This window comes from Sprattus sprattus, assembly GCF_963457725.1.
Source record: "Sprattus sprattus genome assembly, chromosome: 12".
NCBI lineage: Eukaryota > Metazoa > Chordata > Actinopteri > Clupeiformes > Clupeidae > Sprattus > Sprattus sprattus.
In genome coordinates this window covers 23,062,079-23,123,026 of record NC_137910.1, presented here as the reverse complement: position 1 = coordinate 23,123,026, position 60,948 = coordinate 23,062,079, and the positions used below count along the sequence as shown (strand labels likewise).

The 60,948-nt window shown below is 44.0% G+C and overlaps 2 protein-coding genes across 2 annotated transcripts; both read right to left on the bottom strand.

Moving 5' to 3' along the window:
- Nucleotides 1-1,546: 1,546 nt before the first annotated feature.
- pdlim1 (PDZ and LIM domain 1 (elfin)) lies at nt 1,547-8,986 on the bottom strand. Its single transcript, XM_080849191.1, has 7 exons — nt 8,891-8,986; nt 8,038-8,189; nt 7,235-7,319; nt 5,161-5,345; nt 4,496-4,638; nt 3,784-3,901; nt 1,547-2,347 (listed from the first exon to the last, which is right to left on the bottom strand). The coding sequence occupies exons 1-7, from the start codon at nt 8,981-8,983 to the stop codon at nt 2,161-2,163; spliced, it is 963 nt and encodes a 320-aa protein (XP_080705317.1). The 5' UTR covers nt 8,984-8,986; the 3' UTR covers nt 1,547-2,160.
- A 567-nt stretch (nt 8,987-9,553) lies between these two features.
- On the bottom strand, nt 9,554-51,929 carry sorbs1 (sorbin and SH3 domain containing 1). Its single transcript, XM_080848941.1, has 24 exons — nt 51,863-51,929; nt 51,156-51,272; nt 49,858-49,970; nt 49,385-49,547; nt 45,657-45,832; nt 44,705-44,765; nt 44,309-44,383; nt 42,124-42,156; nt 41,933-42,032; nt 40,365-40,479; nt 38,591-38,674; nt 32,974-33,023; nt 29,042-29,217; nt 22,967-23,052; nt 22,387-22,554; nt 20,768-20,814; nt 19,800-19,914; nt 18,990-19,115; nt 18,473-18,667; nt 17,601-18,152; nt 16,408-16,506; nt 15,492-15,676; nt 14,460-14,566; nt 9,554-13,855 (listed from the first exon to the last, which is right to left on the bottom strand). Exons 1-24 carry the CDS (start codon nt 51,891-51,893, stop codon nt 13,788-13,790), a joined length of 3,042 nt encoding a protein of 1,013 aa, XP_080705067.1. The 5' UTR covers nt 51,894-51,929; the 3' UTR covers nt 9,554-13,787.
- Between the last annotated feature and the right edge of the window lie 9,019 nt (nt 51,930-60,948).

The window sequence follows — 60,948 nt, the reverse complement described above, 5'->3', positions numbered from 1 at the left end:
CCCCCTCAGTGTGGGGAAAGCTATAAGACCCGCTCCAAAAGATTGTAGCTCCATCCATCCACTGTAAGAGAAATACTTTACAAATGGAGGGCATTCAACGTGACCGCGACTCTGCAAAAAGTGGACGCCTATCAAGACTTATCACCAAGAAGCACCAGAAGAAGAATAAATCGGGTAAAAGCCAACCCACACATCACCTCTAAAGAGTTGCGAACCTCTCTGGCAGCATCTGGGGTAAATGTACATGCGTCTACAATCAGACGAGCACAGGTACATGCAAATGATTTTATGGAAAATTGGTGATTTTTAAATCATGGTAAAACAAAGTGCTCGAAACGAAGTGCTCAAGGGGTTCACATACTTTTTAAGTGGCACTGTATATGTAATACTGAGAGCAATGCCAACAGAATAGTACACTGTCAGACAGCTCTGTCCATCTATTATGAATTTTGGAACACAGGTTTGATCATTTCGGAGGCGTACAACTGTGAATTTCTGTGCACTCAGTAACAGCACAATTCTGGCTTTGAAAGTATGTATGAAGGACTCTAAGCACACAGCTTCGCATGTCTTAACACTGACAGATACAGACTGATAGATGATGCTCAGCATAGCATTGAGAGTATGCACCATGTAACCTAAGTGAAGATTGCAGGGACCGCGGATATAGGCGGTTGTTATCTGACAGATACTCTTCAAAGGTCAGACCATCAGAGAGGGCGACCATGAAGGTACAGGTGTTGTGGGTTCTGCAAATGGTTGGAAATACGGAACATAGTTCCGTATGTATTTTGCTACTTTTTTTGCAATATGTCATCAGGGTCATTATAGCAGAGGATCATTAAAGCAGATACAGTATATAGCAGAGACGACAAAGAAAGTTTCAACTTGTAGGCCTACAGGTATCAAAAGCACTGTTTATTCTAAAACACTGTTTAAAACATATCAAATCTATTAAAATAATTTGTCCTAATGTTAACATTATGTCCTGCAATGATATTGAAATACAGACCCATTCATTCTGGGCACTGACACCATCTAGTGGAGAACTGTCATTTCCGAACAACTTAAAACAAATAAAATGTGTCACTCATAACCTAATTAACCTTACTCTTGAGTGAATGACTTAAGAGTCAGACAATCAGTAACATTTAGTTTAAATTTCATTTTGTGTGTTTTGTGTATTTTGTAATACATTTACGAATTGAAAGGTGTCATTTAAAAATTGTGCCTATGGCACGATGTTCTTGTGCGTATGACACGATGAAAATGCTTATAACAAGTGAACTGAAACTGTGTGGACAAGGAGTACCACTTCAGTCTTGATGCATCTAGGTTCCTGTCACCATGTAGGTACACATATACACACCCCATGTGAGAGCTAAAGGTTTATACAGTCAAACATCTGTTCTGGGATGCATGTCCATCAATGACCAACTACCATCATTAAATTACGTCATCATTTTGACCACCCTCTTAGTTATACGAGTGGTCACTTAGCAAACAAGTGGAACAGTCCTGAGTAGTTGGCAACAGCAAAGACCAATTCAAGTAAAAACACGTTTATTTATTTATTTAGTTACATGTATTTCAAGAGTCTGTTGTTTTTGGTGATTCATATAAACCCATCATGAAGGGCGTAGAAAGTTATTCTATCAAATAAAGTGATGGTTGAGCCTGTCTTGAAGCTGGCTTAAAATATGAGACATACACTGGTTCAGTGTTCTTACAACCTGGACGTATTTACAAATTCATCATATAAAAAGGTACAAACACAGATTTGGCTTAATTTGAGGCAGTTTTTGGCATATTTGCTTGAAGGATATTCTGATTTAGCATGTGTGCTATACCCAAAGTTTGAACCATTTTCTTTCTGTGGCACCCTTCTGAAAGCCTTATCCGAGGACTTTTATACTTATACATTTTCCAAAAGTATATGTGCAAACATTTTACATACTAAATGGCAGCATTAATACACATCATAATCCTGTCATACGTAAGACTGGTGACACCAATCTGATCACTCTGACAATGCCATGTGCAGTCAACCACTTCCATTTATGGAACTCATTACATTTCTGGAATGTTTTCAGGTAATTCCTGTGAAATTTGGTCCAGTCTCGTTTCCAGTTTGGAAATTCGGGAAGTCATATTGGCACTCTACTTTGGGAAGACCGTGACCACATCGTAGCCCTCGGGCGGGGTGACCCGTTCACGTGCATGCTTCTCGCAGTAGATCTTGTCCTCCACAAAAAAGTGGCCCTTCTGCTTGAGGTTGATATCGCAGTCTGAGCAGGTGTAGCACTCTGGGTGGCGGAACTTGTCTCGCAGTTTCACAACCATCCCCCTGCGATTCGGAAACAAAACAAATTGCTAGAAACCTCTCATCCATCAACAAACAGAATGGTTGCAGCACACTACTTACTCATCTAACAAGATTAATGACAGATTTTGACAGTAAACAATCTCACTTCACAAAGGTGAATAATTAAGTGCTTAAAAATAGTTACCACTTCCATTTTTGACCTGAGGCGACCTTTCACTTGCTTTCCATTGTCAAGATAAAACCACAGTCAAATGCCATAACTCGAGTCAAGTGGTTTGGGCGGTCCCAGATTGCTTGGTCTCTTTACTACTCCCTTTATCAAAACTTTGTCTTGTTTGTCCCTTTCATGATATTAACAGCCATCAGAATAAGGACAATCAGTTACTGTGCATTCCACAGATCTACACTAGATTTGTTATAGATCATAAGGACAGTCAGCGAACAGCTCATCACACCAAGGGGACATACAGCAACATTCAGGGTTCACACCCTTTTTCATAGTCACCATTTCTTTTCAAAGATCTTTATCAACAAGTGCATGTACTTTATTGCACAGGTTGGCCCTAATTATTGAATAAAAAGTAAAACAACAACATTTTCCATTCATTTTCTCATAGGCTAGAGACACACTGAAACATTCTCCATGGCAGAATACAATACCATTACATTTCATTTCATTAGACCTACATACAACATAATCAAATTTGTAGACTTTTCCTAGTCTTTTCAGTAATTTGCTGAATTCCATTACTTTTCCAGGCTGGCCAAATGGGATTTAAAACTCCATGACCCGTGGGAAACCTGAATTCTAACAAGGGTGTGAATTTTATGCTGCTGGTAACTTTAAAACTGGCCAGAGTGTTGGGACTGTGAGGAATACAGTGACCTTGCCACGATGTTCAGAGAATTTGATCCTGGACCCTGACTGGTAACGAGGGACACAACTGTCATACAATCTGGTCTGGTAGTCTCTGAGCAGCCATATATGATCAGCTCTAAGGTGCCTCTCAAGCCTTAACACCTCATAAGATGGGGTTATCAACACTCCAGGAAGGCAGCTGTTGGCAGAAACACTTCATATCAACCCTCCCTACACCGATAGGGTAATATATCAACCAAACATAAGAATGCTTGACACCAGCTGAAAGCTTTCTGAGCAGCCACAAGGTGGCGACAAATGTGCAAATAAGGCTCAAAGCAATAAAGGAATCATCTGTACTGTGTTTTTTTAATAGTAACAATGCTTATCCAAAAGGGTACACTTCTGCAGTGTTACAATGAATCTACAGCAACAACTTAGTCCAACTACTAAGTCAGTACGGTTTAATTTCTATTTACCTTGATAATAAAGGTTTTAGTTCTTTTTTCAATAGTGCACTCTAAACCCTGCACGGTTGGCTAGTTCGAAGTTCACAGGTAGACAGACCATAAGCAATACACAGGTGAGGGATACTTACACAATCCCTGAGCCGCATTTGTCACAGATGGGCAGCTTGTCTGCTCTCCCCACAGAGGCACCCATTTTGTTGGAGGGAGCCTTCACACTCCTGAAGCCTGAGGGTTTTTCGGGGTCTCCTGTTGTGATAAGACATCATCAGACTTAATGGCACCACTGTGGCTGCAAGACTGCTATGAATGACTAATTCTAGCTGCTGACAAACCAAGAGTTCCTTTTTTCCGGTACAGTTTATGCACAGTTGAAAAAGGCTTTTCAGATTACATTACACACAAAAGTCTTACTTACTTAAAGTCTTTTACTGTAGTGAAATCAGGATGATCCTGACAAATACATTTTCAATGCGAAGTGTACATGCCTAATGTGTCAACTGTAAACACATCAACATGTGCTGTAGTCTCATTTCATACAGTTAAAAACTTGCTGAAGCAGTTTTGATGTTGCGACACAAACAAGAACAAGCTGAACCAACCAGTATGTGGTCTGCAAATGCCACAGATCAGAATCTGATTTGATTAGTGGCAATATGCAATGGAGGTTAGAACACAGTGGTAGCACTTCATAATTGTTAAAGTATTATTCCATATCACCTTTCATGATTTAGACTGATACTGAAAATCTAACATATCGATCCTAAGGGACTCTGAGATACAGAAATGCATTTGAAAACCAGATCCAAACAATCGCTGAATTCACAGAGCCAAGTGGCACACCTGTTTCAAGAATTTCCTGCAGCACCATGAAAGATGCAGACTGTCTGGGCGGCTCGTTGGATTCCTGGTTCTCCTGAAGCATTTTGTACACTTCCGAGTCAGCGGGAATCCCAGGCTTCCCGGCAGCCTTGGTGGAATCTGGCCTGCAGCAGGAGGCAGAGGAGTCAGCTCAGTTCAAGAGGGAAAATAAGCCTGACCGTCCCAGACATGCCAAACATACCCAAGCATTCCTTGATGAAGGATAAGGACGGTGCTTATGCCAATACACAGCCCTTTTCTATCTTTTCTAAGAGCCCCTTGGTCCATGTGAAATGTCAAAAAAGGGAGGACTACAGTAAAAGTATTGATAAATAAGTTCTGGCTGATGTCGTCAACAGCAGACCACTAACCTAACGAGTAAGAACTCATGTTTAAAACGAGCACCCTCAGTCCATCCCTAATTACCAGAACATTCATCTTAGGGACAGATTGAACCACAAACTATGTCTCAAATTGCAAGTCACTGCTTGTATTGAAGAGGACAACAGGCAAGAAGGAGCAAGAGCCCGACATTTACAATGGTTACACACTGCCAACATAAGTCTATCCCTAAATACAAAACAGCTTAATTGTAGAGTTAGGACAATGCAAACAGAAAAAGCAATTACAGAGGTATAGGTTCTTACACATTGCCAGATTCGTTGGAGGTGGCCACCGTCTGGACATCATCCACAGCAGTGTTGAAGCTCTTGATGTTCTCAGAAGAATACAGGCCAGCCGGGTTGTTGTACTGGCTGGTGACCACCTTGGAGCCGGCTGGGGAGAAGGGCATGGCACTCCTATTGTGGGCAGCGCCTATGGGTTTCACCTCCTGAGAGAGGATTGGGCAAAACAAATGAAAGTCTGTGAGTTTAAATGCACACATTTTTACTAACCATGATCTAAGATGTTCTCAACCAATCCTGGCCTGGTAAAAATATATACATTAACATTTAGTCATTTAGCAGACGCTTTTGTCCAAAGCGAAGTACAAGGGAGATTGGACGATGTGATTGGACCAAAAACTTAACATTAATAACAAGAGTAGACACAATAACAGATGGTTGACACCAGGGGTTTGAGGAAACGACACAAAATGCACTGAAGACCACGTCTTTGTGCTTTGTTGATTGATGCTGGTAGGTGCTGTATTGTCAGCTGCACACAAAATGAGCTGATAGACAAAATAAAAGCTGTTGTGCTTTGCTGCTGTTGCAGAGGCTTGACAAAACTTGTCGGTCTATGAAAAGTGTACACAAAAGAAGAGGTTTAAATAAAGGCTTTCTAACAACACAGGCCCCTAAGGACAAGACAGCTGTATGATTATGAACTCACATGGTGGGTTATACATATTCACAGAGCCTGCCTGAGTATATATCCATTTTGCTACACTAAGACTAAGAAGCCTTTAGTGAGTATGAGCATGATTCTCTGATGTGTGCAAGTAAAGGGTGTGGCTACACACTGTAGAGCCTACGCGTACTCTTCACTTGCCTTAAGTCTTTGATTTCCGTGCCATGAAGGCAGAGCAAACTCAAAATCTTAGTGTTTCTTATGTAAACACCTTTTATGTGTAAGCTGCTCTTGACCTATGCGCTTTTCAGCTACCTGCTTCTGAGGGCTTCGAGTCAAGCACCACTACAGGGCGAAATACCATATTGCCTTTTATGACAGCAGTAGGCACATTTGTAACATTATTGTACCAGTACAAGAAGGTGGGAACAGAACAGGTACAGAAGCCCAATATTCGTGTGTCAAATTTAGTGGAATAGCAGTAGACTATTTCTATTAACAATGTAATGTAAGGTAACATATTAGGTCTAGGGTATTTTTCAGAAACAGAAAATCACATGATCTTATGAACAAACCTGGTAAATAGTTCAATAAAATCTTCAATTAAAGATGGGAAAGAGCTAGTCACGAGTGGCCATGAGTGTCCGACCTTATTCGTAATACTGGTTTATGTTTTCCATGGATTTGAATGACATTCACAAAGTTAATATGAAAGTCCATGCCCCACGTTTTCCCGGCAGTCAAAACAAACGAGGTTGTCGTATTTTAAATACGCCTCCTTCACAAGCCCGCCTTCATTCTGAAGTTAAGTGCTGTGGGCGTGATCGGAGTGCGTAGGGGAGAACATGCGTAAATGGAGGCGTACAAGGAAGGACCAAAAAAAAGATATGCAACCACTGACCATTTTTTTAGCATTACATGACATTAACCGTGTAGTGCAAGAGACATAATCATATCTTTACAGATAGCTGCGTCCAAGCTATAACCAAACTGCTGATTCACACTTTTATCTTTCGTCCTCTAGTTTACGCACTACCCCATAGAAAAGCAAAAATCCTCCCTCACCTGCCTTACCTCTCTCTCTCCCTCCCCCCCTCTAGTGTGTGAGCGAACACACTTCCTAACCTCCCCCTCGTCTACACATTCACTCCCCGCCTTTGACCTCCCACTTCCTTTCTGGCTTGCAGCGGTAGCCTGTTGCGTCATGGTGTGAGTGATAGACCTTCTGGTCTCCTAGGAGATTTCTTGTTAGGACCCAAAACAGTGACATCACCGCTGGGTACATGGTCACACAAGCATTTGCTTAATGTCCACATACAGTTGAGGCAGAACACAGCTCTGTGCTAACAGGGGAGATGACAGTTTGTGGGACTCTGTGAAAGTGGGAGCATGACCGAGGAAACAGTCTTCTAAACAAAGGAGGTGTACCTGTGGTTCCGATGCCAGGTTCATCTTGTAAGGGTTGGTCTTGCCTTCATCCGTTGTTAGCGGGGACCACATTTTGGATTCTGACCTTCAATAAAAGAGGCATATCTGTGCTCGTTAACAGTGTCATGTAACAGGGCATTCACAGCACTCGTGCCAAAGCAGAACACTGTAAGCACTGAAAGCTTCATGTACCTCAGGCTGTTTCCACAGTTCCCACGTCAGCAGGTTGAGTCAAATTTATATTTACGACAACCAGGTTGAGTTTCGCACAGAGCATTGACAGCACACATTACTCAGAAAAAAGTTGCTAAGCGCTTAAGCATAGTAGAGAAGGTCTTATCAGAAAACACAGGAGCAGCACAAAGAACGTCAAAAGCCATTAACTGAAGTGGGAGTACAAAGCCCTCAACAACCAGTCTACTTCACCATTGGCTACCAGCTTCTCCCACCTTATGCAAACACAGGCCTACAGAACTGCTGAGCTGAAACCACACACACACCCAATGGGTTCCGCTACAGCATCATCCTCATACTCATACTTTTTTTAAAGCACAGGAACTGTGGTAACTGAGTTTTAAGTTCCTCTCACTCATGGAATTCGTACACGACAAAACAAATGCTTGGACATACATTAGCAAGTTATCGCATGACTTGAATGCATATGTACAGTGTCTTCATACTGATAATAACATTTACCGCCTGTGAAAAGAATACATACATCACAACAGTGACTACACAAGAAAGGCTACACAGGACGTTCATGCAAGCCTGTGCAAGCCATCAGGCCATTAGTAATGCCATACCGATCAATGGAGAGGGCCATTTCCTCCAAGCAGCCTTTGATCTTGTTCTGAGCCTCCAGGTGAGTCATGCCCTCAGTTGGCTCCCCACCTATGGCCAGGATCGTGTCTCCAATACAGAGGTTGGCCAGGGCCGCTTTACTCCCAAGGGTAACCTGGTAAATCGTGGTGAACCATCATCATCATCATCATCATCATCATCATCATCTGCAAGGGCAACATCATTACAATAACTCCTTTTGCATTAGTTATTTTATTCCAAACTACTTCTGACATCTCATTAAGTTGAAGCTTTTTATCCCAGATCACCTTATTTGAAAAAAGGCCCATACCCCAAACAGTCATGTAACAATAACAAAGCTAACGAGTTATTTTCTCTTTCCAAAGAATATATCTGTCCTCTTCGTAACAAAGATTGACTATATGAACGGGATGTACAGTTTAATATTAAGACTATGTTTTCCAGTTATTACGAAACGATTTCCTGAGAAATCGTGATATTGTTGCACTATATCAGAAGGCTTAAATCCATATGTTACAGGGGAGTGGCACGAAATCTTTGTTCAGTGCACTGCAGTAAGTTACAAAAAAGTTAGCGAGATTGTGTTAAATCGTAACTACTTGTCATTCAAGATTCACATTATACATTTAAAACAAGACTTTTCTAAACATCATGGCACGAAACTAAATGTTGGGGGTGATACGGTTACACAGAGAAAGACGACTGTTGTGTGTGAATACGCTTCCCGCGGTACAGGACTAGCAATCTCACACACAAGGCCAAGTTCAACTGGTGGACAAATCGACTCTGCCTAACTTGTTAAAAAAAATAACAAGCATGTTAAGAGACACTTACACGTGAGACGGTCAGTGGCTGTTCGAAATCCTTCCCACCGACCAGACGGAATCCCCAAGGCCCAGGACCTTCCATAACAACCCGCAGGGGCATGATTTGAAAACTTTACTGAATATCTCCTGGACTGCAAAAAAAAAGCCCACTTTCTGAAGCAGGGGATTTCAATAAACTCTACAGTGAAACCGGGAGGTGCTCTTGTGTTCTAAAAGACACAGTAGGAAGAGGCGGTGCTTCAAGATAATTCAGCGAATAGTTTGCTCAGAAGTGTGCTCTGATAAGAATGTGGCTCCAATGTTTGTTTAGGGGAGTAACGTTACGTCATTAGATTAGACGCAAGTTTACCATTTATGGTAGAGCCAAATCCCAGGATGTGGAATGCGCCGCTCCCAAATTTTGGATTCCTGGCAGCAAGCGGCTGGGACTATTCTCTCAAGGCAAACCCAAACATGTCCGTTGCAGACTGTGGGTCGCATTCTCGACCCGGAGTTTTCTCCTTGTTAATTTCATAGGTCGAGCCTTGTTGTTAACAAAGAGACTCTTGGGATTTAAGACATTCACTAATATATATGTTTATAGTCATAAAAGGTGAGAAGTATGGCCTTATAGTACAACAAGAATCAGAAGTGTGGTATAATCTATGAAAGACCACAACTGACAACTGTACATAGTTTAATGTAGTTTATTAAATATTGCATAATAATACAGAAAATCACAGCAGTAAATATTGTATTTCTTTCAAAATTGTAACAGCACCGCAAATAAGCAAACAAAAGAAAATCTGCAATGTGCGTCTCCTCAAAGGTTCACATAATTATAAGAATCATGTAAAGAGGCAATGATAAACATCTCTGTGTTGTCACTTTCTGTTATCTCTACTTGGTAAACGTTTTCTCCTTCCATGACAGCTAAAACCTGTGATAAAGACAATCAAAGTATCCTTCAACATGGCATGGCCAACTGCGCTATTGTGAAGTTGGGAAGATAGCTGAAAATGAGGCACAATTGAATAAACCACATAAGTGACATAAGGCGTTATAAGTCCATTGACAATGGTGAGCATAATGTTAAATATGCTTCAGACTGTGCTCAACAATTCTCACTCTGTGCTTTGCCAAAAATAAAACAAATCCTTCTAGGTCCTGTAAATAAACTGGTATATTCATAGAGCCTTAGTGTGACTTTGAATCACTTGCATTCTCATCTTTTTATATATATAATACATATTTACATTTCATAGGACAAGCTCATGAATGGTTTCGTGAATCAGTTCATGCTCCGAAATAGGTACTGATCAGTTTGACATACAAGGACACTGTTTGTAACCCCACATTAATACATTCATACATCAGCCGATGCTTTGTGGAGCCAAAACAAAAGAAAAAGAAATGAATGTTATGCCTTCCATTTCTACGATGTAAAATTACTCGCTGGGTGTCCACTGCCATTTTTCCCTCTCTAAAAAATAGTATCAATATCTCCTGCCGCCGTAGTATTATGTGGTCTGTGACAGAACGGACTTCAAGATTGTTGGACTAGGGTAACTGTTTTGTTTTGAGTAATTCGCAACATTCTGCCAAAGGTGTGACATGATTAGTCATGCAAGTCCTTGACAATTATGTCCGTAAAGTGTATTATAATGGTTATTACCTTACCTACGCCCTTTGCTGTAACATTTATTAAATGTATTGATGTATGTCTTCATAGGCCTTCAAATGGCCATTCAAACTTTATTTGAGCTAGTGCAGCCCAAAGACAGGCATTGCATCATTGTGTTGATGCACAGTGACCCAACAGCCTGTACCCACAATGTCTCCAGATAGTCAAGATAGGCCTCCTGAGAAAAATGTTTGTCATGATCTACATTTTCTGTGTTACACTATACGAAAGATCTAGTCCCATGCCCTTCACAGCTTGGCAGTTATAGATAGCTGCAATTTAAGCACGGTCAAACTACAGTCAGCTGAAATAAACTTTTTGTAAAGTGATTGTTGAGGTGGACGTGAAGAGAAGCTAATAAAAACAGATCTGAAGGGATGTAATTGATGGGAACGGTGAGATTCAAAGGCCTACACAATTCATTATAAAGTGATAATGGAACAATGATGCATGGTTATGGTGCAATAATAGCCCCAAACTGATCCAAGAACAGACGCAAAACTGGGTTTTGAGCAGTTATGCTAAAATAAAAACATTCTCACAGAGATCATATCACTGGACGGTCCAATGCAGTGGATGTTAATGTATTAAGAAAAAACACTGATCTGGTAGTGTAAAACAACAGTCAAATTCACATGGTTAAATAACAACGTAATGTAACTGTCCACTTGTTTGACAAGTTGTCAGAATGAAAATAAATTCAATAACACAGATGTGCCTTCTTTGCTTCCATTTTTTTGTAAGTCAAAACCCTTGTGTTACTAAACTTTTGACACTCTTGACAAGAACCACCTATCTCTGTTAGGCAACCAATTTCTGACCATGAGGGGAACTGTAGTTTTTTTTAAATGCACACATAAGTTAGCTATATTATCTGACCATGTAAACAAGTGATGTTAAAGTATCCATATCACAGCTAAACAATGTAAATAAATTCAGTGAATCCTTATGGCAATTCTTAAGGTATTCCTGCCTGTCTCTCTTTGGTGTGGGCAGCAGAAGTATGAAAGCATAATGAAATGACAAACCAACGACTGCATGAAGTGCTGTATAATGAAAAAAAAAACACATTCTGCACAAGGGTTTGTTATGATGCCAGTCAGTGTCCACAATTCAACCCTTCATCACATTAATTTACTCCAGTCAAAGGATCTATAAAAGATATTCTGACCTACATCAACAGGAAATGTGAATACAGTTGAAAAGAAGTGCTTTGATCAGTGATCAGTGATTCTTGCCAAAATATATATATATTTGTGGTTTCACTGCAGGCTATCAAATAACCTTTAAATGAGGACAATCAATTACACGATTGTTACAGCTATCAGAGTACCATGACATACCAATGTACTATGTACTTCCACAGCAAATTAATGGGTAAACGACATTCTCGCTGTAGCTATGTCCTTCAGTCCACCTACTTCTAAAACTGATGTGGACAGAGTCCAGACACTGAAATTAGATCAGGAAGGTAGATTTGAATCTAGCTATTTAGGCATGTTAAATAAACTCACAAGGCGTTGGAACATGCTGCAGCAACCCCCAGATTAGTCACAACATTAGCGTGTCAGCTAACACTAGCCCTCCAACTTTGTGTTGTAAATAATGCATTGCTTATTTGACCATTCACAATGAGAATCATTTGTACAAAATGCCGGATCTAAGCTGCCAAGCTGGCAGTGTCCTTGTATACCCAGACCAGATGTGGGATCAGTGAGTAGACTGATATTATGATAAGGATTGTGGCTTTCATATTTATCAGGCACAATGGAACTAGTGCAGCACTTGTTGTCTGCAAGATTGTATTTGTAATACTGACAAAGACCATATGTCCACTGTTACTGGGAATTTGTAGGGACTTCTCTGAGGTAATTGCTTGATTTTTATGTAAAGTGTAACCTTTTAAACTTTAAAAACCAAAAGGAACAGATGTATACCGGGATTTTACACTCCTCTCACACCTTGAATGAAACCATAGCATGACTATTTCTAACGTAGGCGTCCCTGTAAGTTCACATAAGTAAGTATGGTTCAACTTGAGGTCAATGAGTTTTGAAATTCAAAACCATGGCATATAGTCTGTTGGACAAGCATCAAGTATGTGCCACCACATGCTGTGATGTCTGTCGGTGAACCTGACTACTCTCCACCAGCTACTGGTTTTCCTTTGGAATTATGTTATCAATTCTCCCAAGTCACTGAAGTGGACTTGGTTAACTCTGATTTAGAACATTTAAATGAAAGTATAGTTCATTATTGTTGTTGAACGCATGACTAAATCAAAGCAGGTATCTTGCAAAAGTAATAAGGAAACAAAGAATAACAAACTGCTGAATTCTCTAGGGCCACTCTGGGCAAATTCCATGGTTCCTCTTGAGGTCGTCTTGACCACTCCAATCAATGTTCTCTTGTATATCGCCACAAAAGCTTCCTACAGTCTTTCATGTGCCTAAGACATACTTCAACATCTACTGTAATACCTCCAATGATATGGCAATGCTATTGTTGTGTGCAAGAATACACTGTATAGTTGTGAGGGGCGTTCAGAAATCACTAAAACCACACTAGTCCATGTAGCTAGTTAGAATACAATGTGATTTAGTCAGGTATGCAACACAGTAGAGGTTCTGAAGTACGCCATGGTTTCTCTCGGGCTGTTAGGGTTAAAATGTTCCATTTCAACACCTCCCACTTGATACATTCAGGGTCTATTTTCAGACTGCAAATGCAGACACGGGTTACCCAATCAGAATATTGAATTATGAATAATTGGTTTCATTGCTAACGTGATGATTACCTGTTATGACTGATAGATGGTATGGGTGTGGAGAAGAAGAATGAAACGTTTACTGCTCCTGTGTTAGTGTTGGCAGTAGAGTAATTCTTGGATTAAGCTAAGTAGAACATTTAATGGTGCTATATTTAGCAGAAAATGCTAAATGTAAGCAAATAAATGTAATAGTTGAGGCCAATGTGTGACAGGATTCTGCCATGTGCCATGCATTTGAATGTGAAAATAGACTCTCTGGTGTGCTTGTCTGACATACCTCAAACCCTACTGATCACATACGCAGACAACTATATTCACCTGGCTAGGAAACAATCCTCAAGAAAGTAAAACAAAAGAATAGTTCAAGAAATGTTTTTAAAACTCAAGCGTGTTGGTAATGACATCCCAAGCTAAACAGGCATTCATGGTATCGTTCTAGATCACCTCAGGTAGACTATACAATTGTACACTTTACACATTGACGGCCTTCACATAATTCCCTGGAAAAGTGCCAAACTGTTTTGTCCTCTTCGAGGTACCTGTAACACACACACAGAGAGAAAAAAGAGGTATCAGAAACAGGAAGTCTGTCAGGAAGCGATGACAATGGCTTGTTTGAAAGCCCTATGCATTAAAAACAGTTATGATAAGCTCAATAACTTTCCAGACATTTGAGAGGCTGCCACGTTTAGTAAGCAAATGTCAATACAAAAGTAATCTTTCCAATAGACTATCATGTGTAATAAAATGTATATTTTGGGAGAATTCTGAAATGCCTGCTATACAAACTGTTTTGTTAAGTAGTATCCAGGAAGGTGAAAAAAAAACACCAGAGGGAACCTTGTCTATTCATATGCTGCATGCACATAAAAAGCTCAACAGAAATTAAGCTATCAATCAACAGGTCTGCAAACTAATCAAAAGGTCAGTACCTGTAATCCAACTCAGCAATGCTTCTGCGTGATGGCAATTGATACCAAAGCTTTAAAATACCCTCATATAAATTAAGATGTGTTTATATATGGGTTCCTTTATACATCCATATACATAGGCACTGGACGCATGGGCTGTAATTCAATTGTAACAGTATAGGGATGTGCAGCCTATCTGTGGGAAATCTATCAAGTGATATGTGACACATACCAACGAACCAGCCGTCATCACACTTTTCCATGACACTGACAAGGTCTCCTTCCTGGAGCTCCAGCTCATCCTCGTTCTGTGGCACATAGCTGTACAGGGCCTGGAAACTGGAGAGAGAAACAGCAGACTGTCAGGCTATCCTCTGAGGGGTTATACTAGTTACATTCATTGTATTGTCTTACCTTACGTACTCTAAGAGATGGCATTTAACTATCTTAGACTTATCCTTAAATACATATACTAAACTTATATCACTAAATTATATACTATCGTATACTAAAGAGATGCCGTCAGTTTTTATAGGAGCTGAATCTGCCCTCAGCTTTGTTTTGTTTTTACGGATGCTGAAATTTCGAGAAACTGTCAACTTATATTTTAACCAACATCTGTAACTTCCCTCTATGATATCAGATGGTCTGAGAGATTAATAATGTGTTTTGAGTTATGTGTTTTGAGTTAAAAATAGAGCGATAACAATGTGTTACACAAGATGCATGGATACACGGAAAGATAAAGAAAAGATAGACGGAAATTACCACAAATTATGTGACCATCATAGAAGTTTCACATAACAGTAAAAGGTCTTTCAATGATAATAATAATAAGGATAGCACCAAGGGTTAACAGCAACCAGGCATTCATACTTCAAATCAATAGCACAGTCTGGTTTCAATTAAGGGATTATCTACCTCATGCTAACAGAATTCATATGGAAAGGAAACAAATCAAACAAAGCTATGGTACGTTTCTGGCCAACTTCATCACTTATACATACAGATATGAATGACTATATGACCACCTGGTGTATGTAGGGTGTGCATTTGCACATGAGAGTGTGTGTGTGTGTGTGTGTGTGTGTGTGTGTGTCCATGTATGTGTGGGTGTTAGGGTGTGTCTGTCTGTCTGTCTGTCTGTCTGTCTGTCTGTCTGTCTGTCTGTCTGTCTGTCTGTCTGTCTGTCTGTATGTCTGTCTGTCTGTCTGTCTGTCTGTCTGTCTGTCTGTCTGTCTGTCTGTGCGCATGCTGTACTCACATTCCGCAGCTGAGTCGTCCAGGTTCGGGACTGCTGCTGTGGGACTGTGGTTGCTGGGAAACGATGAGAGAGTGTTTACTGGGATGAGGCGGCATCTTGTGCCTAGAGTCAAGGGGCCGAGACAGTGTGCTGCAGTACCTCACAGAGGTCTCGGCTATATTCATGATCTCATTACACACCGCCTCCTAGTGGAAAGGAGGACCCGGTGCACCACCAAACCCCCAACCAGGCACCCAGCAGCAGTCAGTCAGTCAGGGGCAAGAGTTGGAGGTTCAGGGACAGTTGCAGGAATTAGCAGAAGATGGAGTTGCAGATAAGTGGAGGAAGAAGTGGGGGAAGAAGAGGAGGAGGAGAAGGAGGAAGAGGAGGATCCGTGTAAGTAAGAGGTGGGAAAATGGGAATCCGTTAACACCAGGAAGAACGGCAGGAAAACCAGGAGAGGTTGGATGGAGTCCCGTGGGTAAGCATGGTAGAGGCAGAAACACCAGAATGAGGGCATGTACAGACAGAGAGAACGATTAGTGTGGAAATCACTGGAGGAAGACATGATGCTCATTGACAAGGGCACAGACAACAGAGAGTATACCATGCATATTAAAGTGGTCATATGATTAGTCATAAGGTAAAGGTTATCTGACAGAACAGGATGGCAGTTACATGAAGGAGAGCAGTGGGTTAAGGGGAGCACATCTGATTGTGAGATCATGAATACTTTTTATCCTCTGCATTCACTATGTTTATATGCATTATGCACATTTTTTAAACTTCAAATGTAAGGAGTAACATCATTGTACTTTCCGCTTTTCCCCTTAAAAAAATCCTCAAATTATCTCCCCAGAAGAAGGTTTTAACAGACCTTACTTTGAGAATTCTTTTCAGTAGTATGTAGTAGTAGGATTAAGTGGAGATGTTTTACCGTGAATGAGTTTGCGTTCATGTTGCTGTCCTGGATGTCAAAAAGCATGACTGGACTCCTGGAAGATCGGCCGTGGTAGTCGCCCTCATTTCTCAGAGGCTGAGGAAGAGAGGGGGGAGGGGAGCACAGAGTGAGGAGCTGAGGGGCAACATACAGTCATGAAGACGTGGTGGAAACATTCCTGTTAGGATGCCGAAAACACTAAGTAAATGTGCTGTTAGTAACGGCAAATTCAACCCTCGTTTCAGTTACTGTAATTATAGATCTGGATGGAATATGTTTTTGGTACATGAAAGATTAGGAAAAAAAAGATATTACACACACATTCCAAAATATTGCAATAACATCTATGCCCATGTGTTACTTTTTAAACCTTAGGAAAATTCTTATAAATATCGCAGTGTTCACTTGCATTTCCATTAAATGCTTAAGCTTGAACCTGCCACACAAAGTCACAGGCCCGAACACTCATTATTGCTCGACATCTTCATCGGCTAAGTACAAGCGTTTCTTTTGTCTTTACTGGAATCCATCCTGGCATAAAAAATGTAAAAAGTGCAAAGGTCACTCCAAACAGACTGGGTTTTATATAATTGGACAGCTGCAATTGAGAGCATGGCGAAACTTTATGCACACCATGCAAGTTCATTCCTGTTGTTAGAAACAAGCAATAAAACATTCCTTTTAACAAACAAGACACCTCCGGGGTACCTTGAAAAATGGTGCAAGTTAATTGTGAGCACACGTAAGTCTGCAAAAATTCATGGTTTGAAAGACTGTAAATCAACAGTAGCAATTTTCCCTTCAAACTTTTTTGCAAAAGCAAAGGCAACATGAATTAACTACCCATTCTTGGCGAAAAAAAAAAACAGTTTCGCAAAATGTCGCGAAATCAATTAATCGTTTCTTGAATAGTCATACAGTGCCACTTGGTGACATTTTTACTGCATTTGGATGATTGCCTTTGCTTTTGCACTGTGGAATCTGCCACCTCCTGTTTCTCAAGTGAAAGCATGGCCATCAATCACAACACACATCTGCTCACAGAGTCTGTCATTCCATTTCAAACCACCTCTGTGGGAGGCTGAGCTACAAGGAGGAGAAATTGCTGCGGCTTCAACACAGCCCAGACCTCCAAGCTCCCCAACCTTACAGCACTGAGATGCAGCAACCGCACACCATGCATGAGGTACCTCTGCAGGGCTATTGGCCCATCTGCCCTGGCCCCTGCTTGGGCAAGATCGACCACCCTCTGGGCCCTCCCTGTCCTGGAGCTCCCTCTCCAGAGGGCTCACCCCGGTCAACCAGCCCTCTAGGCCAGCTCCCCCGCACGGGCTCAGGCTCCGGGAGAGACGTGGGGAGGGAGGGGAGAGGAGGAAGTCCTCGCCCTGGGGCGGGGTGAAGGTGAGGAAGGGCGTAGCGGAACTGGGACGGGGCGGGTAGGGAGGGGGCTGGGGGGAGGCAGATGGAGAGCCCATGGGGGAGATGCAATAGTGACTGATGAGAGGCACTGGGGGCACGGGGGGCACTGGGCTGCCGGAGTAGGACGGGGGCAGGTACTCGCCCCAGCGGTAGGAGGCTGAGGGTGGGGGGGGCAGCGGCGGGGTGGGGGCTGTCGGGGGGCCTGTCGCCCCCATGGTGAGGGAGATCCACTCGTTGGAGATGGTTTGGACCTCGGGGGAGACGGAGCGCGCCGGGGAGCGCGGGAGAGGCAGTGGTGCGGTGGTGAGCCGGTTACGGATCGGCTAAAGGGAGCCAACCAGAACCGACCATAAAGAGAGAGAGAGAGAGAGAGAGAGAGAGAGAGAGAGAGAGAGAGATGGAGGCAGTGTTGGAGAGTGGAGAAGAGAACAAATAAGGAATAAGAGATTGACACAAGAAAAGGACGGGTGAAAAACAAGCATCTATGAAAGCAAACCACTTCTAGAAAAGACAGAATGAAATGATAAAGATGAAAGAAAGAGAGATAATGAGACACACATCCACAGATTTTCATTCCCTCGAGGACTCCTGAGCTGTTTCTGTGGAGGAACCTCAGTGGTAAGACAGCTGCGTGTGTGCTTACCAGGGGAGAGGCATTGGTGCTACGGTGGGGCGAGTGACTGATGGGCGGGTCGGGGTAATCAACTCCATTTTTGACGCGGGGTCGCCTGTGCACCTCTACGTAGGTGACGGGGAAGATGCCTTGGCGGTTCGTGCCAGCGATTTTGCCCTCGTACCAGTTTTCGTCCACCCTGCGAATGAGTATGATGCGCTCCCCCTGCAGGGCAACCCAGGAACAGCACTGTTAGAGAAGCACACATACCAGCTACTGCTGTACTAGCTGGCCATCAGGGTGATTCATGATAATAGCAAGGAAGCAATTAGAAAATAGAACACGAGTTAGAAACACTTCTAAACTATTTTAGTTATTAATTAAGACACGTTCAGTAATATGTATCTTAAAAGTCCAAAGTACCCTGACAAAAAGAGAAAGCACCCTAATCTATTTTCAGAAAAGTGTGTCCTAACTTTACACTGGTGCTGGATTTAAGTGTGTCCTAAATTTACACTGGTGCTGAGGTTCACTTAGACATCCTTGCCTTTCTGAAGGACATCTCAACGGGAGTGTCACCATTGAAATTGAAGCGGGCGAAAGCCTCTCCATACTCCAGCACCTGAACAGGAGCGCTTTTCTTTGGCTGGGCTTTTTCAGTGGGAGGAAGGATCTGAAGAGATGAGAGGATAGGAGAGGAGAGAAAAGCACAAGAAGAGGAGAGAAGGGAATATTAAAGAGAAGAAAGGTTAGCAGACAGGTTAGCAGAAAAGAATAAATCAATCAATATAAATTATATCCACTAATGTCCACACATGTTAAATATGAATTATGAAGATTCACAAACCAGAAAAAACACACAAAGGACTTTGTAGTCTGCTTTGGGTGTGCAATAGAATGCTCCCTCCCTCGAACATTCACTCTCTATAACCCAACATATTCACTCCAGATAACTACAGGAAGGAATGTTCCTTTTTCAATAGGAAAAGCAGCAGCCAATGTGTATCTTCTGATAAGACTGCATGGAAATGAATTGTTTACCCTCATCATACCACCCACTGCGCCCTGTGGAATCATTTCTGGTTTGTCTGTCTGTATGCTCTGATAAGCTGAGGGCACCCAAGTGTAACTTTTACTCCTATCTGTATGGAGGAAGAGAGAGAAAGAGAGAGAGAGGACAGAGAGAGAGAGAACAGAGAGAGGGGTAGAAAGAAGTAGAGAGATAGAGAGAGAGAGGTACAGAGCGACAGGGGGTAGAAAGAAGTAGAAAGAGAGAAAAAGAGAAAGAGAGTGAGGTAGAGAGAGAGGTAGAGGGAGAGAGAGAGAGAGAGAGAGAGAGAGAGAATGGCTGTTTTACCTCGATGTAGCTCCTGGGGAAAATACCGACTCGACCGTGGTGCTCCCCCTCAAACCAGTTCTGATCCACCTGTCGGTAGATGTACACGATGTCTCCTTTCTGAAACGGGAGCTCCCTGAGGCCCAGGAGAAGGAACTTCACTTAGTTACAATCCTACCTCAAACTAAACACTGCATGTTCTAATGTGACAATCAGAAATTAATTCCAGTTCATTGTGAGTGCATAGGAGTCCTGAGCAGGTTGATAGTGTACCATCGCGGTATTGAGTTGCTGATAAAAAGTTATCAGGGATAACAATACATTACTATAATACTTTATTATACGGCTCTTCAGAACGTTCCAAAAAGCCCCGTTGATTTGAATGGGCCATCCCCAACGTTCGCAGGTACTTATTTTCATATAATGACCTGCATATAATGACCGCTGTGCTGTCAATGGCAACGGGTTTTGTGCTTCTGATATAGGTCTTTCGTATCATTCCGAAAGTATTGAGTCCGGTAACTTATCAATGGAGTTTCAGCGGACGGTTGAGCAGCTGTGTTCTAAAGAATGTTCAACGTCTTTGAAGTTCAACGTCTTTGGCGAACTATTTCTCTGCTTTTTAACACTACGTATAGTAACAAATACATTGTAAAAAGACACACTGTTATTTTATTTTTTTGTTTTGGCAAGTTGCCGTATAATAAGCGGGATAATGTATAGAACGCAGGTCCTTATCGGAAAATAAGTCCCTTCAGGGCGAAGCAAGACACCTCCGCTTCGCGTCGGTGTCCGGTTCACCCTGTCGGGACTTATTTTCCGATAAGGACCTGCGTTCTATACATTATCCCTTACATAAATTACTACTACTATCAACTACAAAATTACCATGATAATTTTCTTTGTCAGACAGTAGTCTCAGTTGTTACAGCATTCAACTCTAATGGTATGCAATTCAATTAAGAAAACATCAACAAGTTTGGACTTACTTTAGTGTTTCAGCTTTAAAGTCAAATTTGGCCAAGGCAGGAGTTCTCTGCAGAGAATCAGAGGGACCAGTGTGAGGATCAAGAAACACATAGAATCCGCTCATGGTTCTGTGGTCAACCAGCACAAACATTTGAACACAGACTGAATCTTAAATCTGTTACTAGACCTTTTTCTTCAGATAGCTTGAAGTAGCTTGAGGGATCAGATAAGCTAACTCCAGTAAATCTATTTAAAACCGATTCATGTTAATCTCTGAATTAAAGGCTGCTAATGTATTGCATTCAAAGTCTCTGTAATCATCACTGATAGATTGATCTGATTAATCTTTTGCTTCTTCACATGATTTTTTTTAGAAAGAATACTTATATCAAGAGAGGTAACAACTTCAAGATAAAAGAGGAATTCAAGCCTTTTAACTCCCTGTGAGATTACAGATTCAATACCATTCAAGTGCATCTCCCCCTTTGATCATTAGAGACTGAATCTCCACATATACCATATCATCCAGTGCTACAAACACTGTTACATTGTTTACTGCCCTGTACCACAACCAATGTACCACCACTTGATATACATTAGAGGGTTTAAAAAAGGGAGAGAAAAAAAACGATTATGGACCTGGTCTTAAACCCTGCGCTCCTATCTATTTCAAAGGCTTCCTTTGAAGCTGCCCATTTCGAACATACTGGGTGGTCCCATCCCATGGCTTTGCCTAATCAACTTCATACTAAAGTTTACCGACACGTGGGTCGACACTTTTTCTTTCACTCCTCGCCCCTTAACCCGCATCGGTGGGCTAACAAAGAATGCAAATGGCGGGGTGTATTATTTCATTATCAAGTTCGCACCGCTAACGTGCAGGCCGCATTCAACTGACCCGACGCGTTGGCGTGTCTCTGCGCTGCATTTAACATGTGAGCTCACTGCGGTAGCGGGTGCTGCCCTTTTAGTCACACACGTCCATTGAGAGTATTCCAGCAATGGGAGGAATGGAGAACATGTGACTCCGTGCTTCTGTCACTCATGTAAGACCAGAGGCCTGCTACTGTAGGGGCTCACACATAAAAATCTGATACTGACAGGACAGGCCGGATGACTGATGACCCGGGCGTCGTTTCTACGCTCCCCCTCTGTCCTTCTCCCTCTCTCTCTATGTCTCTCTGCCTGTCTCTCTCTCTGTCAATCTCTGTCTTTCTTTCTTTCGTCCATGTCTTAGTTTTTCCGTCCAGTATGGTTCTTTGCAGCAGCTGGCTTTAGGACACATGATTAATTGTAACAGACTTTGAGAACCGTAAACATAGCATCCTGGCATTCTGTTGGTTGAATGGCCGACACTTAACGTATAAATATAGCTGACATTTTTTTCTGACGGAATGCTGCAAACATATTGAGCGGTGTTAACTCTGATCCCACAAACACTATGGGATTACTCTTGGTTCAAGACCCATTCTACACATTCACACTAAACTAATCTCACATCCACATACCATGTCATGCACGTGTAATGAAGGCCAGAATGGCTGGGCTTTGGATATGGACGCTGCTAATGGACACACATGCATGAAACCTCTCTCTCACACACACACACACACACACACACACACACACACACACACACCTCTGGGCCAGATTTCCTCTTTTCAGAGTCGTTGATAGTGAGCAGGTCACCGAAGCGGTCGTTGGTGATAAACTGGTGGTGGGTCAGCACAATGCCTGCGTGTCTCCGTGATGCGATATCAGCCTCTTCCTGCTCACGCTTCAACCTCCTCTGCTCCTCCAGAATTTTCTGCACCCCCCCCCCCCCAAACACAAAGACACGGGAAAGAAAAGAAAGAAAGAAAAGAAAGAAGTGAAAGAAAGAAAGAAAAGGAAAGAAGCGGTCTGATTTAGTTATTTAAGAATAAAAATTTATCATTGTATCACTGCAGTGTACTGCGATGTATCTTAAAACATTAGCAATGAATTTCAATTCTTACAGTTGTGCTAATAAGTATATAACGATGTACAACAACGTCAGTCTTCAGCACCCAGTCTGGTTTGTTCATTACTCTGTGAAACTTTGTACTTGTTGGTTCCCAAACCAAGCCATTCCTTGGGCAACGTGTGCCCTAGAGTAGGGGTGGGGAGCCTCTGACTTGTTACATAAGGCTTACGAAAGAGCTGGGAGAGCAGACAGCAGCGGCTGAGGGGCGTCTCACCTCTTTGTCTCCGTATCTCCTCCGCGCACCCTCATCGGGTTCGTCCCCGAACTCCGTCCTACTCGCCGGGAGACCGGAGTCCGAATCTGTGCCGGGAAAAAGCAGCAGAAGTTCTTCAGCACTGTCATTAGACCTCACTGAACTTCACTGGAAATTACTTTGCCAAACCGTGAAGTCATTCACACAGAAGGCGCCATGAATCACTACATACACACACACACACACACACACACACACACACACACACACACACACACACACACACACACATTCAGACACACATTCAGACACACATACACATACACATACACATACACATACACACCAAAACACACACACATACACTCAGAACTGTGTCCTGTCATGATTCCAGGTTTGTAAAGGAATGTTTAATGGTGCTTTGTCTGAGAAAAAAAAACTAAGCAACTAAGCATAAATAGAACGTGGAATCATTCAAGGACTTCAGAAACAGATGTTCTCCATTACAAAGACATCAGTTGTGAAAGTGAGTGATGAAACCAGCACACTGAAATGAGCAAACGTAACTAAGGCACAGCAACACAAAACATGGACACATCATGGCTCGTGGGTAATTTCAGTATCTGAGACAGGAAAGGAACAACTCACTAATTTAGTCTGTAATATAATGATTGTCACAAGACTGTATCAGTAAAAGCCATGATGTGTCTAAATGATCTAACAGGAAACACACACACAAGTATGATATATGGAACAGAAACACAGTTGATATGAGTCCAGTGTAGTGCCAATCAACTACTTGGAGGTGTTGCAACAACTTCTAAATTCTTCATTGTTTTACAACGTGCTATAAATACTTAGGCAGCCACCCAAGAAATTACAACACTTGAAGAAAAACACAAGCAAAGTGGAATTTTACACAATTATTCTGCCCAATTCAACAGTGTGTGACTGGTATATAGTTCATGCCCTCCACAACATAAGAAATAACACCGATGGTAGGACTATGGAAAACAATGCGGCATGTATTTCTTTTTTCCAAATAATATCCGAACCAGGACAACAATCAAATGAACAAGTTGTAAGATATCAAAAGACAAAACACTAAACCAAGCACAGAGTCAGCATAAAGAAGGAGATTCAATAGATTCAAAATGTATTTGAGAGATTGTTCTAGACTCCTTTGCCATTTTGAAACAGACCCACATTGTGTGGACACTCTCTCAGTTCTATTCACAGCTCCAACATATTGTTGACACTGGCACTAATACACTGAAATGAATACCAGTTTATATGAGATGTCATACCAGTTTCACTGCGACTAATGAAAGGTGCTGATGAATACACAAAGGTTGATACTTCAAAACACCAAGTGATTGAACTTCCTGACGGAAGCGAGCGAGAGGGTTGCTGAGAGTGAAAATAGAACTGAAGATGACACACCATGGCAGTGGAACAACAAGGAACCACCATAAAGAACAAAACAACGTGGTGCAGGACGGGCGGGCACCACAGGCAGGTCACACAGAGAGCGGCGATTGAGATGGAAACGAGGGGAGGGGGGGGGTCATGAATCATGAGCCATGAAGTCACTCGGTCGCAGAGCAGCACACAAACAACAAACAGGGTCGCATGCCACACCAAACCCAGATGGGAGTCTCACAAAGTCACCAGGGCGTGAAGAACCAAAGAAGAAGGTCAGGCACGGGAAATAAAAGTGAGTGACCACAGACATGGTGATATGTGTGGCCCTGTGTGCATGTGTAAGTGTGTGTGTGTGTGTGTGTGTGTGTGTGTGTGTGTGTGTGTGTGTGTGTGTGTGTGTATGTGTGTGTGTGTGTGTGTCTAGGACACAGGCGCCCAGAGTCTGAAGATAGCCACCTCGCTGGTGAGTTGCCTCTGCTGACAGGTGGTTCCTGTTGCCATCCAAACTTTCCCCGTTACCAAAGTCGCCGCTGTCGCCCTCGGCGCCCTCGGCGCCCTCCGTGGGCGACCCCTCCCCGCTGCTAAGCCGGTCCAGCACCTCCAGAGAGGAAAGCCGCTGGGGGATCAGCGGCTGGGGCTCCAGTGCCTTGGTGGCCGACAGGGCGCCCGTTCTCTTGCCTTGCTGTGACCTCCGGAGGCGGAAGGGTGCGGGCCCCATGAGGAGGAGGTTAGCGGGCAGTGCGTGCTGCTTCTTGTCCAGAGGGGAGAGCAGCTTGCTGGGCTGGGTGCTGCCAGCCTGCTGCCTCTCGTGCCGGAGGATGGTGGTGAAGCGGGTGTAGGAGGCCGGGCAGGACCCTTTGCATTTGCTGGGCTTGAGGTGAAGGTGGAGAGGGGAGAGGTTAGGGTGGTGGTGACTGTTGTGGTTGTGGTGGTTGTTATGGTGAATGTGGTTTGGCTGTAGGTGTGGGAGGGGGAGTGAGTCCGGCACCAACGCCTCCTCATAGGAGGATGAGTTCTCGGTAGGAGCGTTCCCAGTGGAGCCGCTGTCCGTGTCTGCCTCTGTCTCCTCCGTGCCTGAGTGTGAGCCGGGCCCCCCGGCAGCGGCCCTGGCCGTGCTGCGGAGCTCAAAACAGGACAGGCCTTCTGCCGTCTCGCTATCAGAGTACGAGGAGGTGTCATCTCCCTCAGGTGAATTGGCCTCTGCGAGGCAGCCTGCCAAGTGCTGGGGCTCACCGGAGACCACCAGGGACTCAGCAGAGAGTGCGGAGGGCAGGTAGCAGGCAGTGGCTGGGCTGTGGGAGGGACTCTGGCTGCAGTGGAGGGTGGGCAGGGAAGCAGAGCGCACGGGGGCTGTGTAGGGCACTGATCGCTGGATGATCTGCTCGAACTCCGTCACCCTGTAGGACACAGCGTTTCGGGAGACGATGCCCCCCTCGCCCATCTCACCCTCACCCCTGCCCCCACCTGCAGTCGTGCTCACCTTCTCGAAGAGCGAGGTCAGGCTCCGCACGCTCCCATGAGGGCTGGAGCCCAGCGAGCACGGCCGCTGGATCTGGTGCATGTTTCGGTAGAGCGCCGAAAACTCTGCCGTGCTTCTGCGGTTCGCAGCTGTACTCGGATCGTTCCTTAGATCCTCTACGCTCTCTGACAGTCCGTTCACCTTTGTCGCCAAGCAGGTTCTGGCTGCCTCCTCCTTCTCCAGCTCCTCCTCGTCGTCCTCCACACACCCGTTAGTGACCCTGTGTGACCCCTCACAGCTGGGAGCCTTTTGGGGCCCGTTGGCCTCAGTCCTCTCCTGACTCTCACCAGTAGGTGGCAGCAGTTTGGGCTTGAACTTGGAGGGGAGTATTTGGGGGATGCAGACTTTGGCAGCGGACAAGGGCTTCTTACCCTTACAGGGGTGACCTAGCGCATTACTGGCAAGAACTGACCGACTATTTACAGAGGAGCAGGGTGAAATTATATAGCCATTCCCACCTTTATAATCCGCTGGGCAAGCATGCAGGATAACAGAATAAACAGGATATTAGATTGCGGCAGCAACACATTGGCACATACTAAAAATCACAACAACAAAATGCCTGAGTATTAAAGCAACACAAATTCTCAGGTCATTTCTCAGCAACAAGTACAAACATCCAGGAAAGCAGCATAGAGAAGAACTTCAGTTCAACAGTAGCACTCAGAGGACTGACAGATCTTCACGGATTAGCTTTAAGGCTAAATTAAAGCTAATTTAGTCTGCTTTTAAAAAGACATGCCAATCAAACATTCAACATAATTTTCACCACAAATGACTTCATAGCTATAGTCACAGTGGCAAATACCACAGAACCCAAAACATAAACTGGCATGAAAAATGCTGTGATGTGTATAAACTGATGCGAAATAACTGAATTCAGCTCATTTCTCCTGGCTCTCACACCCTTTAGCTTTCCGTCTGAGTGCTCCTTAGACCAATGCTTTCCTGTTTGACCCAGAGTGGTGAAAGCAGAGACTGGGATATGAAACTCAGTCCTGGACCAGCCTGTCTCGGATGAAAGTGACTAGAGCACAGTGCTCTCACTGAAGGTTCTCTGTTCAGGAAAACAACTAGCCTGTCAAGTCGCTAACAAACAAACCACAATATCCCCGCAGAGACAGACAAGAGCACTGGGCCTAGCATTGTCTAGCCAGACAAACTATCCCAGACCAAGAGTGAGTTCTAAACAACAGTAATTTTGCAATCCGAACCAATAAAACAGCCATGCACAGTTTGTGTATGGAATGCAACATGGCTATATTGAATTGTCTTTTTGTTTTTTGTTTTTCTAAGGCTATTGAATAGAGCTTGAGGGAATGTAAAACAAAGGTAACTCTCTCTCTCTCTCTCTCTCTCTGTCTCTCTCCTCTGACAGTCCAAATGACTATGAAATGTAAGACAGCTGGCTTAGGCATTTGCTGTTCTTTTTTTTCTCTGCATGTTTTTTAACAGGTCTGTAAAATAGATACGGACTTCATGATGACAGACTGAAACTATTTTCTCTGCATTCCTCATCAGCCAGTGCCCAGGCATTTCAGCATTAGCATTTCAGTTTGGAAGGAGGAGAAACATGACTGCTGTACTGTTTTTACACTTTCTTAACACTTGGCTACAGAAAATGAAGTAAGTCTCTGTTCATGGTTGAATTCTAAATTTAAGTCCATTTGAAATCAATGCCCAGGATAAGCCTACTATAAGCACAATATAAACCTAGCCTTTGCTTGACTTGTGGCCATTATATTTTGTCCAACGCCTTTATTGTTTAGTATTTATCCAGTCAGGTTCATATTTCTCAATGAGTTCCACTGAAATGGTTGCGTCAGAGGTGCACGAATGCAGGAGCCATAAAAAGTGGGGCAGATATCACTAATGGACAAACCAGACCCTGCTATAATTAGCAGGCCTAGTAAAGAGCCAGAAGAATAATGGCTCCTCAGCTGAGGACCAAAGGTGCCTCAAGGGTCACTCTCTTTTGTTTGTCACTATCAGAGATTAAGCTGAATGTTCACTTTTGTGGCAGGGTAAGGCTGTGGGGGTCATCCATCCTGTGACTCCCAACAAACAGCTCAACAACTCAAGCCCGTACCTCTTCCTTCCCCCCCAACCCCCTGTCTTCTCCGACACACACCTCCCCCAGCAGGTCAGCATTTCTCTTCAGAGGGGTCATGTGTGCTGGCATTCCATCCTTTGACAGCTGACTTCCTCATGCCTAACCACCCACATGTGTGTGTGTGTGTGTGTGTGTGTGTGTTGGGTCCAGCTTGTTTATCTCACCCCTGCCGGCACCCTAGCTTGCCCAGCTGAAATCTAGACCTCCTCCTCAATCATGTCTCTCCCTCTCTCTCTCTCCCTCCCTCCGTCCCTCTAACTTGCTCTCTCTCCTCTCCATTTTTCCACTCTCTGCGACTGTCCCCTCTCTGGATCTCCACCTCTGTCCCCTGGAATTCTCCATGGAGCCGTGGCCCAAAGCCCCTAAAGCCTCGGCTACTTTATCTGCAGACAGGCAGACAGACCGACCAACAGACAGACAGACCAGCAGCGCTAACCTCCAGCTAATCCCGTCTTCCGCAAGGGAAACCAAAGGCAACCTAATTTCGCAATGGAGGGCAGGTGGCTAAATCGGGATGAGCCAGCCATGTTTCTTTTTTGCCTTTTCTAATGGGCTGTGTTAAAAACAAATGGCATGAGATGAGGGGGGTGGGGACGTAGCGTGAGAGCCACACAAAACAAAGCAAAGCTGACGTGCAAATGAGGAAGTACGCGGATGGGGCTCAAAGGGATGAAGGGTGGGCTCTGCTCTCTCTCTTTTTCTCTCTCTCTTTCTCTATCTATCTCTCGCTCTGGCATTGTGGTTGGGGCAACACTTTATTTTTAGGCCCAGACTAAATTGAAAAGTTCCTAGTTTTCCATTAGCTGGGAATGCTCCTGGGAACCAGAGCGACAGTGTTCCTGACTAAGCTCTTCAGGCAACCATTGTGCCTTTGATGGGTTCCAGTCACCTACGCTTAGCTAAAAAAATAATCCATAGAACAAGCAGTACGCTGGGTCCCTCAGAACAGCCCTAGAGTAGGGACTCTGATACTAACTGCGTCAGAGATAAGGTGAGCAGGTTTGCAGGTTAGTTGGGTGTGCGAGTCGGAGGGTCTTACCTTTGGAGGAGGACGAGCTGGGGTGTCGCTTGTTGAGTGCCCTCAGACCTTGCAGGGGGATGTCTCCGCCCTCCAGGACGCTCTTGTAAATGTGCCGGTCGCATTCTGGAGCGGTTGGGTCCCTGGACCCACCGTCCTTCTCAGTCTCACCGCTGTGGTCTGTATTACAGGAGGAGCTGTGACAGAGAGTGAGAGAGAGCCAGTGAAAGTGTGTGAGTGAGTGTGTGTGTGTGTGTGTGAAAGAGAAAGAGAGAGCGAGAGAGAGAGAGTGTGTGTGAGTGCGTGTGTGTGAGAGAGGGAGTGAGAGGGAGTGAGAGAGAGAGAGAGAGAGAGAAAGAGAGAGTGTGTGTGTGTGTGTGTGTGTGTGTGTGTGTGTGTGTGTGTGTGTGTGTGAGTGAGTGTGTGTGTGGGAGAGAGAGAGAGAGGAAGGGAGAGAAAGAAAATGGGAAGGGAGGGAGAGAAAGAGATGCCAGCACTGCATTAAGTAAAGCTGCTTTCGGACCATAAGCCTGATTAGCGGAGAGAACTTTTATCTGTTTGGATAAAAATCTGTCAGAGGATAACTCGCACCAGAGTTAATTAACACCAAGTTTTTTCCCTGAAAGGTCACGTGTTGTTTTTATTACCCAGAGTTCTCCTCTTAAAAGGAACCAATGACTTAAGTGATACTGGTGAGGCCATACTTCCTCGTAAACACACAGATACACAGAGCAGAGGCTTCACCTTTGCCCTTCCAGCCCAGGGAAAAGGAATCTGTTCTCATCGTCCGACGTCCTGGGCCGTGCTGGAAAGGAATTAGCTCATATATCTCTGCTCAGGCCTGGTGATAGGGAACTTCTTGGCTGAAGTAAACAGCCGGAGCCAGGTTAACCCTTTATCTGTGCATTCCTGAGGGTCCACATTGGAAGCGGTCTAAAAATATTAAGCCTTCCCATATGTGACTCCGGTGATTATGCACCTGCATTTCTTCACGGGGTAGATATCATCCACTCCTCCTGACTGTCGGCAGAGTGTTTATCTCTGATCTTTTTACGCAGAAGGCATAACTATTTGTGGTGGAAATACATAGTATAGAGACAAGGGGTTTCTTGTTGGGAGGTCACATGTGGATAAAAGTCACATTTTGCCGGTTAAATCTTAATTTCACATGATCAACCTCATGTAACATGTGATGCATGCAGCAACTTGTGTGAAATAAGCAATTGTTGGCTTGCAATCTTCAATTTGTCATGTCTTTTCCACAGGCAAAAAGAAGTGAATGAGTTGTGTTCAAAACACTTTGAGTAATAGGCTTTTTGCCTATCAGGCTTTTTGCCTTTAAGGGTGTGTGTAAGGTAAGTGAGGCTCGTGAATGCTGTGCTTGACAGAAACCCAGCTTTCACCTCCAGTTTCAGCACATTGTTTTGTGAATGGTCAAAGTGAAAATCCCCAAATTCCTGGAGGTCTGCTCCTTCCATAGCAGCCAATTCAGTGCCCTACACTTGGAGAGCATTTATAGAGCACACTGTCCTTTTTATATGGCAGGATACATACTTAAGCAATTCCAGACAAATGTTCTGTCCAACTTGCATTCCTTTTTTTTCACGTACTTCCACAATGGTGGCTTTGTGCTTTCCAGAACCAGGTCCTGCATGGAGTCCGGCAGTGGCCGATTTTGTTTCACAGTGAATGGGGGGATTGGATGGCTGGGTGAGGATATTTGCAAGGGGAATAAAGAGAGGGGGGGGGGGTTATATTCCGATAACGCTTGCATGTGAGTCGGCATAAGTGACATAACTCCTTGGAACATCCCAGACGATCCCCCTAGAGAAGGCACTTATGACATATTAACACGTCACGCGATAGACGCCGGTGGGCCAGACGAGGGTTGGGGGCGGGCGGGGGGGGGGGGGGGGGGTCTGGGGTCCTGCATGGGCAGTTGCATAACAGCCCAGCACCCCCCACTCCCACTCTCCAGCTTGACGACTGGAAACGATCTGTCCAGTATTATCCAACTGACTACATTCAACTAGCATTAACAGCATGGGATAAATGAGGGTTAAGGAGAGGGAAATTTGAGTCCCACCTATCAGAGTGCTTTGAGCTGCGGCTACCGTTTTTGGGTACAATGCGGAGCAGCCTTACCAATCAAAACATAAAAACAGTCTGTGGCATGTCCTTTGCTTTTAAAAAAGGCAGATCTCGGGTGGGGGAAAGCCACTGGCTCCTTTTCAGACGTCTTTTTGAAACAGCAAGAGCTTTTGGAATGCTGCAGGAAAAGCGAATCATATGGTCCTGCAAAAACAATGGAACTCCCCTGAAAGCAAAACATCCTTCCTACCAACAAACTGAGACCCCCTCCCTCTTCAAACAGATGTCCTAAGATCCCAGAAGAAAAGAAAAAAACAGTTTTAGAGGGAAAACTCTTTCATCATTAATTTGTTTTCATAGCCTGTAAGGTGAAATTACTTACAATTTAACATCATGTCACAATTTATAATTGAAGCAATGTGACTGAATAAGGTTGTCGCTTGATTGTGACATGGGCATTTTTGAGATGCTGCTTTAAAGGGTCACTCTCTCTCTCTCTGGCAGCTCATCTAACAGATGAGCATTCATCCATTTTTTGGAGGTGGGGGGGAGAAAAGGGGGATCATAGACAGTGTCATACATCCAAAAAAGCTCTCTTAAACTCTTCACCAGATTCCTCTATGTATGACTTACTTAAGTGTGGAGCTGCGAAAAACAGCTCTCTCTTTCTTCCCTCCAAAAGGCCTGCGGAAGCTGGAGGACGTGTGGATAGCCAGGGCCAACTGTAGGATCTGCATATCAGCTTATTCTCTGATTCCTCCTCTAACTCAACACGAGTGCTCAGCAAACACCAAAATATAGTACGGAACTATTTCAGGGGGAAAACACTGAATTACAATGCAATGTTTTTAAAAAATGTCCAAAAAGAGTCAGTGACGATGGAAACACTTTTGGGGGAAGTTATAAGGCATGAAAAGACCACAAAAAAAAAGGCAGCATGGTTTCATCTGGAGTCCTTTGCATCTCATCCGAATATAAATCTGTGCCGGAGACGTAAACAAGCGGCTCAAAGCTGTTTAGTCTGGCAGAACAGAGTAGTAAAGAGCCCCCAAGCCATCCCCCCTAGCCCCCCGCCTATGGCTGGGACGGGAATGTTTCCGCAGTAAAACTAATGGTCTTCACACCTCCATGCATATGCAAGAGATTGAGGAGATAGCCGGTGCTGATAGTGGGGACTGCCCCAGCGGCGGAGGGAAAGGAGGGGAGAGGAGGGGAGGGGAGGCGCTGGCATGGCCTGTCGTTCCACGAAAGACGTCCAGGTTTTATTTTCAGATGGGAAGAGCATGGAAGATATCAGCGCATGCTATCCCTGCCCTTACGTCCATTTCCATTACCACCCCTCCCTCTGGCCCCCACACACACACAAACACACACATGAGCACACACACATACACACACGCGTAAACTCCCCCACACACCAAACACTCACACAGACACACACACATATGTAGACTCCTCCATACACAAAAACAAACATGCAAACACACACACACACACACACATGTGTGTAGTGTAAACTCCCCCATATACATACCATACGCACACAGACACTCACACACATACACATGTGGACACATACAGAGGGTTGACTGTTTTGCCATTGCTAGCATTCGTTTACAGGAGCCCCTGCAGGAAGCTGGGGTCCCCCTACCCTCCCTCTCCCTCTGAAAAGGGGGGAGAAAAATCTCAACGGACTGTTTCACAGAGAAAATGTCTGGCAGCTTTTGCTGAGGTTAAAATACACCTTCAGAAATGAACACAAAAGCCAGGCATTACACAGCGCACACGAAAGATAGGGGGGTGGTGTGTCCACAATGATCAGTGAAAAGAGGGGGAATAAAAGAGTAGAGAGGTGAACTTACTATTGCTGTAGATCGGAAGGTGTCTCCAGGGGGGTGAAAGTAGGGGCACTCTGCAACAGACCAAACAAAGAAGTCATTGATAAAAATCCGGCGGGGATGGTCTCTTCCAGCTAGAAATGCACAAGGCACATAAGTGGCTGGGGCTGGCTGGCGGGCGCTGCTTCTCAGTCTCCTCTTGTCTCCGTGCGCGTGTGTGTCTGCGTCTGAGTGTGTGAGCCTCTGGGAGCGCAGGGTCTTTTAGCTCGTAGCCTCTTAGCCTCTCCGGACGAAGCTTGACATGGAGGGAGTGAGCGTGTGTTTTGGCACCACATGCAAGTTAGAGAAAACAAGCGGCAGAGAGGAGGGGAGGAATCTGAGGAGGAGGAGGAGGAGGGGAGGAAAGAGGAGGAGGAGAGGGAGGAGGGGAGAAGGGGGACGTGCGTCTGTGAGGGGGGCCTTTGAGGGGAGGGGGCTGTCAGCGGCTCGACCAATCAGCTGGTGTCTCTGGCTCACACAGGCTCGCTCTTTTGTCTGCTATTGAGTCACACTCATTACCAGCCGACCAAACCAGGGGACAATTAACCAGCTGGTGTGGGAAGCAGGCCAAATTACATGGACAGGCACGCAAGCAGGCACTCTCTTTCACATATACACACACATGTGCACGCACACACAGGAACTCCGAAGATTCTGACAGATAAACACACACAAGCACACAAACGTAGATACACAAACACAAACACACCATACAAACAAGCTCTACAAATCTGGAAGTATAACACAAGTGTAAGCCCACAGAAAAGCACATGCACTTAAATTACCAAAACTTACTCTCTCTCTCTATCTCTCACACACAAACACACACACATACACACACACACACACACACACACATACACACACACACACACATACACACACACACACACACAACAATATGCGTGAAAGTTTCACATGGCCACACACGCTGACATATCGGTGCAATCTCATTGGCCAGGCAGGTGGTTATTTTGAGGCAGCAACTCAAGTCAATTCAAAACACAGGGAGAGCTATTTGCTGGGGCAGCACACCCCCTTGCCTTTTGAATGGTTTAGAGGCGGTTAATTTTAGGCCACTGTTTCTGTTGCCTTTTGCCACATGGACGTCACGCAGGGGTAAAAATAAAACAAGTGACAGTGGCGACCGTGGCCACAAGTGTTTGCAAATACGATTGCACAATCCCGTGGACCGGACAGACGGTGCCTGTGTCCCTTTGGGGGAAAAGGATACATGCATCCACTTGGACCCCTCTTTATTTCCATCCTTCTACCCCCCCCCTCCCCCAATCACACCCCCCCATCACACCCCTCCCTCCCTCCTCTCCGTCTGTGTGAGAGTAGACATACAAATCGCTGGACCGCTGCATGCCTTTCCGATGGGTTGCCGGGGGGAAGAAGGATCATTAATAACCTTTGACGATGAATGCCTATCTTTATGGGAGCAGAATGTCATCCTGGCAGGTCTAAAGTCTTATCTATTTATAAACACCTAGTGTTCCCGGGGTCTGTTTCACCCTTCTAGAACAACCCTCGACCCAAAGCAACCAAAAGGCCAGCACAAAACAGCAGCCACAACAACAACACACAAAAAAAAAAACTCAGCCTGAATGTCTGCACTGACACCATTCTGGTCCAGTCTCTTCCTGGCTTATCTCTGTCTATCACTTTTGTGATTGTGATGCCACCCTGCAACACATGTGCAGTGTAATTGAGCCTGGCACTCAATTCAAACACAGAACAAACAGGAAGCTCATGCTCTACGCTTATCACAAGTGGCAGGACAAAAACGCAGCTTCCAGATTGATCCAGCAGATAGCAGAGTGAGAGGCAGCACTATTCAAGCTTTGCCAAGAGGCGGCACGGTATACACAAACACAATGACACAAATGAACAAACCAGTGAATGTAAGAGGAAACTAAATAGTGCACTTGACCAAAACATCAAATATCAGTATCAAACTGGTTTGGTTATCTCAGTATGGTCCTGTTTGAAGCATAATAACAACAAAGTGAAAGGGAAAGGGGAAGAATGATAAATAGTTGTGCTATATAGCTGGCACTGGAGTGGTACCCACCCATTGGTCCATTTGCTCCGGAACGATTATCCAATTACGTCTTATCCAATTATAGCTGATGAGCCACTGGTTGATTAGCAATGCGCTTCCTCTGGATATTCCACATTAACATGGAGCCATGCCTCAGCTGCTCAGGTCTCAGGTGTTTTCATCCACACACGGAGCACATGCTACACGGCTTCCCTACCTCGCCATTGTCTGAGCAAAGCCCTGCAAAATTCCTTTCCCTTGACGCTCGGGGCGATTCAGTGGAACAGTGTGTTAACAATGTTTGCCCATTTTCATATGCCTGTTTCCTAACAGGTGTTGGAGATGACTCAAGGAAATTTACTACTTTTCAAATGTATAAATAGGCTTACTATGCAGGTCATGGTGTTGGGGGGCGGCAAAAAATAGGCTTGCTGCCACGGTCCTTACAGGGGAACCATTTCCGTTGCAAAAACAGGGCCTTAATTCACTAGAGCATGTTTACATAATGACAGTAACTTGTTAGCATACTGATTGTTTTGTTATGTTGGTGCATTGAAGATTGCATTTGTTGGTGCATTTTTAATGCGCGGGTGGTTTTAAAGCATTGAAATGATAGGAATGTGAAAGAGGAGCGTGGCATGGTATGGTAAACATGATGCCGAACTTCCTGTAGGTCGCGTCAGTGTGGGGGCTGCCGGGTGGTCGCGCATGATGAGAGGGGGCAGTTATTCAACTCTGTGTGTGTGACTCAGTTCACAGACTTGGGTTACATACCTCCTGAGACCCATCAACCAGGGTCTGCTCCTCTAACCCCCTCCCCTTTCAACCTTCCCCTTCTTCTGCCTTTCTCAACATCAGTGTTAAGGGAGCACAGAGACTAACGTGTCACCCATGACTGTGGTTTCCACTGCGCTGGCCCCACCATATGAGGTAGCGCCTCTATCAGACAGACACAGGATCCGGCGGAGAGGATGACAGCCTCTGTAACACTGCGAGTGGGGGCAAGAATGTGTGAGAATACACTGCCTGTAAAGCACGACATGAAAACTGACCCACATGTTTTAACGTACTGGAAGCTACACATAACTCGTGGTCTTGTAACCCGATGACTTAAGCTCTTAAGTTGTTTGTGTGGTCATAAGCAAGCCCCTTTCTGTAACTATTACAAAGGACTTGGGGAATTTGTACTCATTCCAGTGCTCTGTGTCTGTGCTCTATGTCTGCCTGGGAGGACGTTTTTCATTACCTCACAGTCAACGACCCTGAGCGCCAGTGAGCTGGGCGACGTCAGCCAATCAGATGAACCCGGCAGGCTTTTTCAAGTTCCTTAAGAGGAAAGTAAATGTCACTTCGCCCATCAACCCACAGGCGTAATTACACGTTGAGCGTCTACAGCAGCCTGCAAGGGTCATAAAAGGCAGCGAGGAGGAGGAGGAGGAGGCCATCCGTGATGTGCCTGCAAGGGGCACAGCAGCAAGCAGCAGTGTGACTAAATGCTGAATCACTCAGGACGAGGCTTGCCTCTTGCACCACGGGTGTGGCTGCCTGGCATAAGCCTGCGAGAACTTCCCACATCCAAGGCTGAGACGTAGGACTATACGGCTGCTGTGTGAAGAGCCTGTCATGTCAATAACCAGCCTGCTTCCAACCAGTATCACTGTTGGTCACTGATGACAGACAGCATACATAGCAAAGCGTCTTGTCACTCGTCATAAGTAGATGCTCAAACTAATGTACTAAGTAGGTCCACACCACATATGTGCATGCTTCACCTCTTAGAAAATTCTTCAATCTTGGCGTTGACACACCAAGAGTCGCAACGGAGAAACCGGTGCCAAAGTTGTTTGTAAAACGTCACCTCGACTCTATCTGTTTAATTCACCCCTCAAGGCAAGAGGGACATTAAAGAGGCAGTCATTACAGGAGCCAGCCCTGACTTTTCAGTAACCTTGCTACCCGTCCATGCCCTCAAGTGCAATGTGAGCCGCAACAAATGCACTAGTTACTCAAAGGTGCTGATTTGCTGACACTGTGGCGCAGGCACCATGCCACTAGAGTCATACTTGTGAGGACCATTCCTGGAGCATTGAAGGCATTGCAGCCAAGTCAGCAACAGGGTTTCTATTGGACACTCTAGCCAAGTTGACGAACCCTGGACAGGGACAGAGACGCTGCCCTAGCCCTGAATCCAACGTCAAGGGCACCTGCGAGGTATAACACGCTAGGATAAAACCATATAAGCCTATGGCACAGATAGGCTTGATATATCATAACAATCACTAAGCTCGCTGTACATCTGAATGGCAATCTCTCATACTACAGGTTGATGTATAGAAGCATATGTATCCAATGGAACACACAAGTGAGGAAAGGTTGATCTGTGCCATTCTCTGCCAAGGGCAGAGAAGGGCCGTAGGCTTAAAGGCTTCAACCTGTATGGAGACAGCTAGACTTCATCATTGTCATTAATCTTTTTAAACAATCATTCATACTAATGAACATTCGTCTGAGTACTACCCGCAATTGAATGCGGGCACAATTGAGCTTGTTTAGACCTGCACAGTGTGTGTATATATATATATATACAGTATATATACGTATATGTATATATGCGTGAGTGTGTGTGGGTGTGTGTGTGTGTGTGTGGTAGTAAGACAGACAGATTTATGTTCCATCACTTCTATTACAGCCCCACCACAGGATGCAGTTGTTTCCTGACAGCTGGTTGAAGTCAACCCACTCCAGTAAAATCGCTCAACCTGCATCTCAGCAATTGACATCATTTCGCTTTCTGGTGCTCTAAGACAGCTGTTTCCAGATGGCACACCTTTGCAAGACACCAGGACACTGCAGCCCACAGGGTTAAATCTGTCTGCTCATCCATTACACAAGTCATAACACCTGGTTTTGAGCTGCACAGAGAGTGGTGTGGATATATGGATGACTCACACCGCCTTAGAACCATACAAAAGCAACCAGACAAAACAGGCATCCAAAACAGTCTGGAGACATTAGTGGCTTCCTGTTATGGTCTTTGTCAAATTAGCTGTACAACAATACTGTCTTTTTTTGGTCACATAGAATATCAACAATACTGTTTCAATTGACCATTCCCAGAGTGAATCTCTGTCTCTACTCTCTGAGAGAAAATATGCAAGTATTCGTTGACAGAGTGAGTAGAACAAAGAGTTAGTACAAGAAACATGACTGCAAAAGCCATGGGGTACCTGGACAACAGCCACTGATCTGTTTTCAAATGCCAGTGTTCCATTGCCAATGTTCCATGCCAGTGTTCCATTTCTCATAAAGACTTTCTTCATGACTTTCAATGGAGGCTTTGCCACATGGACAAATGGACTGAACCAGAGACCAAGATGTATCAAGATGATGACAGGGATGAGTATTGATGTGGAGAGATGACATGGAGGAGGGGATGATGTTGAGACAGACATAATATGTTGATGTTTATTTGTTTAGACTACAGAGCAGAGATGTTATGGCATGCATATATTTTTTTTAAAGACACTTTCACTGGTGACATGAATAACAACTTACCACTTTTCCCAACTCCATCTCTGAAAAGAATCTATACCAAGGCTCATTCTCTAAATCTACATCATCCGGGCTTATGTCCTGTTTCTAAAAAGGGGTATGGCGACAAGGACAGGAGGATAAAGAGAAAGAGAAGACAGTTCAGCACAGGGTTGAGTTGAGATCCAGCACAGACAAATAATGAGAATCTATGATGCATGGCCGTGATGAAATATCGGATTAAATATTTCTCACATCATAATCTCAGGACAGAGAAAGATATCACATGCGTAAACACCGTATGGCTGAAGGGAGGGAAAGGGACTGAGAATTCGATTACTGTCTTCAACGTGACCTCATGGCTGGGTGTGTCTGGTTTTTGTCCGTTTCTCGCCATGCACCCGCTCTGTCTCTCTCTTTCTCTCTTTATTACAGCATACATACAACATCTATGCATTAACATGTATGGCAATTACAGTGGACTTAAGTTTGTTAATCATTATAAAATGAGAACACAATGGATTTTCACTAGTGTAGAGTTATTGTAATGCGATGTAATGACTGTAAATATAATAGCCACCCACAATCCTGTAGAGACTCATGTGTTGAGAAGAATCATTTTGAAAGAATATGGGACAAAAAGTGTGCTTCATTTTTCACTCAGTGTAGGGTTTAAAATTGCTTCCAATATAACTTGTATGCCCTCAGGCCAGTATGCCGGCACTTGCGTTTAACAGTGCGTGGATCTATTTTAAAATATCAAAGAGGTCACATAGTCCCCCAAAAATGAGAGGGAAAAGAAAACTAACTTCTGGAAAAGTTACTACCAAAAAAAGGCCACTTTGAGGCTGATCCACCACTACCTCCCTGGTAATAAGAGAAATAGAGGCACAGTGGATGGCAGTCATGGCCTGTTGGGTTTCCACGGCGACAGGGCTGGTGCTGCCGCCACTGCCCCCGCTGCAGCTGGGAAGCATCCAAAAAGGATGTGTAATCCCTCACGGCTGGGTATAATTGAGTCACAGGCAAACAGTGATTATGGCATTACGTCATCAGATAACCACTGCCTGAAAACGGGAGCGCTTTTTCCTCTCTCCGGTTGCACGTCACCCAGTGGGTGCCTGGGAGCCGTGGCGGCTGGGACGAGTGACAGACGGTAGCTGTCCACAAACACTAGCTTCGCTGATATGTCTGCGAGAAGAGCTGCAGATTTCCTTTCGCATAAAAAAAAGGAAAAGCGTAGTTGTATGAGCCGGCCATACAGGCATGACATGTCTATCACAGAGTCAAAGCTTTGCCGGTCTTGCTCTGCTTTTTTCATTCTGCTTCATTATGGAGGGGTCACAGCGGAATTGGGTCACTTCAGATAAGATGTTCAAGGACAAGGCACAGTTCCATATCGTGAAAGGATCAATACAATCTTCACCGTCTTCAAATAGAGCAGACTGACCTCATTATTTCTTAGCAACACATTTACAAAGGCAGCAAGGTCGAAAATCACAAACAGAGGAGCTATTTGAAAATAAAATACGTCTTGTGCCCCCATACAAGTAGCATCCTCCACTCTGGTGATGTCTGACCCAGTGCATGAAAACAGCCTAGTAAGATTCCTCAAAGTAAACCGCTTGCTAAAGACCATGCAACATGAAGGTTTAAAAACAGAGAGAAAGAGAAAGAAAACAAGAGAGGGAGAGAGAGAAAGAGAGAGAGGGAGAGAGAGAGAGAGAGGGAGCGAGAGGGGGGGGGGAGAGAGGGGGGAGAGAGAGAGGGAGAGGGGAAGATGATGTGATGAAAGTACCGTTCTCTCCTGCCTCAGCACGGATGATTTCCCTGGCTCATACTCGAAGATGCTCTTTGGCTCGGCACGATACTTCCTGGTGTCTACCTTCTTGTCAGGGGGTTCCCAGTCATTCCTGCAGGGGTGTTGAGTACAGCGAAAGAGAGAGAGAGAGAGAGAGAGAGAGAGAGAGACAGACAGAGAGACAGACAGAGAAAGAGAGAGAGAGAGAAAAAGAGAGAGGTAAAGAGGAAGGAGAGAGAGCGAACAGATCCCCAATGAGGAAAGTCTCCATGGCAACCATTTTTTTTTTTTAGATGATATTTCCCAGGCAGAGCTGCGAAGCAAAGCTGCAAAGGCAGCACTCAGGACCGACCTCTCCCCCAATTTAGTCCCTCTAATCACAAAACTAATCAGGAAACACATCAGCGCTTAATGAAACACCAGAGTCTATACAGCCTCAAGGAAAATGATGAAAAACAGAGTAGTGTACTTTCACTCTTGTCTGGGGCACACACATAACTGGGATTTGGGATCTTCTGCTAGTGTGTGGTTTCAATCGAGAAAACATAAAGTGGGCTTGATGGTAATATGAGTGGTGAGTAATTATCAAATGTTTGAAAAGCTGTCCTTAGCTGTAAGTAATTATCAGGGTCTTGAGAAAGAGCTTCACACTTTTCCTTCCTGCCTCTCCATCTCATATTGCTGTTTTCTTTAATAATGAATGAGTGCATATTATTTTCACAAGTGCCTTCTGCTTGAGCATTCACCCATTAAAACCCCTCCCAAACATACTGACTAACACACACACACACACACACACACGCACATGCACACACACGCACATGCACACACACGCACTTGCACACACACACACACGGACCTGGAGCTGCTCCCACAACAGAAGCCCAACCATCTGCCACTTCAACCAGCCTTCCCCCCTCATCCCCTTCCATTCTTTTAGCCTTCCTCACCTGTCCCTACCCATCCCTTTATCCATTTATCTACCACGGCGCAAATACCACACATTCAAATGGACAAATGTGCGTGAGTGGGGAAAGTTGTCGGGTATAGATTGTGTCGGCGCAGATGACTCTACTCTTACATGATGCTTTCTCGTGTAAGCTGAGGATTAGAGAGTGCTGTGGTACAAAAAAAGCCTGCCTTGAAGTACCATCTTCTCTGTAAACATACAGCTGGGGTTGTACTGACGTATATGTACACTGCAGCTCAGTGTGTAACTCTATAGCACCATGAATCGTGGGAGGCTGTTTTGAGGGCTTGTGAGAGTGTGCGAGAGTAAGCAGTATGTGTTTGTGGGGGGGGGGGGGGGTGGGGGGCGACAGGTCAGAGTTCAAAGGTCTCTGTAATACTACCCCATTAGAAAACAGTCCTTAAGAATGTCCTGCGCACACACACACATCCTTATAAACCCTTCGCTGATAAGATGATCATGTTTTGTCATGTTTTTGTTAACAGCAAACTGCTCACATATCTCTCCTTGTCTAAATCTGGGAATATTGCCTTCAAATGCTACATGAAATCATCCATGACAAATCACTCTAACAGAACAAAATAAAAAAACCTACCTTTCAGTGGCAGGCTTGAGGGATGATGTTCTGGTTGGCACAGGAAGCTGTGCTCTGGAGCCTGTGTCCATTGCACTATTAGCGACAGGCACACTCCTCTCTGTAACACAATTTAGACAAGCCTCAAGCTTTGCTGTGTGAAATAGAAAACACAGTTAGCGTTTTAACCTGGAAGTTTCCAAATCTCTCACCTTCTTCAGCGTATATATAGGAAGGCCCATCATCTAGAAGAAACAAACATGACATGTTTTACAAAACATTTAAATAGATAAAGGCTGTGCAATACATCCAGATAGGACAGGACAGTATTGATACCCTTGAAAATGTGTCAAAACGTCAGGGTTAAAAATGTATTTATTTATTTTCCAGGCTACATAACCCATTCATCGCCTCCTAATTCTCTGAGCGTTCTGCTTATGTGAACACATGTATAAAGCATTACTGGGGGGCATATGTAAGTGAAAATGGACTGGATTAACATGCCGTGCATAGCAGCCATTAGCAGCTGATCAGCTCATTTTGAAGCGGCTTGTTGACATGTTCTGACAGACCAGTAGGGGGTAGTCTCTCTCTCTCTCTCTTTCTCTTTCTTTCTCTCTCTCTTCTTCATTAGCCACCATGAAATGAGAGCTTTGACATACCATTCCAAGTAGGTATACAAACGATCAAAATGCTTAAATGTTTTTTTTTTCTGTGACTGGGTCCTGGAACAGGACCTGTTGCCCCAAAGTGGTTTACAGCCACAGAATGTATGAATAGCTGTCATGTTGCAAATAACTTTCAGTTTCTATACAATGTAATATGAATAAAAGTTGAAATGTCTATGCCAAAATCAGATACCAAACTACACACATTACACAATGAAAATAAGCATATTTTGTTTGATTTACTCTGCTTAATTTGTCCTTTTGTGTGGTAAAGATAACTACAACTATAATATTCATTCTTGGGTCACAAATATATCTGTGTGTGATGTATAGTATATTGTTAAGAGGAAGGGAGGAGAAAGACAAACAGCAAATTAAAGAGGAAGGGCGGGGTCAGTAAGTCAGTTTCATGTCAGCAGTTCAGTAAATTACACATCTCACCACACTGCCAAATGTGATAGAGACTCATGCAACACAGCATGCATGAGCAGTTTGGGCCCTTGCTAAAAGGTCAAGACAGTGTCACTGACCGTCCTGTCAGTAAAAAAATAAGAAGATTTATACTTCTGATAAATGACACATGCAAAACTACTGCTATACATGAATGCAAGCCGTCATGCACATACAAAAAAATCCTTTGCTGTTCTTACCAAGGTAGACATACTGTAGAGTTTAATACTTTTGTTTTTAGTGATAAAGAAATATTTTGAAAAAGTTTGCAGGAAAAGCTAGAGAGGTAGTTGTGCAAGGAAGATGGTGGCTATTGGCAGGACTCAAGGCAAAATACTTTAAGTACTAATAAATACTTGTTATAGCGAAAAATAAAAGTAAATATGAATATCAAAGGAAGTGTTATTTTCCCTGGTGGAATACACTTTCAGGAAAGCGATTATTTACTGAAGGCTTTTTAGTCTGTCATTAGTGTATGGACAACAGAACTGAGAGCCAAAAGTCCCCTCAGAAAGTCTCACAGATCAGATTGTGCATTAGCCAGGCTCGCCAAATCGATTCTCAATACACCTTTGTGAATAAAAGATGGGTCTCCGTGGTGACAGGGGAATAGTCCTTCCATTAACCACAACTGCAGTGTGGGATTGATTGCTTGTTATGTTGATCGTCCTTGGCGACGGGTAAACATGAAAGGCAGTCTGTACGCACTTCCCCACATATGCGGCAATAGATTCAGGATGGGGGAATTTGCTCACCTAACCTGACCTTGAGTCTGGTAATTCTGACACAAAAAAAATTGGGTGATACGAACAAAAAAATTGCAGAAATTCCAAAGAAATAACCTCCAAAGAAATAACCTCCATTTCATAAAATGTTTTGGTATTTTTTGTGCGAGGCATTTTAGTTTTAAAAGAAGCACCATATGACATTTATGGGTCTTTAGGTAATGTGCTTCTGATGTTCTGCTGATGCCCTCTAGTGTTCATTCAATGCCCCATTTAGTCTTCTCACAAAACACCTACCATAAGCTGACCATTGCCTGAAAACCAAGAAATAAAGAGGGAGTATATCCTTGACATTACAAATTAGTTTATTAAAACAGTATCAGCCAAGCAGCCACAGAACTATAGCTGAGTTTCAGTAGGTGGTGTGATGCTGCAGGTTTGCATAATGTGAATTAGATCAATCAGGACTGTCCTTAGCGACTAGAGATGAGGGGGGTTAGCCAAAGCTAAGCGAATGGAGCAGGGACCACTGCAGGTCCTGCAACTGAGTATACCTCTGAATCTCAGCGGTCTGGCATTGCATTCTGGGAAAACATACGTGGGGCGATAGGGGTTTTCCTCGACAGGTTCTGAGTGGGACAGGTCCAGAGACAGAAACAGAGTACAGGCAGACAGAAATGAACACAAACACACACACACAAACAAACACACAAACAAACACACAAACACATACACCCACACACACAAAACAGACACAAACAAACACACACACACACAAACACATATACACACACAAACACATACACACAAGTCGGGCGTAAAGAGGCATAGGTGCATACACAGGTGCAGAAAACACTGGCCCATAACACACGGTAGAGGTGAACTGGTGATGCAGGACAAAGCAGAGGGACAGACAGGCGGTCCCACAGGGATGATGAGGTCCATCTTACCTGGCACCCGGTGAATCTGCTTGAACATGTTCTTGTACCAGTCCTTTGATTTCTCCGTGTTCTGAACCACCAGTGTTGGAAAAACAAATGTAAGAGGCATTACATAATGGATTTAAAAGGCATGTCAGTGACATCAATTTGAGTGCTGAAATATTAATTTTTCAAGCAATTTTGGTTCGGAAGAGGTTTCAGCATTTCCATAATTTATGATCTTGATTTAATATACATCCCTGTACAATCTAGTAGAATGTAGTGAAGTGAAAAAGTATGAAAACAGTTTTCAAATATCTTTCCACAATATCCCACAATATTGACTAATAGGGCTATCTTGCTTAATTTCACTTGAATTCCTCATTCAAGACTTAGATAAGACCAAATAAGATACATATGAGACTATTAATTCTTACAGCTTATCTCCCTCTGGAACGAAATACTGTTTTCTGATTGGCTAATGGGGTGTACATTAAGTTCGTATAACCGGACACCTTGGACGTAGTCCCAGTAGAAAAGTTAAATCGCCGTTCCATATCAATGCTCTTGAATGGTTACCATTGACAACCAACGTAACGGTTTTTTTTTGGAAAAAAAAAAAAACGGCTTGTCTCTTCCACGCACTACTTTCTCAATCACTTCGCGGAGAAACTCCACTCCGCTGCGCGTTGTGGAGTTCTTTGCCCCGCATCGTCCATTATCTTTGTAGAACTGTACAGCTCGTAGGCCGTTTTCCCTTACATATTAGGTTCCTTATTCAAGTCTTCATATAAGATATGGTATATGTAACCATACAGCATAAAGCAAACACAACAGGCAAATATTAGCCTTACCTGTACGACAATAATATCAACTACATCAGTTCTGTAAAAATGTTAAAACTAAATGACAGGAACTACAGGCCTATTACAGAACAGGCCTCATATGGAAGTAGCCTCTGGGGGCGTTTCCCCGCCCTTACCCTGATAGGGGGTCGGGGTTGCTCTGGAGGAGGGTCGACGGGGGCGTGCTGAGTCATCCTCACCATCCCCTGTTTGGCGTCCATGACGTCGGGCTGGACGTGGGGGGGCACAGCAGGTACTCCCACCGGTGCCTCCGCCCTCCCTTCTGGAGCTTTGTCTCTCTCTGGCGTAAGGTCTGAGAAACACACACACACACACTGTCAAAACGACACTAAAACTGGCAGAGAAAAATACACCTCCACCACCAGTGTACACCTCCATGATGAATTTTGTTTTTGTTTTTCGTAAATGTTTTATACCATTAAATTCTGAAATTGAAGTAGTTTCTTGGCTACTAGTATGGTTATTTGTTAAAATGGAATTAATTGCTAAAAAATGTGGGGGATTGGTGAAAAAGAATACTTTGGTATACATTGGTTTCATCACTAGGTGGAACTGTTGGTCTGTAAGTCCAACTAGCAGTAGGGTATATCGGAGCGTTCTCTAAGACTGGCAATGAGAATGACAGACACTTGGGCTCGTTCCACCTCTCTCTAAGCAACTCAGCATCTTCCTTCCTTAGACATAGACCTGGGATGAGCATCTCACAAAATGAGCTTGAGTCTTACTCAGCAATTTAATTGAGTTACTGGGTCACAAATGGACTTGGCCCACAACTTTAGTCTGACAGCAGGATTCTAATAGGACAGAAGTTCCTGGCCTCAGCTCCTTGCATATACTAACAGGACTCTGATGAGCATGCAGAAACGTTACAAGACAACATGGAGGTTAAGGGGTGTGTGCATATGCTCTGTATGTCTGAGATTCTAAAACCGATAAACAAGAAACAGAATTAAGGTGAATTAAGTGAAATGTCAACATAGATCTCTATTCTTTGTTGTGAATATGTCTCTACATAATCTCAATGCACAATGACATGGAGCACAAGTGGACAAATGCATCACAGGCACCACACAAACAAAATGACAAACACAAACATGCTCAGAGACACGGACCCCCGGTAGGACATTATCACCACCATGAACCCCGGCCCAATCACAAACACCACCACCAAAATTGATCAGGTCGCATGATCTGGCAGAATGAACAGTTGAGATTAAATGTAAATCACTGCTACAATTTCAGGTACCGTACTCTTTGCAAATCAAATGCAATTTGACTGAAGTAAATTACTGTCATGTACATAGTGCAAATAAAAGTCCCCATTACAAGTACATTAAAATCATGCAGACCCATGCTACATTAACCTCTGGTCGAAGCGATCATGCCGGCAGCAAACAGACATGACTTTGTTTAAGCAAGTTATCTGTAGTCAGCAATAAGGAACCCTCAACATAACAAGACACCTCTCATTTGTATCAACAAGTACCTAACATTAGGCTGGGGAAGTTTGGGTTTCTACAGATTGCAAAAATGGAAATAGCTGCTTTTCTAGGGAGAAAATTGCAGACCAACGGATGTGTTATTTCCACAGCTGAAAAGCACAGCTGCCTTCTTTTCTCTTCTGTTGGTAGACAAAAAACTATCTGTAGCAATTTCTCAACAAATTTGTGGATAAAAGGTCAGTCAAGTGACTTCATCATTTTGAATCAAGTCAAAAGACTTCCCTGCATGTTTGCTGAAGGCCCAGAAGAAGGGAAGCAATGAGAAATAGCGGGAGTTTAATCTTAGGAAGGTAGGGGAGGATCATCAGGATTGACATGCTAGCCCATCAAACCTTTCCTTCATACCTTCCACATCACACTGATGCTTTTGCTGTTCTGTGGTGAGAGAGGACAGAAGCAGACGCAACAAAGTAATGCAATAAAGCCAACCAGCACAAGGGCCAAGCCTATCAAATCAGCAGATGGGTCTGTCTGGCTATGCCTGCCTTCATGGAACATCAAGAATCATTTTAACTTAATGGATTAGCAACTGCATAGAACTGCATATGGCTTTATGCTAAGATGGGTTGTTTTATGGTTTCCATAGCATGCTGAAAATCCCTGAATCAGCATTGATAAGGCGGTTCTTGTCTTGACCTCTCCGCGCATAGCGAATAGGAACACAGTGCCACTGCGTACAGAGATCACTGAAGCTATGAGCTGCTCTGCAACAAGACATGCTGTTCTAAGCGTTGCTTGAGTTATGAGATGATCAATACTGTGCTGTCTGGCGGATTACAGCCATATGTTCACAGCTACAGACCTCTGAACCTTTATTTACAAGACCCACAGATACCACTTGCTCTTTACAGGCATTTGTTAAGGGTAGTCAGTTTACATTATATTTATTGATGATTTATTAATTAAGTCCAGGCACTTGCTAAGGGTAGTCAGTTTACATTATATTTACTGATGATTTATTAATTCAGTCTAGGCACTTGCCGGAAAATTTTACAGTAAATCAACAAAAGTCCATGCAGACAACTTTTAAGAAATGACACAGCTTTCACAACTGCACAGGAAATCATTTGGTTGGACTGCAGAACCTACAAAACTCTCAAAGAGATTGCTCATGAGGCCGCATGGGGGGAAAGACTGCTCCACTTTGTGAAGGAAGAGACAGAAAAAGAACAGTAAAAAGCCTGAGCCCACACTCAACAGAAACAGACACTTGAGGCTGCTCCATAAATCAATTTCAACTGTGTGTTCCCTGCAGTGTTATTACAGTCTGTGTAATCCAAAAATGACACTGAGGCTGAGAAGAATACAGAATACTGCATGAATCCAGAGAAAGCCAGTACATTTGTAAATGTATAAATGTCCTGTATACAGTGCATAAGTATAAGGGAAAAAGAAAAAGAAAATGCTGCACATTGCTATAATACAGTTTAGTAAGCTTTTAAAGATTGGGCCTCTGGGAGGTTATTTTTTTGTATTAATGTCAAACCTCAGCTTTTCAGTGTAGCTCTCGCACAGCACCTATGAGAGGGCCTAAAGCAGTGGGAATGATTCAGCACTCAACACTCCAGTGAGTCAGCAAGGAGACGGACAGATTGGGCAGGGCTGAAACAGCCGGCGCCCAATTCCATGAAGTCCACCGGTTTAACCAAATAAGGTCCACTGGTTTAACCACATGAGGTCCACTGGTTTAACCACATGAGGTCCACTGGTTCAACCACATGAGGTCCACTGGTTCAACCACATGAGGTCCACCGGTGAAACCATATGAAGTTAACTGGTTTAACCACATGAGGTCCACTGGATTAACCACATGAGGTCCACTGGTTCAACCACATGAGGTCCACCGGTGAAACCATATGAAGTTAACTGGTTTAACCATATGAGGTCCACTGGTTAAACCAATGAGGTTCACCGGTATAACCATACGAATAACGTGGCAAAGAAAGGTAACAGTCTGAAAAATCTGAAGAATCTCAAGTGTTTTTTTTCCTCTTCTTACAGTCCAACACAGATGATTTGATCAGATTCGAGGATAAGTGTCATGTTTAATTTCGTTACCGGTTCACTTGAGGACATTCTTTAAACATTTCACTCCTGTATTTAACAGTTTGTATCCACTGGAACTCCTTCTAAGCTACTTCCTGCCCATTAAAGGGACAGAAAAAAAAGTGTACATAAAACGATGGCACAGCGTGAGTATCAGAGCATGTCTCACCATCACATAACTGGATTATGTGATTATACACTTAGAGAGAGCAAGGAAGCACACTTTAGCAAAGCCACAGCACTTGGGGCCGTGAAATTGATATTTCTTTCAGCGCCGTCTCTACTCAGTCCCTTACCTCGGTTATGCTGCAGCAGGACAATGGTGGGGTTGACCGCGGTGGTGGAGGGGTAGTTGGAAGGGAAGGGGGGGGAGGTCTTGGCGGCTGGTGCAGGGATGGAAGTCTGAGGGTCTGGCGTGGACCAGCGTGGATTCTGATCGATACTCAGGGGTGTCTCGGCCTGAGAGAAAGAGAGAGAGAGATGGACGGTACAGGATCTAACCAAAGCTATAAAAGCAGACTTTTCTATGTTAAGGATGAGGTGAAATACTACCTAAACACAGCATTTATCATCCTTACCTTAAATTGTAGGGCATTCAGTTATCTTACTGGACAAACAAAATGTGTCAGTCTTGTTTGCTAACAGCTATTATAAATTCTAGACATCACTCGTAATGAGCTGCTGCTCCTCATCCCAAATGTCCTGACTGTCAGGAATGGGAGGTATTTACAGAAGGATGGAATTGTAGGACAAGAGGGGCGTGTCATACCTTGAGCGTTGCGATGTCGTTCACTTGGGGTGAATCGGTCAACAATCTGTGGATTCCGTCCTCTGCCAAGAGGGTTTCTGAGGCGTCACCGTTCACTTCGCCAAGCCAACCACCTGTAACCGATCCAACACCACGGATTTAGAGTCCAGTAGGGTATTCAGAACCTTGGCTGGTCCCACAACAAATCAGGGGCCGAACAGGGGCAACAAAAGCACCTTAACTTGGCAAACCACTCGCTTGCTTTCAGAGCTGGAGGCAACTTCATTGAGGGCAGGGATGGAGCAAAACAATTCATTCTCACATTCATTCCCAATCGCCTATCAACTCTCGCCAGGAACCAAACGCTTCCCATAAACCATCCGAGATGGAGAGAAATGCTAATTTTTCTTTGTGAGAAGGGGAGGGGAGAAAAAAAAAAAGATTCTCTCACAATCTGTGAACTCTGTATCCAGAACAAGGCACCCATTCAGGACCACTGTAAGGGGCGTTTGTTCCAGTGGCCTTTTTCCTCAGGCACAACAACAACTAAAGCATCTCCCCACAGGGCCTGGCCAGTGGCCATTCCAGCTCTAATGTTCCGAGAGCAACAAAACGGGTCCGCAACTCAGGGGGCCCAAAGTTCCACCATGCAGAGTGGGTGTTTTGGGGACAAGGGGGGTCTTTGACAAGCGCATGAAAAATATGAGCATCGCCATGAGTTATGCAGGGAGTTATGCCAGGCAACGCAATAACACTGGAAAACATAGCTGTGGAGAAGTGGTGTTTTTTACATTGTTTGATAGCTAAACACACTCCAAAATGCACTTCACTGGACTCTTGGTGCATTTTGAAGATTGACATGAGTGTTTAGTGCCTCTCTCTCTATTTTTTTCTTGTTGGAAGAACCGGAAAGGAAGTTTTATTGCACGCTTCCTCCCTATTTCAAATTTACTACCAGAAAGAGCTCTGGGGGCTTGCAAATTCCTCCTCAAAAGCAGATAAAAATCTAGTCAGGGATCTCAGACCAGCTACATTTCAGCACCAAACACCTCCTTTATCTCCCTGGCTTCTTTATCTGATTTATAGCTACTGCTCACCAGTAATATACCACACATTCAACACATCTGATATGTCCTCAGTTCTTATATACATTACATACAGTATATACTGGATATCCTCATAATCTTTATAGTTATTTATAGCTTTGTTTACTTATTATTTATTATCATCATCCGTGTAAGCACTTTTAGCCTTTCACTGCATTAAATAGGCAAATTGATTATTCGCATGCTCCCCACATAGTAAGCACAGCTACTCACTTTTGGCATGGTCCCCAGCTGGCTCTTGGCTGATGCAGTCATCGTCATTAATGTGGACCAGAGTGGCACGGAGCGTGACCGCCCCCTTGCCTTTGCACACACGAGTGGGGTCTAACTCTGCCAGCCCATCAGACAGACAGACAGACAGGCATACAGACAGACAGACAGACAGACACGTGAGGGAGAAATGTCAACAAACAGCTCAGTTTATGGGCTCGCTATTTACTGTGGTGTCTTCTTTTATGCAGCACGTTGTAATTCCTAGAGGCAAGGGGCCAAGTCTGACCTTAGCTTTTTCTTTTCTTTTTTCATTTAACACAGACATCTGGCACATATCAAAATCAAGAGTTACTATGTAACGATTCCATGAACACAAGGGCACATTTGGAAATCTTTAAACACAAAAAGGGATTCCATGCAATGGCAACTTATAATGATTCTGTCTTTTCATTTCAATGATAGACATTCTTCCATAATCTAAATGAGTTAGTTCTTTAGTGGAGAGTAACTAAATAGCTAGTTGTTTAGAGAGTAACTAAATTACCAAGTTGTTTAGTGGAGAGTAACTCAATTAGCTAATTGTTTAGTGGAAAGTAACTAAATGAGCTAGTTCTTCAGAGAGTAGCTAAATGGGTTAGTTCTTTAGTGGGAAGGAAAGACTAGAACTGAGGGAGGAGTAAAGAGAAAATAGAACCAGCAGACCTCACCTGAAGGCATTAACTCTGGGGAACTCTTCATGCTGGACACAGGAGTTACTCGAACTGCAGACACCGCGCGTGGCCTGGAGGTGACCGGACGAGCTGCCAGAGAGGAGACCACACTGAATGTTTATCCAAAGAGCCAGCCAAAAAATGTCAGCCAACTGGGTGTGTAACACACTTCGCCTTGGGAGGGTGAGACTGCCAGAGCAGGTTCTTAAGGTTCAGGAGTAGCTTTTCTTTACACAGCAACATAGCAAAACTTGTCTGGTTAGATTGACTCAACTACAGTTACCAAAACATTGTCATCTCTCTCCCAGCCGTAGGCTACATGCTTAACATCTCACTAAGAGTGGTACAATAGAGTCTTTTCAATTATGCATTTTCTTTGGGGGGGGGAGTTCATTTCTTTGAGTTCCTCTGGTACATTCACCACAAAGTTCAGAACCAAGTGACCATTGTTTGATATTTTCAATTATTTGAAATATCTGAGGTGGGGGGTGAAGGGGGAGGCATGGGGTTGATGACACTGTCATGTTATGTTTTGTTAAAGCAGCAATAAGGAGTTCTGTTCCAAAACTAGCAGGCTAACTATCTAAAATTCATGCAAAAACCTTGCAAACATCAACAACAGCCCAGTTGGCACTGATAGAAGCTTGCCAACACACTAATTGGTGTTTTTGGCTGTATAGCTGGCAATGTCATTCTGTGAAAGCTTTTCTTCCATTTTTGCAGGGTATTCCAGCCCGGTCCACAGAACTACATAGGGCATATCCTGGATGGCTAGTGGGGAAGAAACAGGCGTTTATCTGTCCTTCACATGACCATATGTTTTCAAAATGAATTTGAGGATGGTACCAAAACAAGTTGTCTATAAAACCATACCTCAAAAAGTTTTAAATTGTAACATAGTGTTACTTTAATAAAAACATTAACAAAGTATAGATAACGACCTTTCGCAGATCCTACAATGTAATTAGGCATAACCACCAACCTGCAGTACATTTACATTTATTCATTTAGCAGACGCTTTTATCCAAAGCAACTTACAAAGACGTATACACTGTATACAATTTTTTTTGTTTACAACATTTTACACTGATAGCATCAGGAGCAATCAGGTGTTCAGTGTCTTGCTCATGGACGCTTCGACAGGGAATCTACCTAGCAACCTTCTGTTAACTAAACGACGTCTCTCCCTCCTGTACCACTGTCGCCCCAGCAGTACAAAGACAGTGAAGCTATACAGCTGGTCTGAGAGTTTGGCTCTATGTTCTTATAACACCACTGCCTTTGCTGCAAATTAAAAAGTAAAGTGAAGAAAGTAAATTAATCCCTCATCTATACAGAGACAGAACTTATGGCCTCTGCTAATGAAAAAGCACTTGAGGGGCACAGCGACAGCAAAAGCGAGAGGACCTGACATGATGCTGCAGCGCAAACCATCCGTTAACAGCATGCAAATGCATTTTCAGTGGCATTAAAAGAGCAGCGCATTGTGGTGGGATTGTTAGGGACCCTGACTGCCTGTCTGTGAGACCACAGAAGACACAGCCGACATGGTCAGAGAGGGCAGTGAAAGGACACGAATGACACAGAGAGGACAATGATGGGTGGCCATAGAAGACAGATGGTGACAAGGAAGGAAAGGATCTGTGTGCAAAAGGGAGAAAGATAGAGACAGAGCCATGCTGATAGGACAATGAAGGCGAAAAGTCAGAGGACAGTTGAGTCAGTGTCTCCTACTCAGACTCTGTCTTCATCATGACAGCAAGACAATAGAGCAACATCCTTTATGCTAGGTCCCAGATAGCTAGCACCTCATATTTGGAAATGGCGACTATTGTGGTGCTGAATATATCCCATTTTTAGATTGGGATGATTCAGCTAAATATCCTCTGTGTGTGTGTGTGTGTGTGTGTGTGTGTGTGTGTGTGTGTGTGTGTGTGTGTGTGTGTGTGTGTGTGTGTGTGTGTGTGTGTGTGTGTCTGTGTGTGTGTGTCTGTGTGTGTGGGTCAGTGTGTCTTTGTGCATTATACTGTTGCAATTTAAGTTTATTGTCAGCTATATAAACAATAACATAGCATAGAACACTGAATAGTAGTTCACTAAAGATGCTGTAGAAATGATCAAATGTACAGCAGCACACTTACTGTGTACACCTTCAAAACCCTTAGCGCCCTCTGCAGGAGAGCCCTGGAACAGAGACAGAGGGAAAAGACTGGAATTATGACAGCACTAACAGGAGGTCCTCTGCTAATCCATTATCCATTCAGCTCTGTTATTCTTGGCCACGCTTTCACCACAGTGTGATTAAACATGCAGAGCTTGTACACACACACACACACACACAACAAGAGAGAAAAGGCACGGAAGAGGGGATGGAAGAAGGGAGGAGGAGTTTGAAACAGAAACTGTAGTGTAGAGAAATACAGAAAATAATATATTGGCCTTAGGCATTATATTGTCAGTTAGACATGACTTACTAGAAAAACACAATCTGGTGCCAAATGAAGTATTTTAACAACTTCAGTAAGTGTGCTGTTAAGTAGGCTAACAGACATGACAACTCCAGTGTTGAACATTGACCGTAAAATGCAGTGAATTTCTGCAATGAGTCCATTTAGGAGTAAGGTTACAGACAATCATTTTAACATGGCAGGCGTGAATGTAGTCATACATAAAAGAGATGATGACCTCCGCATCCCACTAATGAAGACAGTATCACGTCACTGCTTCTGTTTCACACTGAAACTGGATACAAACTGCCAGCGACTTCTGAGCGGGGGGGGCGTGCCGAGAAGAAGCAGACCTGAGCCGCAAGAAGCTAACTCCTACAGCGCTCTTCCACAACTCTAATAGAACACCACTGAGGGATTGTTAAATAATGCTTACTTGCTATAAAAGTCTAGTGCACTCAATTAAGTGGCACCTTAAACATTCCTGCTTTAAACATTTAAGAAGGCCTGATCGGGCTTAGCCACCCAGCACAAAAACACAGACTGATGTACACAAGCTTGGTGTACCAGATGGCTCCTTCAGAGTGAGGAGATGAGAGGGCAATTAAGTGGCACATCGCTAAGTGAAACTTTCTCAGCTCTTTTTACAGTCACTCTTTGCCTTAAATATGTCATAAATACATGCAAAGTATAAATATTTTGATAATATAAGTGATGGGTTAATTCAGCATGCTAGACTAAGAACCTTAAATGTATTAAACACCAGCACAGCCACAATACCGTGCCATTCAGTTTTTCTAAAGGGAAAATATGTGTTAAACTGTAGACAAAAGTTCAAACGTGTATCATTGATGATTTTGCCTTTGTCCATTTGTTTGTAAGACATACAAAAATAACACACACACACACACACACACACACACACACACACACACACACACACACACACACACACACACACACACACACACACACACATACACACATACACACACAGTACAGTAAGAGAAGCTATGTTTACACAGGGTAAGGTGCTGTGTTCTATAACCAATAGCCTCAGGTTATATTCATGATTTAAACAAATACAAGAACAGAAATTAGCTGTTACTGCAGTATCTCTCTGGAATTACTTGTAACAGGATACTGTACTTTACACAGGAGAGAGGTAGCATATTTCCCTATATCTATATATGTGTATGTGAAGGAACAGTAAAGCGTGTGTGTGTGTGTGTGTGTGTGTGTGTGTGTGTGTGTGTATCCTGAGAGTGTGCCCTGTAGATCCCACACATGAACCAGCACTCCCTAGTCAGGTTCCCATGTATCTGCATCATGTGACTTGACTAAGATTACCTTATGGAGTTAAGATGAGGGGCACACTGTAGAACAGCCTTAGGGAAAGGCTTAGTGGCTAAGTGTATCCCTTAGCTTGTATGCTACAATTACTAAAGGACTGTGTATGTGTGCACGCGTTTGTGTGTACTGTTCTTCTTTAGTAAAAACAAATAAACTAAGTCTGGTTTCTACCACAGTTGTCAACATCTTTAACACCTACTGTTAACACCTTAAGCTAAGCTGCTCTAGAAGGCAACTATGACTGATAGCGAGTAGATAGGAAATGCTTACGACATTCTAGAATGGTCTATGATTCTTTTGGAGTTATTTTCAGCAGCTGGTATAAATACTGTATGGGGACTGTTCCACACAGATGCCCATATTAGTCAAAGTCATTCTCTTCCGTTCCCCTCTAGGGCTGGGTGATGTGGAGTATTAAGTAATTGAGTTTGTTGCACACCAGAACACTAAACTGAGTGGTAGCATAGGAACTGCGAGAGACAGCACAGCAGTGTGTGTGTGTGTGTGTGTGTGTGTGTGTGTGTGTGTGTGTGTGTGTGTGTGTGTGTGTGTGTGTGTGTGAGTGTGTGAATGCATGCATGCGTGCTGTGCGTGTGTGTGTGTGTGTGTGTGTGTCAGTGTGTGTGCCTGCAACCAAAAGAAATGGGGGGGGGGGGGGGGGGTGCAGAGAAAAAGAGAGAAGGGGGAGAAATAACGAGAGAAAAAGAGAGGGACACAAAGGGAGACAGAATGAAAGAAAGAGAGGGAGAAACATCTGCTAATCCGTACCGCATCACTGAAGTTTGCCAGCTAAGGCCCAAGAAGCTCTTCAGGAGAGAAGGTAGTGCTGCACATTCCCACTTAGCACATCACAACACAAGCTCCACACACAAGACACAACATAAGCACAACACATAAGACACAACACAAGCACAACACACATCACAAGCTCAACACACAAGACACAACACAAGCACAACACCCGAGACACAACACAAGCACAAAACACAAAACACAACACAATACAAGCACAACACACAAATCACGACACAAGGAACAGTTCTACTGCACACTGGTAAAAAGGGAAAGTTACCTAAATCAGGTTGTTAGGATAATTTATGGTTAAAGATTAATGATCTACTTCCCTTTCATAACTAATACTGTGTTTTGCAAACAGTCTAGGGTAAGGACAAGTCACATACGTGTACATAGATCTTCATCACCAGAAAAGAATATTCATATAATAAATAACATCCATAGTATACACAGCATGTGTGACACTTATGTAATTTGCCACTCAAACCTTACATGCAACTTTTCCTTGATTACTCGTGTGCACTATTCATTTTCATTTAGTCCTACATTTCATTTTGTGGTCTATAGCAAGACTGGATAAACCAAACAATCATTCAATATCACATTTCCTGGGGAGAGCGCCTCCTCCTGTCTTAGTTCACTCGTCCATCAAGCTCTCTAAATAAACATCTCTTGTGTCCTTCCTCACATGTCCTTGACAAAGGACATGACAGCCCCTCCAGGAGGTTTCTGTTTTAACCCGACGTTAAGACAACTATTTACACATTCCTGACTATCTCTGAATTTGCATGATACCCCACCGCATGGGAACAAGGCATGTGTCACTGTGATGAAAGCCTCCTTGAGGACCAGAGACGAGTTAAGATTATGAGAGCGCATTCCTGAAATAGCCGTGTCATTACACAATGGACCAACTCTTCAACTCTGCTGTAAGTAAAATGATGAAGTAAACCAATATGTATTTCCTGTTATCTCCCTGGGCACTAAACAAAATAGATTCTCCACTTGACCTTTCCATACAAGGGGTCACACTCCTCTGGTAAAAGAACCCAAAGGGTCACACGCTCGCTTTTTTGCATGTGCTCTGGTGTGGGCCACATGTTCTTTATAGAACGAGTCGTGTTCTCGAGCACAGTTCATGTAAAGAACAATGCTTGTGTGAGAGGCTGATTGACATGTTTAAATAGGGTGGCTGCCAGCTAGGACTTGTTGGCTCCTTGTATAAAGTGACAGAGGGGGTAAAGTGTCACCTCACCGGGGACCTTTCACTCAATAGAAGTCTGATGACAGCGCCATGGAGATGGAACAGACTATCAAGCAATTCGGAGGTGAGGGGTCATTCTTATTACAGGTGATAAATCATACTCTTAGTTAACCTTCAAAGTCACTTAACATGCAGTAGAGTAGGTCTTTACAATGCAGGAGCATGTTGTAAGGGGAATGGACCCAGTGCTAATTTGTGCCTGGGTAGTCAGTCCCGAGTAAACATTAACCCCTGACAAAGTGTTGTCAAATCAAACAGCCAAAGCTCAGCACCTAACATGACATCAAAAGTATTCCCGTGTCTAAGGAAGGTATTCAAATGTCAGTTTCCAGTTTATTTTGAATTGCCTGTACAGTACAAACAGCTATGGTCCTGGTTTCAGACCCAAAAAAGTAAATAACGTATAAAAAATACACATCTTGGTTGGTTTGAAAAGATTATGTCTGCTGACAGAACTGTGAACATATATTAAAAAGGGACAAGTGGCTGGATCTATGTCCACCTCCCAAGTTCAGTTTCAGTGTTTGTAAAACTAGCTCCTCTGTCTGTTTAGATAAGCAGAGAATTCTCTCAGATTCCTGACAAGTAGGATCACTCAGGTCATTAGCTCATTAGGCCCCCAGGCAGCTGCCTAGCAACCAGGCTCCCTGTCACGGCCATTGACGAGGCCCATAGCCATTCAGAGCGCAAAAAAAACACCCAGGGAAGGGCACCGTGTCCTGACAACAGATAAACAAACGCCATGTTCACGCCAAAGAAACTTTGCGAGATTTCCAGTATGACTGCCAAGCACAGAATCAAAAGATTTGACAACTCCCGCTGAAACTGGGTGAGGGGAACATGAATGGTTCTTTTTTTCTATTCCTGCGACTCGATAGGAAGGCATTGTTGTTGAGGCCCCGTGACTTTCAGCGCAGAGTTGAGCCACTGAACTGACGTTCGTCTCTGTCACCACAATGTAAACACACGCGGCCATGTGGAGCTTAAAAATCAATAGAAACTTTCAAACCGCCAGCACACTGCCGTTACGCAACGGCAAATATGGTATATGGCCCACCAAACAAGCTGGAGCTGTTGCGTAACAACTTGTGTATGCCAATGCCGGTGGGACAAAAGACAAACAGAGAGACTACTGAGAGACGGCTTTCATGGTAGCTGCTTGTTCCTCAGGAGATGCAGTCATTGCTTGTCTATTGTTTTGAAGCTTTGAGGTAGCGCCTGCCACAAAAAGATGCCATTTCAAGTGAATTTCTGAAGAACTGCCTTCATATTGCATTGACTACAAAGGCTTTCATTCAAGAGCTCCTTGAGAGTCCTTGAAAAAGTAAATCTAGTCAACCTTTCAAACAAGGAAAACAGGAACACACCCCTTACCTGTCAGCCTTGGCCAAACTAACAGCCAGTGTATCCACGCATGGGATCCTCTCTCTGCTCAACTCAACTCACCAAGTACACACAAACAAACAAGGAGAGGCCTGCTCAGACCCTCTTTAAATTCTCTCCATATCACACAAAGGGAGGAGAAGCACAGCCCCCCCCCCCCCCCCCCCTACTCCCTGACCCTCCCCACTCCTCCCCACCTCCCAAACAACCGACCTTGACCGGACCACACTGGTTGGTCTGGCAGCTTTCACCAGCAGGCGTCTCTGGATGCGTCTGTCAGCACCTGCCACCTGGGAATGTGGCACCCACTCACCACCACCAGACCACGCTATGCCATCCCACCAACCCCAGCCTGGTCATGCCGGGCTGTCTGGCAGAGAGACGGCTATTTGAGGACGCAGATGACTGTCTCATTTGAGAGCTTCTTAGTCTAGAAATCACAAGCCAAGTAGACACACCAAATTCACTTGCGGAAGATGGTGCAGAGTACATAAGGATTCATCTGATCATCTGATCAGGATTCATCTGATTCATCTGATCACCTTTTGTAAGATGCATAAAGGACAACATATTTATACTGAAGGTTGAATGCAGGAGTTGGAAGAAGCATTTTTACAAATCATTTCCAGTTAAAATGTGTGTGATAAAAAGGTTGATGATGGTCTAAAGTCTTGATGCACGTTCTGGTGATAGCTGTTTTGTGAGCACTTTTACAAGATGCACTTACGTCAATCACATGCAGTCGGAGAAACATTTCGCACGGCTATGGAGCGATACAGCAACCCCGTGTCACATTTTAAACCCTTTCCTAATGATGTAATAACCACTGGTCCTCTCTGTCACTGTCATGGCAGACCAGGTGTTTACTGCCCTCATGCTTTTCACATGGATAAACACCTTCATGAACAGGGTCCAGAAATGTACCCGCCTTGAGTGTGCTCTAACTGGGAGCCTGCATCTAGACACATTTGTCAACACTGTATCAACGGTGACATGAGTGGATCTCCTTTTGGATTATAACCACCCAAGAATATCTGTGAGGACCTCTGTGCCAGCGAGAAGAATGCAAACATCTGTGTCTGCACTGTGTCTCTCTCTCTTGAGCTGCCAGAGCAAGGCCACGGGCCTGAGAGAGGCAGTGAGGAAGCAGGCGTGCTTTCAGACAGGAGGAAAACGTGAGCACGGACCCAGCAGACATGTGACTGAGTGTGCAAGGTCCTTGGACGCTCTCACAGGAGGAGTAGCTCCCATCAGAGCTACGCCTGGGATGAGAGTGTGCTTTAAGTAACGTGGAACAAGCCGCTTACTTAAAGTTCAAAGATCTGTAGGCCTATTGCTATTTGTCTGTACATGCTTACATTCATATGCATTCACTTGCTTTTTATAAACACACCACTGTACTAGGTACCATCACTGACACTCTCTAACGTCATTGGAATGCTTGACACAAGGACGAAACCCACAGACTACATTTTGTAGTGGGAGGATATGTATGTAAATGTATCTGTAAGCACATCTCTACTTTAATATCTTAACAACAAGGTGTAGGCAGACATCCACAGCTTACAACACGTCCAGCAGTGTCTCTATCAGTGCTCCCACCCTCTCCATCCTCTAAACTGGTTTCTCCCTTTCGGATTATTTCCATTCTGTGTACAGAGAGCGTCCCAACTCCTCCCCCTCCCCCCACCACCAAAAAAAAGATGCAATAAATGTCAGTGTTGAGTACAAAGGGGGAGAGGGTATCTCCAGGGATACCTGCTCCATTTCTTTTAAAAAAAAGTTTCTTGACAGCCTCCAAACACACACACACACACACACACACACACACACACACACAG

Coding starts and splice junctions, on each gene's coding strand:
- sorbs1 (XM_080848941.1), bottom strand. CDS start 51,893: ATGAAGAGTTCCCCAGAGTTAATGCCTTCAG. Junction 44,766..45,656: donor AACCCCGACCCCCTATCAGG/GTAAGGGCGGGG, acceptor CTGGTGGTTCAG/AACACGGAGAAATCAAAGGA. Junction 18,153..18,472: donor GCACCAATGCCTCTCCCCTG/GTAAGCACACAC, acceptor GGCTCCCTTTAG/CCGATCCGTAACCGGCTCAC.
- pdlim1 (XM_080849191.1), bottom strand. CDS start 8,983: ATGCCCCTGCGGGTTGTTATGGAAGGTCCTGGGCCTTGGGGATTCCGT. Junction 8,190..8,890: donor AGCCACTGACCGTCTCACGT/GTAAGTGTCTCT, acceptor ACGATTTACCAG/GTTACCCTTGGGAGTAAAGC. Junction 7,320..8,037: donor ATGGCCCTCTCCATTGATCG/GTATGGCATTAC, acceptor CTTTTATTGAAG/GTCAGAATCCAAAATGTGGT.